We start from the raw sequence: 72089 nt of genomic DNA on the forward strand, positions 1-72089 counted from the left end.
CTCCTGCTAGAGAATGTCCTCCAGTATCAAGTGGTCCAGCTGCCCACTCATGCTCCTGTGCTGGGTGGAATCAGCTGCGTGGAGTTCCATGTGCCTGGGCAGGGCCTGTGTCCACAGTGCTTCTCTCTGGTTAATCAGATGAGGACATGCATGGACCCAGAGGGTTTTGACTTGGGTAGCTCCAGATCCCCACTAAAGTATCCTGCAGTCTCCTGCCTGGCAGGAATGAGCCTGGCTGCCAGGGTCTTGGAAACTGAGCAGGGAAAGGAAGAGGTGGGGCTCAGTGGACAAGCTTCATTAAGGCTCCTGTTTTCAGCAGGGTAGCTCATCCCCCTAACTCACCTATACCCTCTGCACAGTTTTTATGATACAACCATTTTATTGTGTTTATAAATAGTGTCTCATTTTAACCTGAGTGTTCCAATTTAATCCATTAAATGATTATATGTTCACCCATTCTCCTACTTATGACTGTTTAAGTTTTCTCCATGTTTTTGTTAATAAAAATGAAGCTCTTATAAATATTGGTTACACATCTTTTCGTGGACATACTTTTTCCCTTTGGTAAATAAATAGGAGCATAAGTCGTATGGTTAAGTTTTTTTTTTTTAATTGAAGTTGCATGGTTAAATTGCGGAATTTTTCCCAAAGTGTTTGTAGCATCATAACCTCATATCAATCAATGTATAAGAGTTCTAATTGATCCCTATCATTGCCAACACTTGGTTGTCTTTTTTTTTTTTTTTTTTTTTTTTTTTTTTTTAGCCATTTTCATGGATCTTATTGTTATTCAGTATAAAACTCTGGCAATGATAGGATTTCAATAAATATTTCTCAATTTTGTGTGGGTTTCATGAGTGTGTGAATAAGGTGATTTAGATTGATGATACTCTCCTACATTTATCCCAATGGTTCTTAAATATTTGTGAATTAAATCTCTTTAAGGATCACAGATATTATGGATCCTTTCTCTAGTTATGCACATATTACATGATAACAAGAGGCATCTTCAAAAAGTTCATGGAAGTTTCATATTATCTTTTAATTCCATTTTACCATGAACTTTTCAGGCCTCCATGTTCTAATCAATGCTCTGGACAATAAGGACTAAGAATGGAACTGATGATGAGCCAGCATTCACCATGCAGCTCTGTCCTCTCCCCAGCCACTCTCCCTCATCAGGTTTATCTTACAAGGTGGACATTCTTCCAGACAGCTCCGTTTTTCTCCCAGTTCCTTCCTATTTGAGATATTTCATTAGAGCCAAAAGTGGAAATTGAAGCAAAGAGCTATAAAATGTGACTCCAAGAGAAAAGTCTTTGTGCTTTCACACACACCCTTGCTTTCCTAAGGTGCCTGAAAATGGGACCTTCCCCATATCTGCAGTGTTTTTCTATGTCCTCTCTTTCTGTCATCTCTCTGTTCTTGGGAACAAAAAAAAAAGAAATTCTCTTGGCAAAAAAAAAAAAAATCTAATGTAGAGAATGGCACATTGAGAGTCTTAGTATTCTTTGAAATTTTACTGCCTAGCCACAATCCACCAGGATTGACACCCTTGTTTCTTTTAAGATTAGATTAAATTTTGTTTTTCTTTTAAATTTCAATAGCAATATTAAGTGACATTTCCAAATGAGAATTTACTCACATGTTAAGTGTTTATTTACCAAAGTTTTCTCTCATCCTTTTCATGTACATAGTATTTTAATGGTTAAATGGTAAAGTCATTATTTTTTGTCCCACGATTTTCAGTTTTATTCAATGCTGTTTTCTCTTTCACCCAGCAGTAACCCTGTCCACACTGAGTTCAGCTTGTACAGGTTGGAACCCAACCCCTCATTGGACAAATGGGAAACTGGGGCCAGGAGACAGTTAGGGACTGGCCCAAAACACTCAGGTTGGCAGAGTCCAAAGGAGGAGAGAGGGTTCCCGTCTCCTGAGCCAGGGGTCAACCCTCCGATAGGATGTGGTTTGGGAATGAGAGCCCCTGAGGTCCTGAGGGACTCCTGCCCACTCCCTCTCATGAGGGGACATTTCTTTGGTCATTGTCACTAGTGCACGCACACACACACACACACACACAGACACACTGAATTCATAAACAGGGAGGTCAGAGGAGAAGCAGAAACTGGGGAGATGACAAGGAAAAAAGAAGAAATAGGTTGGAGGCAGCTCTTCCATGGGGCAGAAGCAGCCAGTCTCCCAGCAGCACACACAAGGCCCATAGTATGCAGAGGGGGGAATGTGCCAGGCTAATGGTTGGAGGCGTTCCCCAAGATTCTTAGGAGTCTCCCTGGGCTGGAAACATACCCCAGAATGCCTCAAAAGGAAGGGCCTGTGGGCCTGTGTTAATCCCTCTGGGCACCTGGAACTAGGATGGGGTCCTCCCACTCCACTTTCTCCCAGGGGAGAAAGCCTCAGATTCTTCCTCTATAATTTGGGGTGCTTGGGCTGAGATACTGTACAGTCACACAGGCTCAGGGAAGTGTCTATTGCTCTTGGTTCTCCATCAATGACCCAATGTTCTCCCTGGCCCTTGGAAAATGCTTTCTACTCCCTGGGCATCCTTTAGAGCAAAGAGCAGCCTAGGGGATTGAGGGATTGAGGGTCTGTAGTAGGGCTGAATGTGGCAGGGTATGGACCAAAAGTCCAAAATCCAGGGACAAGACCATCTTTGTTGGAGCCTCGGGTCCTCCTTTGAAAGTGGAGTCTGAGTCATCACACTGGCTATGGTGAAAAGACAAGAGTGAACTGGACACTGTAAGACATTGGAGTCAAACAGGAAGAGAAGGAAGGCTTTCGAGGTCCCCCACATCATCCTTAAGCCTGCAGGTCTCACTCCTTTGTCCCCTGACTCATGAGAGGCACCACCTTGAGGACACCAAAATGAAGGTGCATGTTTTTGTTCTGATTTTCCTGCTTGGGGCTGCAGTGACAAACCAGGAGACAGACTGTGCCCACTGTGCTCTGCTGAAGGAACTGGAGCCAGGGAAGAGCCACCCAGAAGTCATTCTGGCTGCTCCCTTGCCTCTGACCCAACCTGCACCTCCTATTGCTGTCATCCATCTCCATGTACGTGCTGCTCAAGAGAGTTTGTTTCCTTGGAGCAAGAAATGAGAGAAAGACAGAGAGAGGTATATGTTGTGGGGCTTGGGGGGGAGGTGTGATAAAGAACATAAAAGAGAGGATGCTAGACAGAAGTCAGAGACTTTTAATAACTCAATCTTTGAAGTGACATCACACCACTTTTGCCAGATGCCATTGATTAGAAGCCAGTCACTGAGTCCAATCCACACTTGGAGGGTATTACACCAGGACTTGTGTACCAGTAAGCAAGGATCACTGGGAGCCATTGTGGGCTGTCCACCATATAAGTCAAGATGAGGTACCTGGGTGTTATTCTAAATAAAATGGGAAGCCACTGGAAGGTTCTGTGCCAGAGGATGATGATATCTTAATTTCATTGCATTTAAACATTTTGATTGTGCAGACTAGGAAATGAGGCCAAGAGTTAAAGTGACTTTGTCTAGAACGTGAACTAGAACCCAGGCCTCTTTTAAGTTGCATTTCATGCTATGTCCCACTCTTTTTTGTAATTCCTCTATTTCTAACTTTGAGCATTAGCTACATGTGATACCAGCCAATGAGGTATTTATAGATATGTACACCTGATGACATTCTCAGGGAGTGGATGCTAGAATGATCCCATTGAGCAGACGGGGATTCTGGGCAGGCCCTGAGAGGCACGATTACTTGTCTAGGGTCACAGAACTGGTAAGAAGGAAGAGCCAGGTCTGAACTCAGTGCTGTCTTTCCTAGTCTGGGCCCTGGCAGCATCCAGCCCTTCCCTGGGGACTTATAGGGTGGGCTTTGTGGTGTAACTGCATATAGTTATGGACATGGCATGGAAGTGGAGGGTGAGAAGTCTGTAGCCCAGAGGGACCTTTAAAAAAGGTCTTGTCTGAGAAGAAAGCCCAGGAAAGCGCATCCCAGGAACTCACTTCCTTGACCATAAACTCCAACAGAACGTGGAACCCTGGTAGCCAGGCACCCACATTCTACAGACAGCCCCCTACCCAACTCACTTGGCCAGTGACACTCGAGGGAACCAGATGTTCTCCTTCTGTACCCTGATGTCCTGTGGCTCTGGCCTCAGGAAAACCTGGAATGAGAACCTTTTCCAGTACTATAGACACTGGGTCAGCCCTCACCCTAACAATTCTGGCCATTTGCCTGGAGGGACCCAAAGGTAACAAGGCAGTTTAGAGCAGGCAAGTCCAGGCCAGGCCACCACTCTGATCCCATCTGGGTAGCCCCACATCCCTTCCCTATGTGAGTGTGTGAGGGGGGCAGGGAGGGAGCACCTCTGAGTAGAAGCTCCACACCACTCACAAGGGCCAGCGCTGGCTTGGAGTGAGTGTGGGAGCACAGGGGTCTCCACATCCAAGGCCCAAAGATGGACAGGAAAGGCCTCCTTCCCAGATGCTGCCCAGGTAACTCCTAGAGCTCTATCGCAGAGTTTTCCCTCTTATGTGACTCACAGTTCAAATTTCTTTAAGAAATTTCTATTCAGGTCTTTTGCCTATTTTTAAATTAGATTATTTTTCTTGCTGTTGAGGGGTTTGAGTTCCTCATGTATTCTTGATATTGGTCCCTTGTCAGATGCATAGTTTGCAAATACTTGTGTACCCATTCTGTAGGTTGTCTCTTCACTTTGTTGATCATTTTCTTTGCTTTACAGAAGCTTTTTAGTTTCATGTAATCCATTTTGTCTATGTTTGCTTTTGTTTCCTGTTCCTCTGAATCTTGTTCAAGAAAGCCTTGCTCAGCCCAATTTAATGAAGTGTTCTCCCTATATTTTCTTCTAGTAGTTTCATACTTTGGGATCTTAAATTTAAGTCTTTAATCCATTTTGAGTTGATTTCTGTGTATGGTGAGAGATAGGGTCTAGTTTCAATCTTCTGTATGTGGATATCCAATTTTCCTAGTAGCATTTATTGAAGACGATGTTCTTTCCTCAATGTATATTCCTGGTGCCATTATCAAAAATCAGTTGGCTGTAAATGCAAAAATTTATTACTGAGCTCTCTGTTCTGTTCTATTGTTCTATATGTCTGTTTTAATGCCAGTATCATTCTGCTGTGGTTATTATAGGTTTCTAGAATATGCTTAAGTCAGGAAGTGTGATGCCTTCAGCTTTGTTCTTTTTGTTCAAGATTACTTTGTCTATTCGGGTTCTTTTGTGGTTCCATACAAATTTTAAGATTTTTTAAAAATTTCTGTGAAGAATGTTATTTGTATTTTGATTGGGATTACATTGAATCTGTTTGTTGCTTTGGGTAGTACAAACATTTTGATGATATTAATTCTTCCAACCCATTAACACAAAATATCTTCCCATTTATTTGCATCTTCTTCTTTTTTTTTATCCATGTTTTATAGTTTTCATGGTAGATATCTTTTACCTCCTTGGCTAATTTTATTTATTCATTTATTTAGTTAGTTAGTTGGTTGCTGGCTGGTATGGGGATCCAAAACCTTGACCTTGGTGTTATAACATTGCAGGGTAACCAACTGAGCTAACCAGCCAACCCTCCTTGGCTAAATATACTCCTAGGTATTTTTTTGGGGGGTAGCTTTTATAAATGAGATTACTTTTTTGATTACTTTCTTTAGTTTATTATTGGCACACAGAAGTGCTATTGAATTTTGTATGTTGATTTTGTGTCCTGTGACTTTACTAAACTTAAGTTCTAGCAGTTTTTTGTAGTCTTTATGTTTTCTATTTATACAATCATGTCATCTGCAAAAAAAAAAAAAAAAAGTTGACTTTCCCCTTTCCAGTTTGCACGTCCTTTACTTCTTTCTCATTCTTTGTTGCTCATGTACTCAGAAGAATGGCAGGTTTATAAAATGTCTGACAGAGAATTCAGAATAATCCTCTTGAAGAAGTTCAGGAAGTTACAAGAAAACATAGACAGAAAATTAAATAATATTTGGGGAACTACCCAGGAATAGAATGAGAAACTAGACAATGAAATAGAACTAATTATTTAAAAAAGCAAGTAGAAATTCTACAAATAAAAAACATGTTATCTGAATTGAAAAACTTGATAGAAAGCTTCAGCACCAAACTTGACCAGAGAAAAGAATCAGTAAGCTTGAAGGCAAAGCATACAAAATTACTGAATCAAAGTGGTGAAAGAAGAAAAAATAAGAAAAATGAAGTAGGCCTGCAGGAATTATGGGACACCATCAAGCAAAATAACCTGTGTGTAATAGTAGAGTCCCAAAGGAGAAAAGGAAAAAAAGGGGCCTAGAAAACACGTTTTTAAAAATAATGGATGAAAATTTTCCGAAATCTGGTGAAAGACTACAGCATCCGTGTACATGGATGTCACCAATCAAATTCAATTTGAAGAGGGCTAGCCAGTTAGCTCAGTTGGTTAGAGCTAGGTGCTGACAATACCAAGGTCCTGGGTTCAATCCTGTACTGGTTAGCTACAAAAAACATTGAGTTCCAATTCAGCTTTCAGCAGATTTCTTAGCAGAAACTGAAAAGGCCAGGAGAGAGTGAGATAATATCTTCAAACTGCTGAAGAAAAAAAGGCTGTCAACTAGCAATACTGTATCTAGCAAAACTAACTTTCATGTTTCAAGATGGCGGTGGCTGCGGTGGTTGGCGCGGAGTAGCTGAGGTGGAAAAGGCAGTTACTGGGCCTTAGGCAGCCAGGAAACTTGTGGACCTTCCTCCTGCCATGTCTTAATGGAGGACCGCTGCGGGTGGCTGGTCGTGGGGGCTGACCGCCACTTTGCCCTCGGCAGGAGAGGCTGCCTCATTTACAGGCAACAGCTTTGAAGTATGGAGCAGGAAAAGAACTGTTTCTTAGCTGCAAAAGCGAGTCTCTAAATAGGGAACACGGCGCCAGGGCTGCTGTGGATGCAGACAGGATCCCAGAGGCCGGGACCGCGCTGAAGGCGGCCAGCTGCCCTATTCATGATTTGAGGTTTCAGGCCGGCATAAAAGAAGATTCCTGGGAGGGCCAGAGCCGTGCCGCGGGACCGAGCGAGCAGCCCGAGGCGGCGGGAACCAAGAACGGGGAAGGCGACAAACCAGAGGCAGAGAGTGAGCACCCGACGTGGCACAGCCCTGTGAGTGACCCCCAACCCGGCCCTGCTCGGGGGGCTGACGCCAACCTGGCTTCCACCTGCATGACCAGGCCACTCACCACCCTGGGGCTGCCTCCATTTTCTCAGGTGGAGGCAGCTCCGGCCTGGCTCAGCCAAGCCTGTCCTCCTCGCCCGGATCGGCTCCTCACTGAGTCTTCCCACTTGCTTGACCTGGCGCGGGGCTTCCCAGGGCATGCGGGTTGGCCTCCCCTCCCACTCCCTCCACGGTTCTCTGGTGGGGCTGGTGGTGTGGGGCATCCCCGGCCAGCATCAGGAGGGCAAGGAAGTATGGGCGGGGCTGACTGTCACTCCACCACACCCTGGACTCCAGCCCCCGGTAAACTTCCTGTTACTGGGAGGCAGATACCATCTCTGCGGCCACCAGTTCGGAAAAACGCCTAACCAATTTCTGGTTAGGAATAGTGTGGTAGGAGAGTTCCCAAGTCCGCTTGAACCTGCCGGAGAGCTGACTGCAGGTGGGCATCGGACTCGGTCCGTGCCGGGGGGATACAAAGGTGAACCGTGTGCTGCAGGCTCCTCCCCCGAGGAGCTCATGCTCAGGTGTGGGAGATAAGACAAGTACACAAATAACCGCGATACCAGGAGGAAGGTGATAAGTCCCGAGAAAGATCTACACAATGCTATAAAGGCACCCAGAGCAACCGGTCGTCTGTGCCTAGCAGATACCTGGTAGACTTCCTGGGCGAGGCGGTGCCGAGCAGGGTCTTGAAGGCCCAGCTGATAGACGAGGGTACCAGAAGACATGTCCCAGCCCAGCCCAGTGCGCACAGAGTGGGGAGACGTCCGGCCAGGGAGGCAGAGACTCAACAGAAACCACACACACTGTGGGGTTGCCACTGCACGATCCAACAGCCCAGGCCAGAGCACACGGAACAGGGAGAAGTCTTGCATGGGAAGTGAAAGCTCAGCAGAGATCACACACCCTGTGGTACATGATCCAGCAGCCCAGCAGAGTCCAAGCTGACCAGAGAGGTGGCTCGCCGGAGAGGCCCAAGACCTGAGGCAACCATACACACAAGGCACTAGAGGCCAACTGAGCAGTCACGGAGGTAGCCATACCAAATTGGCAACCACAGCAACATCTTAGTTAGTCAATAGTCTCAAACCAGTGGACTGTGAAACCCCTGCCACAATGAATAAACTTCAAAAAAAAGATACCAGAAATACAAAAAATCAAGAAAGTACACCACCAAATGTTAATAAATCTCAAACTCTAGATCCTATAGAACAAGAAGCCCTTGAAATAACTGACAAGGAATTTCGAGTGATAATTCTAAGGAAACTGAATGAGATACAAGAAAACTCAGACATCATGATGAAATGAGGAAAAGTATACAGGACCTGAAAGAGGAAATGTACAAGGAAATCAATGTCCTGAAAAAAAATGTAGCAGAACTTGCTGAACTGAAGAAGTTATTCAGTGAAATAAAAAACACAACGGAGAGTTTAAACAGCAGGCTTGTCGAAGTTGAAGAGAGAACCTCTGAACTTGAAGATGAGCTGTTTGAAATAACACAAGCAGACAAAAAGAAAGAAAAAAGAATCAAAGACATTGAAGAAAATCTGAGAGAGATATCAGACAACCTTAAGCGCTCAAATATCCGAGTCATGGGTATTCCAGAAGGGGAGGAAAACGGAGATTGCATTGAAAACATATTCAACAAAATAGTGACAGAAAACTTCCCAGGTATAGGAAAAATCACAGATCTTCAGATCCAGGAAGCTCAATGATCTCCAAATGTATTCAACCCAAAAAGGCCTTCTCCAAGACATGTTATAGTCAAATTGGCAAAACTCAAAGACAAAGAGAGACTCTTAAAAGCTGCAAGAGAGAAGCGTCAAATCACCTATAAGGGAGCCCCAATCAGGCTAACATCAGACTTTTCATCACAAACCCTAAAAGCTAGAAAGGAATGGGATGATATATTCAAAATTCTAAAAGACAAAGATTGCCAGCCAAGAATACTCTACCCTGCAAGGCTATCCTTCCGAAATGAAGGGCAAATAGTATATTTCTCAGACAAACAAAAACTGCGGGAGTTCACTACCACACGACCACCCTTACAAGAAATCCTCAAGGGAGTACTGGGTTTGGTTCCTGAAAAATAACTACCACTGCCATAAAAACCCAAGAAAAATCAAAAGCCACTAGAATAATAAAAATGGCATTCATGAAGAGAAAACAAACAAACAAAAACACTATCTACAACCTAAGGAACCAACAAACACAGAAACCAAACAGTAAGTCACAAAGCAAGGAACAAAAGACACCTAAGACAACCAAACAATCAATAAAATGCTAGGAATAAATCAACACCTTTCAATAACAACTCTTAATGTAAAAGGCTTAAATTCCCCAATCAAAAGACACAGACTGGCTGACTGGATCAAAAAGCAGGACCCAACTATATGCTGCCTACAAGAGACCCACCTCACCCATAAAGATTCACACAGACTAAGAGTGAAAGGATGGAAAAAGATTTACCATGCAAACAGAAAAGAAAAACGAGCTGGAGTAGCTGTTCTTATATCTGACAAAATAGACCTTAAACTAAAAACCATAAAAAGAGACAATGAGGGACACTACTTAATGATAAAAGGACTGATCCATCAAGAAGACATAACAATCATAAATATGTACGCACCCAATGTCAGAGCAGCCAGATTTATAAAACAAACTCTATTAGACCTAAAGAAGGAAATAGACACTAATACCATAATAGCAGGGGACCTGAACACCCCACTGTCAATATTAGACAGATCATCTAGGCAAAGAATCAGTAGAGAAACACAAGATCTAAACAATACTCTAGACCAATTGGAATTGGAGATATCTACAGAACATTCCATCCAACAACCTCAGAATATTCATTCTTCTCATCAGCACATGGATCATTCTCCAGAAGAGATCACATATTAGGTCACAAATCAAGTCTCAATAAATTCAAAAAAATTGGAATTATCCCATGTATTTTCTCAGACCACAATGGATTAAAACGAGAAATTAATAAAAAACGAAACTCTGGAAACTATACAAACGCATGGAAATTAAACAGCATTCTACTTGATGACATATGGGTCCAAGAAGAAATCAAGCAGGAAATCAAAAAATTTATTGAGACTAATGAAAATAATGATACATCATACCAAATTGTGGGATTCTGCAAAAGCAGTATTAAGGGGGAAATTTATTGCATTAAATGCTCACCTCAGAAGAATTGAAAGATGGCAAGTGAACAAACTAACACTTCACCTTAAAGAACTAGAAAAACAAGAACAATCCAAACCTAAAGTTAGCAGATGGAAAGAAATCATTAAGATCAGAGCAGAACTGAATGAAATTGAAACCCAAAAAACAATACAAAAGATCAATGAATCAAAAAGTTGGTTTTTTGAAAAGATAAATAAAATTGACAAACCATTAGCATGGCTAACAAAAAAAAGAAGAGAGAGGACTCAAATAACAAAAATTAGAAATGAAAAAGGCGATATTACAACTGATTCATCTGAAAAACAAGGAATCATTCGAGACTACTATAAACAACTATACGCCAACAAATTTGAAAATCTGGAGGAAATGGATAAATTTCTGGACACACACAAGCTCCCAAAACTGAACCATGAAGACGTAGAAAATTTGAACAGACCAATAACAATAAAGGAGATTGAAGATGTTATCAGAAGGCTCCCAACAAAGAAAAGCCCAGGACCAGATGGATTCACAGCAGAATTTTACCAAACATTCAAAGAGGAATTGACACCGATTCTTTACAAACTATTCCAAAAGATTGAAACGGACGCAAATCTCCCAAACTCATTCTATGAAGCAAACATCATCCTGATACCAAAACCAGGTAAAGATATAACCAAAAAAGAAAACTACAGGCCGATATCCTTGATGAATATAGATGCAAAAATCCTCACTAAAATACTAGCAAACAGAATACAGCAACACATATGTAAAATTATTCATCACGATCAAGTGGGATTCATCCCAGGGATGCAAGGTTGGTTCAACATACGCAAATCAATAAATGTGATACACCATATTAATAAAGTCAAACACAAGGACCATATGATCATCTCTATAGATGCTGAAAAAGCATTTGATAAAGTTCAGCACTCATTCATGACAAAGACCCTCTATAAGTTAGGTATAGAGGGAAAGTTCTCAACATAATTAAAGCCATGTATGACAAACCCACTGCCAATATCATCCTGAATGGGGAAAAGCTGAAAGCTTTTCCTTTAAGAACAGGAACTAGACAAGGATGCCCACTCTCACCACTCCTATTCAACATAGTGTTGCAAGTACTAGCCAGAGCAATCAGAGGAGAGAAGGAAATAAAGGGCATCCAGATTGGAAAAGATGAAGTCAAACTATCCCTGTTTGCAGATGACATGATCCTATATATCGAACAGCCTAAAACCTCTACAAAAAAACTGTTGGAATTGATAAATGATTTCAGCACAGTAGCAGGATACAAAATCAACACACAAAAATCAGTAGCATTTCTTTTCTCCAATAGTGAACATGCAGAACGAGAAATCAAGAAAGCCTGCCCATTTACAATAGCCACCAAAAAAATAAAATACTTAGGAATTGAGTTAACCAAGGAGGTGAAAAATCTCTATAATGAGAACTACAAACCACTGCTGAGAGAAATTAGAGAGGATACAAGAAGATGGAAAGATATCCCATGCTCTTGGATTGGAAGAATCAACATAGTGAAAATGTCCATACTACCCAAAGTGATATACAAATTCAATGCAATCCCCATCAAAATTCCAAAGACATTTTTCTCAGAAATGGAAAAAACTCTCCAGTCATTTATATGGAACAATAAAAGACCACGCACAGCCAAAGCAATGCTGAGCAAAAAAAATAAAGCTGGAGGCATAACACTACCTGACTTTAAGCTATACTACAAAGCTATAATAACCAAAACAGTATGGTACTGGCATAAAAACAGACACACTGACCAATGGAATAGAATAGAGAATCCAGAAATCAACCCACACACTCACTGCCATCTGATCTTTGACAAAGGCACCAAGCCTATTCACTGGGGAAGGGACTGCCTCTTCAGCAAATGGTGCTGGGATAACTGAATATCCATATGCAGGAGAATGAAACTAGATCCATACCTCTCGCCGTATACTAAAATCAACTCAAAATGGATTAAGGATTTAAATATACACCCTGAAACAATAAAACTTCTTAAAGAAAACATAGGAGAAACACTTCAGGAAATAGGACTGGGCACAGACTTCATGAATATGACCCCAAAAGCACGGGCAACCAAAGGAAAAATAAACAAATGGGATTATATCAAACTAAAAAGCTTCTGCACAGCAAAAGAAACAATTAAAAGAGTTAAAAGACAACCAATAGAGTGGGAGAAAATATTTGCAAAATATATATCTGACAAAGGATTAATATCCAGAATATATAAGGAACACAAACAACTTTACAAGAAGAAAACAAGCAACCCAATTAAAAATGGGCAAAACAGCTAAGTAGGCATTTCTCTAAGGAAGATATCCAAATGGCCAACAGACATATGAAAACATGCTCAACATCACTCAGCATCCGGGAAATGCAAATCAAAACCACATTGAGATACCATCTAACCCCAGTTAGGATGGCTAAAATCCAAAAGACTATGAACGATAAATGCTGGCGAGGCTGCGGAGAAAAAGGAACTCTCATACATTGTTGGTGGGACTGCAAATTGGTGCTGCCTCTATGGAAAAGATAAATAAAATTGACAAACCATTAGCATGGCTAACAAAAAAAAGAAGAGAGAGGACTCAAATAACAAAAATTAGAAATGAAAAAGGCGATATTACAACTGATTCATCTGAAAAACAAGGAATCATTCGAGACTACTATAAACAACTATATGCCAACAAATTTGAAAATCTGGAGGAAATGGATAAATTTCTGGACACACACAAGCTCCCAAAACTGAACCATGAAGACGTAGAAAATTTGAACAGACCAATAACAATAAAGGAGATTGAAGATGTTATCAGAAGGCTCCCAACAAAGAAAAGCCCAGGACCAGATGGATTCACAGCAGAATTTTACCAAACATTCAAAGAGGAATTGACACCGATTCTTTACAAACTATTCCAAAAGATTGAAACGGACGCAAATCTCCCAAACTCATTCTATGAAGCAAACATCATCCTGATACCAAAACCAGGTAAAGATATAACCAAAAAAGAAAACTACAGGCCGATATCCTTGATGAATATAGATGCAAAAATCCTCACTAAAATAATAGCAAACAGAATACAGCAACACATACGTAAAATTATTCATCACGATCAAGTGGGATTCATCCCAGGGATGCAAGGTTGGTTCAACATATGCAAATCAATAAATGTGATACACCATATCAATAAACTCAAACACAAGGACCATATGATCATATCTATAGATGCTGAAAAAGCATTTGATAAAGTTCAGCACTCATTCATGACAAAGACCCTCTATAAGTTAGGTATAGAGGGAAAGTTCTCAACATAATTAAAGCCATGTATGACAAACCCACTGCCAATATCATCCTGAATGGGGAAAAGCTGAAAGCTTTTCCTTTAAGAACAGGAACTAGACAAGGATGCCCACTCTCACCACTCCTATTCAACATAGTGTTGCAAGTACTAGCCAGAGCAATCAGAGGAGAGAAGGAAATAAAGGGCATCCAGATTGGAAAAGACGAAGTCAAACTGTCCCTGTTTGCAGATGACATGATCCTATATATCGAACAGCCTAAAACCTCTACAAAAAAACTGTTGGAACTGATAAATGATTTCAGCACAGTAGCAGGATACAAAATCAACACACAAAAATCAGTAGCATTTCTTTTCTCCAATAGTGAACATGCAGAACGAGAAATCAAGAAAGCCTGCCCATTTACAATAGCCACCAAAAAAATAAAATACTTAGGAATTGAGTTAACCAAGGAGGTGAAAAATCTCTATAATGAGAACTACAAACCACTGCTGAGAGAAATTAGAGAGGATACAAGAAGATGGAAAGATATCCCATGCTCTTGGATTGGAAGAATCAACATAGTGAAAATGTCCATACTACCCAAAGTGATATACAAATTCAATGCAATCCCCATCAAAATTCCAAAGACATTTTACTCAGAAATGGAAAGAACTATCCAGACATTTATATGGAATAATAAAAGACCACGCATAGCCAAAGCAATGCTGAGCAAAAAAAAATAAAGCTGGAGGCATAACACTACCTGACTTTAAGCTATATTACATAGCTATAATAACCAAAACAGTATGGTACTGGCATAAAAACAGACACACTGATCAATGGAATAGAATAGAGAATCCAGAAATCAACCCACACACTCACTGCCATCTGATCTTTGACAAAGGCACCAAGCCTATTCACTGGGGAAGGGACTGCCTCTTCAGCAAATGGTGCTGGGATAACTGGATATCCATATGCAGGAGAATGAAACTAGATCCATACCTCTCACCGTATACTAAAATCAACTCAAAATGGATTAAGGATTTAAATATACACCCTGAAACAATAAAACTTCTTAAGGAAAACATAGGAGAAACACTTCAGGAAATAGGACTGGACACAGACTTCATGAATACAACCCCAAAGGCACGGGCAACCAAAGGAAAAATAAACAAATGGGATTATATCAAACTAAAAAGCTTCTGCACAGCAAAAGAAACAATTAACAGAGTTAAAAGACAACCAACAGAGTGGGAGAAAATATTTGCAAAATAGACATCTGACAAAGGATTAATATCCAGAATATATAAGGAATTCAAACAACTTTACAAGAAAAAAACAAGCAACCCAATTAAAAAATGGGCAAAAGAGCTAAGTAGGCATTTCACTAAGGAAGATATACAAATGGCCAACAGACATATGAAAAAATGCTCAACATCACTCTACATCAGGGAAATGCAAATCAAAACCACACTGAGATACCATCTAACCCCAGTTAGGATGGCTAAAATCCAAAAGACCCTGAACGATAAATGCTGGCGAGGTTGTGGAGGAAAAGGAACTCTCATACATTGTTGGTGGGACTGCAAAATGGTGCAGCCTCTATGGAAAATGGTATGGAGGTTCCTCAAACAATTGCAGATAGATCTACCATACGACCCAGCTATCCCACTGGTGGGAATATACCCAGAGGAATGGAAATCATCAAGTCAAAGGTATACCTGTTCCCCAATGTTCACTGCAGCACTCTTTACAATAGCCAAGAGTTGGAACCAGCCCAAATGTCCATCATCGGATGAGTGGATACGGAAAATGTGGTACATCTACACAATGGGACACTACTCAGCTATAAAAACGAATGAAATACTGCCATTTGCAACAACATGGATGGACCTTGAGAGAATTATATTAAGTGAAACGAGTCAGGCACAGAAAGAGAAATACCACATGTTCTCACTTATTGGTGGGAGCTAAAAATTAATATATAAATTCACACACACACACACACACACACACACACAAAAAAAAAACCTGGGGGGGGAGAAGATATAACAACCACAATTACTTGAAGTTGATACGACAAGCAAACAGAAAGGACATTGTTGGGGGGGAGGGGGGAGGGAGGGAGGTTTTGGTGATGGGCAACAATAATCAACCACATTGTATATCGACAAAATAAAATTTAAAATAATTAATTAATTTTTTTTTTTTTTTTTTTAAAGCTAACTTTCAAATGAAGAGGAAAAAGACTTTTCTAGACAAATCAAACCTGAGGGAATTCATCAACACTAGACCTGTCTTACAAAAAATTCTAAAGGGAGTTCTTCAGTCTGAAAGAAGATGATAAAATGCAATAAGAAAACATGTGAAGACATAAAACTCACAAGAGAAGTGAGCACACAGACAAATTCAAAATACTCTAATGCTGTAAGTGTGGTGAGTAAACCACTTTTATCTTTAGTATGAAGACTAAAAGACAAACCTATTAAAATAACAAATGCAACAACAGTATATGAGGTAGGCAATATAAAAAGTTATAACCTGAAACAAGAAATAGTCCAAAGGTGAGGGGAAGTGACATTAAAGCATAGAGTCTGCTTTGGTGTCTTCTCTTTTTTTAGCAATTAAACTTAAATTGTTGTTAGTTTAAAATAATCTGTTATAACTATAACATGTTTTTGTAAGTCTCATGGTAACCATAAAGCACAAATCTGTAACAGAGATACTAAAAATAAATAGTGTGAAATCAAAGTATACTACTCGAGAAAATCACTTAATCAGAAAGACAGTAAGAGAGGAAAAACAGAAAAAAAGAATCTACAAAACCACCAAAAGACCCATCACATTTATTGTTGCAGCTTTGATAGCTCCTCTGAGCCCCAAACCCTTACTTAATCTTCCTGAGCATTTGGTATTTCTACTATGATGTCTAAGGGCCCCTGAAACCTAAGTTCTCCATAAAAACTCATTACAATTTCTCATCTAAATGCACTCCTCTGTCATCCCTCCCTGTTTCAATGAAAAATGCCCACCCTGCCCCGACAACAGACTCACACAGGACTGCTTGTCTTCATCCTGACTCCCCTCTTCTCTCACACTCACAGGTGTCAGGGGGTCTCACAGCCTCTGCCTGCAGAGCAGGTCCTGAACCCAACCCCATCTCTCCATCTCCACCTCCACTGCTACCCCCGGTTCTGCCATCACTACCCTCAGCCTCAAATAACTGTCATTCTCCTACCTATCTTCCTGCTTTGCCCAGTTCTCTACATGGCAACTTCTGACCTTCAAAATTGAAATTAAACTCTTTATCATGGTGACAGCTTTCTTCATCTCATCTGACCCCTGGTTGCCCATATTCCACTCTCTCTGTCCTTCCTCGACTGAGTTCCAGCCACACTGGCCTTTGGCTGGTCTTCACAGCCACCATGCTTATACCCACTGGAGGGATATCATCAGCTCTGTCCCCTCATCCTGCAAAGATTTTTCCCAGGTATTCTTACTGTTCAGGTGTCCCCTCCTCAGAGAGCCCTTCCTTGACTACTACTATCAAGATTGCCCCTCATTTCCCATGAATCACACCCCACACTTTTCTGTTTATAATTCGCCATAAAACCTTTCACCTCCTGATGTGCTATGTCTTTTATTTTATTTTGTTTAGTATCTGCTTTTCCTTACTAAGATGTCAGCAAGATGAGAACAGGGACTTTCTTTCTGCCTTTTTTGCTCTGTCTCTAACTCAAGCACATTTTGTTATTTATCACTTTAGAGGAGAATCTATTTACCTTCTCATGATGCTTTCTCTCTCATTGATATCATGTGGCCACCCCAGTAACTCAAAGTGTGACTTTCTGGGTTTTTTCAACTATCGTAACAAAAAGTTGGTGCACATTGCCTAATGAAAGGAAATTATTTGTGACTGAAGATACTGATCGTGGAGACCCCAGCTTAATTACGTGAGAGGAAAACTCCTTGAGACTTTTCTCAGCTTCTCACTGAGAAGTGTCATTATTTTGGTAATGTTGGTAGTAATGCCCCCATTTTATTTGTGGTTATAATTTTTGTGGTTTTTTTCTTTTTTTTTTCCTTTTAGTAAATCTAGCTAGGTCTTTGTCAAATTTGTTGATCTGTTATTTTTTCTATTTTATGTTTTTTGCTTCTGTTCAATTTTTTTTTCTTTTATACACTTGCTTTAAGTGAGCAAAGATCTTTGTCATTGGACAAATAATCCATTACTTCATTAGAATAGCTCTACAAACTCACATTTGCAACAAAACAAACCATTATTCATCAGGACACCAGAAAAAAGAATGCAGAGACTTAAGAATACTTGCTTATTTTTAGCTCTAGTAGCAGAAGCAGGACTGTTCTTGTAATGCTCCTAACAATAATCATGCTGTTTTAAGCAATAGGATGCTGAGGAGTGTGGGAATCTGATGCACGGGACTTCAAAAACTCAAGTCGTTTCATCTTCTCAGCTTGGGCACGATGTTCTCCGTGCCATGATGCCAGGCTCAGGAGCATGCTATTCACCTGATTCTGTACCCTGGGCTGGCCGAAGACGGTGACTTCCACGAGGTTCCTGGAGCTCGTTATGTCCACCGTCAGCAGGGCCTGGCTCATCCATTCCATTTCTGGAATTAGGGCTCGGTCTGGGCAAAGATCGCATCTGCCAGCCACGCCTCCAGGTAGAACACCAAAGGGTCGCTCAGCTCCTGCACCACGGCCGGATGCGAATCCGAGGTGGCGGGAGCGGTCACCTAAGCAGCCTCTCCAGCGAGTGGACCTGTGTTTCTTTGTCCTGCTCGGCCTCAGCAGCACCAGAGTCGTCAACCATTCTGGGACCTGCACGCCAAAGAGGAAGAAAGCACTCTCAGCTGGGAAGTTCAAGAGCATGGTGCTAGCATCTGGTGAACGCCTTCATGTTGTTTCATAACATGGTAGAGGGCATCACATGGTGAGGCGTCAAGAGAATGCCAGCTCAGGTCTCTCTTCTCTCTTCCACTTACATCATGGGAGCCCCACCTTGATGACCTAATCTAATGCTAATTACCTCCTAAAGGTCCCACCTTTAAATACCATCAGTGTATAAATTCAGGGATTTAAGTTTCCAACACATAAATTTGGGGGGACACATTCAGACCATAGCAAGTAGCATTTCTATACACTAATAACCAACTATCAAAAAAATTAATCAAGAAAACAATTTCATTTGCAATAGCTTCAAAAAGATTAAAATACTTAAAACTAAATTTAACTAAGGAAGTAAAAAATGTGTACACTGGAAACTATAAAACATTGATGAAACAAACTGATAAAGACACAAATAAATGGAAAAATATAAAATGCTCATGGATTGGAGAAATTAATATTGTAAACGTTTCCATATTTCCCAAGGCATTTCAATGCAATTCCTATAGAAGTTTCAATTATATTTTTCTCAAAATTAAAACAGGAATCCTAAAATTTGCATGAAACCATGAAAGACCCCAGATAGCCAAAGCAATCTTGAACAAAAAAACAAAGCTGGAGGCATTATACTACCTGGTTTCAAAATATATTACAAAACTACAATAATCAAACAGCATGGCACTAGATAAAAGATAGAAATATAGCAATGGAACTGAATAGAGAGTCCAGAAATAAATCCATTTATCTTATTTTGGTGAGCAAAAGGCAAAATTTTTACCAGTAGGATCTAACTTTTATTATTTTATCAATACATTTTTATCTAAAGATAATTTTTAATCTAACTGAAGGCCATATGAGGGCAGGTTAGATGACTGTGACTATGGAATTTCTGTGGATTTATAGTTCATGAGTAAGAACCAATGGGAAACACCATATATTTCTGCAATTGACTGCTCTGCAATTAGTCTAGTAGGAGACACAGGCGATAGAAAACAAACAAAAAAATGTATAGTGAAAAGTTAAATCAGTGGCCTGAAGAAGTAAAGTTCTATTCAAAACAACAAGGAGGAGAGGGAATGATTAGTTACATAGAAGTTTAAAGAAGGAATCTCTGAACTGACAATTTAAACCAAAACAGAAGCATAATGAGTATGGGGTGAAAATATATGTTTGGATATGGGTGGACATAAAGAGTAACAACAGTGTTCAGTGCTTGATTAACAGCAGTGCTTGATTTTGTTTATGTAGTTCTGAGAGTCTATGTTAAGGATTAATCCCTGGATATTTAGTGGAGCCATTACATAAGATTGGAGACTAGGAATATTTATTGGGTAAGCGGAAGTTACTAAATTCACTTTGAGATAATTTTATTTTAGGTGCCTACAACACATGCAGGCAGGACGTTGGGAAGAACACTAGGAAGAGTGAACAGATAGTTTAAAAGCAGTCAGGAGCCTGAGATGCCAAAAAAGCTTAGGAAAAGTAATAATCCCAAAAGGAGGTCATAGTCCAATTCTGCTTTTATTCCATGTGAGATAAAAATACAGAAACACTCATTAGATTTAATTATGGGGAGATACTGTGATCTACTCAAGTTTTATTAATATGAAGACCATTGGTATTAATGGTAAGTCTTAGGTGTGGAGGATGTGAGGAGATTTTAATTAAATGTGTGCTAATGTTTTCAGGTTCATTGTGGGGAGGGAGGAAAGACTTGTGGCAGGAACTACAGGTAATTGGTTAAGGGGAGGTTTTTGTTTCAATAATGAGGAGATTTAATGAGTTAAAGTGGTTCAGTGGGGGAAGGATGAGGTGGTTGCCTTTAAGGGGGATTAAATTTATAATTAATAATAGCATACTCTCTAGAGAGCAGGAAGGAAATGACATAATTAGACTGAACCAAAGAAACCAAATAACTTTTCAATTTAAATAGGAGGTGAGTCACTAATGGTTAAGAATGCAGGGATGTTGTAGCCTTAGTGGCAATGAGCCAAAATATTTCTTCTGGTTACCTAAAGCAACAGTGTATTAGGAGTAGATCAAATTTGTGGAAAGTGAGTAAGAATGTGAGAATTTATAAGATTCAAAAGGGGGAAGGCCTGAAATATGAAGTGTGAAAGAATGAATGAATGATTAAGGCATAGGAAGATACCACATAATTTTGGAAGTCATTGGGAGACTTCTGATACTGCAGTTAGAAGTGGTCAGTATCCCAATCACATGCCATGACAGATGCACAGTAGGAAGGGTAATATGTGAGAGTCATCTGAAATTGGGCTCTTGATCATCAGATGTGGTGAAAGGTTGGAGGAACACGATAATTTTGTTCCTGCTCTGTGTACATTTGAGTGAAACATCTGTAAAGTTGAGGAGAGATAGGGGCTAGTGTTTGAGAGATGAAGATTCTCCTGAGTAGGAGAACATGGGCATAAGGAGTGATTGGCCACACAACAATAATTTTCTTAGCTTTTTCTCTACTATTTACTGTTAAAGCTTCCTAAGCCTACAGATTTTTTCCCAGGGAGTTCCAGAAGAAAATGAGTTTGATATCAGAAGACTAAGGAGTGGCTGGAAAAGGCTAACATGTAGGTCCACATGCAGATTTGGAGCAAGTCACAGAGTTATTGCAGTGGAAGTGTAATACACTTGTCCTCATGTAATTTAGTCATTCTTTCAAGAAACATTCTTTGTGTGACTACTAGGTAACAGGTATTGGAGATACAGCAGGGACACAATAGAAAAGAATATCTGCCCTAATACAGTTTACAATCCAGTGAGAAAAGAGAGGCAATACACAAACAATGGGTCTTTGCATGTCAAATGCTAATGAAGCTGTAAAGAGAAATAAGGCAAGAAGGTGGTTGGGGGTGGTGATGTGTGGAGGGGTCATCCCTGTTCTTAATGGGGTCATCCCTGTTCTACAAGGGATCTGGGAATACCTCTTTGACGAGGTGACATTTGAACAGAGGCCTGAAAGGAGGACAGAGTCCACCATGTGGTTGTCAGGGGCAGGCATTCAAGGCAGAAGAAACAGCAAATGTAAAGCCCTGAGGCAGGAGCACCTCCATACATAAGAGGAGCAGCTAGGAGGCCTATAGGGCTGGAGTGGAGTGAGCAAGTGCCCAGCAGCTGGTTAAATCAGAGGTCACAAGGGGTTATGTCATGAAGGACCTCATGGGGGATGTGCACATTGTGGCTTGGACTCTGAGTGCAAAGCTGTCGTGGTTTGAGCGAAGGAGTGACCTCACTGGTCACTCTGGTGCTGGATGGAGAACAGACTGCAGGGGTGAGGGCAGGAGAAGGTGATTGTTAGGAGGTACTACAGTCATCCTGCGAAGAGGTGATGATGGCTCTCACCAGGTAGAAAAGGTGGAGACAAGAAGTGGTCAGTTGTGGGCATATTCTGAAGCTAGGGATGGGGGCTTTGCTGAGGGGATGGAGATGTAGAGAGAAGAGGGGAAGTCAAGAAATACTACAAAGCTGTGGCATCTACACCTGTCAGGATGGAGTTGTTATTACAGAAAAAGGGGAGACCAAGAGCAGGTTTGGGGAGAAGGTTTGGGGGAGAAGTCTAGAGTTTGGTTTTGGCACGAGACACCCACGTGGAGATTGCATGGGCGCAGCTGTGGTGGGAGTGAATCTGAATTATAAAGTTTGATGTGGATAAATAAAGGTAAACATCATGACAGTGTCAGTGGTATTTAAAGCCAAGATACTGGACAAGGTCAGCAAGGGGGTGAGTTGCTAAAGAAAAACAGTGGTTCAAGAACAAAGTCCTGGAGAAAAACGCAGACCAGCCTCAGAGATAGAAAGGCTAATGAGGTCAGAGGTAAAAAAAGAAAGAAAAGAAAAGAAAATACAGAAGAATGTGGCAAACTGGAAGCTAAATGATAGAAGTATTTCACGAAGGAGAGGAACAGACTATGTCAAATTCAGCTAGTAAAGTTAGGTCTTTTGGGGGGAATGAGAATGTACTAAAATTGGGTAGTGGTGGTAGTGGCAAAATGCTGTACATTTCCAAAACAATCAAAGAACTGTCTATTTAAATGGACATGTATTTTAGGACATGTAAATTATACCTCAATAAAGCTGTTTTTAAAAAAATCAGTATATAATTACCTGGCATTGCTAGTCTCAGATACTCAAGAAAAATAAAAATACATGTTTATAAAAAGGATATGTGCATGAATGTTCATAGTCTCTTCATCCCTAAATGCCCACACTTAAAACAACCTAAATATCCATTAATAAGAAAACTAATATTTTGTGACTGTATTCATACAAATTAGCCATAAAAAGAGTAAACTGCTTAGCCACACACACAAAAAATGGACAGATAAATAAAATATTATTTTGAGCAAAAAGGCAGTCATCAAAGTATACATCATGATTGATTTTATTTTCATGTATTTGAAAAACTGGCCAAACTGATGTATGTTAATTCAAATGAAAGGTAGGGTGTATATGGTGGTGTGGGTGGGCACTGATTGAAAAGTTACAAGGGGGGGTACTTCCTGTATTAATGGACATAATTCATAATGACAAGCCTATTGGATGCTGCAGGGGATATAAAATTCTAAAAATGTGTTAAGCCATAAACTTAAGATTGACACATTTTACTATCTTTTAATTTTGTATTTATATAAGAACGATAAGAGGTAAAGAACTAGACAGTAATGGAGACAAGCATATTTTTATTTACAAATATCCTGCCACCACAAACCCCATAACTGACCAATCCAGGATGCCAGATGCTGGTTGGGTTCCAGGTAGAATGTTGGCATGTTGTCTGGGGTTTGTTGTGGCTACTGGATCCAGGGTTACTGAACAGAGCCCTATGGTGGCTGCAGTGTCATAAAGAAGCTGCCATCCTCTGTGGAGCCTGGCTTTAGGCTTATCGTTGGGAAGGTGAGTGAGGTGGTGGTGGAGCTGCTGCCCAGTGACCTGAGTCCACAACTACAATTCCACAGCCTCTGAAGGAAAACTGGTGCTTCCACCTGTCTTCAGCTCATTGGTAGGTCTCTTATTTTTGTTAAGTTGTTCAGTCTGTTAGAAGTCGACTTTATGTAAGATTTAAAAAGCTCTCAGAAACTCTGACTGCACAGATTGAGGAGAATTGCCAATGTATTAAAAAGCTTAGCGCTGCTAAAGTGGAGTGTGCAGAGACTGAGTAATCTTTAGAGGATCCCAGGCAAGAGTCTTTAAATATACCCATCCTTACAGATGCTAACAGAAAGGTAAAGAGCACCCACTCAATACTGATGAATTAATTAACTTCCCGGGTTCAAGAACTAAAGCAAGAGAGATCTCAAGTCTTTAAACAAGAAAGGGTAATGGCAGAGATGCTAAAAATGCTGGAGTCTCTAGAAGAGGTTATGAGAATCGCCACATCACAAGGAGCTTTTCCAGACCTGCCAGAAGGCCAAGAGCCAAGCCCTGATGGTCCTTCCCCAGGAGTGGGCCTGGGTCCGAAGACAGAGTTGTTCCCTCCCCTCCACTCAGGCTTCCTGATCTGCCAGGCTGTGTTTACCTGTCTCAAGTACATCTGAAGGTCACTGAGGGCAGTGGATCCAGGGGAGCCCCTCTCTGGGCTGGACACCACAGCAGTCAGTTCCTTTATGGTCGATTCCTCTCAATCTAAAGAATATTGGACTTCTGGAACACACCAAGAAATCCAGGACTTTTTTTCTCCTCACAAAAAGTTAGAATTCTCTCTCATTAGTAGTAAAAGAAATGCTTGTCTTAAGAGACTTTTATTCAAATTTAATCTTTATTAAATTATACTTCCGAAGACAATGTCTTATAAATATAATTTATGTATTTTATGTTAACTATATTTTATATAAACATTGTATTATAATTTGAAAAAATGAAAAATTTAATAGCCAATAGCAATTTTTGTCTATTATATTTTCAACAGTCATAAGTTATAAGTCATAGCAACTTTTTTCTTTAGAATGTATTCATTGAAAAATAAGAAGATAATGTATTTTTTTGGGATGGACTTTAACAAAGAAAGTAGTATTGGTTTGGTTAAGTCACCTGAAATGGAGCTGAGAGGCTATCTCAGCTTGAACTTCATGTATGTCTTAACTGAGAACACCCTGAAACAAGCTGGGCTTAAAGCTGCCTCCATACATTTTAACTTTGGCCTATAGGTTTCTCTGTATATAATGAAATGTAATCCAACTTGATATGTAAACAGATCGTAACCTAACATGGAAGTACAATCTTATAACAAGTGGAAGAGTCTCAGCCAATCACAGGCTGAAAACTGCCAAAACATGACCACTTAAGACAAATTCCAACTGCAACCAATCAGATTGTTTCTGTATGTGACTTTTCTCTGGCTATAAATATGATCTGCACGTGTGGTGGGGTGGAGCACAAGTTAAATAGCATGGTTAGAGAGATAATTATATTATTTAATATTTACATTCTATTATATTAACAGCTAAATATTTTTTAAAAACAAAATTAATTGCCTAGAAATTGGGTTTCTTTACTGCAAGAAGGGTGCGGTGAGTTTTCTGACCAGGAAGAAATCCCCAAGGGACAATTTGGAGAACCTCCGCATCGCTGCCCCTCATCCCCTCTCACTCACCAGCTAACACTCCTCACTGGGAAGCTTCAAGGAGTTTCTTATGCAGGGGTCAAATCCCAAGTGCACAGCCCTTAGGAAAAATGTCTTTCAAGATACATAATTCCCTTTGCTTCATAAATTACAGTACTTTCAAATAAGAAAAACTGTATATATTTTTTAAATTCATGACTTCCTCCACAGCAGCCAGAAGAAAGGCAGTTTCTGAATATGGCTAAGGCATAGCAACATAAACAGTAAGAAATGTTATCTTTAAAGGCAGAGTTTCAGACCTGGGCCCAAATCCCACTCTAACACTCATACATGTGGGATACATACAAATATTACTTTATCTGAACTTCAGTTCCCTTGTGCAATGGAGGTAATGATATCACCTATTTCATGTAATTGTTGTGAGGATTAAATTGAAAATATATGTGGTGTTTAGTGTCTAGAAATGTGCTAATACAGTAGCCACTAGTTATATGTGGCTATTTGAATCAAATTTAAATTAAAATTAATAAAATTTTAAATTCGCTTCAGTCATACTGGCCATATTCCAGCTATTCAGTAATCGCATGTGGCTGCAGTTACTGAATTAGACAGCACAGATACAGGATATTTTTATCATCACAGAAATTTTTGGACAGCACTTGAGAATGAGGTAAGTGCTCAATAAATGTTAATTTGGTGTGTCTGGCAGTTTTTCTTCCTCCTCACCAATTCCTCTAAGTTCTCAGGCTGCCCAAGATATCTCCTTGTCAGGAGGGAAAAAAGTATTATAAAGAATATCTGTGCTTATCATTTTTTTTCACTCAAGAATATTAGAGTTCTAAAAGAACATTATATGGAGAAAGCAATGCTTCCACAAAAGCTGTGATGGTGGGGATTTCAGCCACTGTAGTCAGACACTGAACTTAATTATACCAATAACGTTGACTCTAACACATTAACACCTACTGAGATAATGAAAAAGAAAAAGGCCTTTTCCTCTGTAGAATTCTTTTCACACCAAATTTTTCCTGGTTGACATATCTAAAAATAAGTATAGATCATCAACAGTTTTTCCAGGCATACTTTAACCAAGTTAGTCTTGGCCACTTGAATAAAATTCTTTGCATTTGGTTTTTTGTTTCTTTGGTTTCATTTCCATTCTTTTTCCAAATGCCACAACTGGAGCTGGGAAACTACCAGAGTGAAAATACTGCTAGGCGTCTAGAAAGTTGCAGGAGTTTTGAATTATAAAAAGCTGAAAATAAGATCCCTAAGAAGAATTCCAATTTCAGATGATACTTGGGGGTATCTGGTGAAATTATCCTATAGGCACTTGTAGATCTGGGTTTAGATGTTTTGGGTAGATTTCTCTGTAACAGGACATTTGCGGTACTAAATTCCAAAGGATGCATGTCTTTGCTTCCAAAACTAAAGTAAAAGAGGCTGGCCGTGTGCGTTAGTATAGATGAGAAGAAAGATCTAGTAATTTTTTTTAAAAAGTTCTGTTTATAGGTGGTATCCATCTAGGTAGTAAGCTTCGCATACATAAAATGAAAATGTGTGAACATAACTCTAGGCTGTGCTTTTCAAAGTCAAACTGCAAACAGAACAACTCTGTTCCCATAGCCTTGGTAATATTTGAGTATACATGATAATAAATTTGATATGTTTCTCATGAGTTAAGTTAATTCCTTGCTGGTGATATTTCAGGTTAAATAAATACATAATTCTCTTTGATTTGATTGCATAACATTATGAGATATTATTTTATAAACATCAGTCCTGGATTACTTCACAGCTAAAGTACTAATAATATTCTGGTTGTGATTTTATCTTTGTTTTCTGTTGTCATATTAACAAGAGAAATTATGGATTTCATCAAACCATAATGCAATGAGAAAAACACAGGACAAAATGCAAGTTTTTTATTCTGCTGATACCGTATTTACTAGCAGTCTAAACACAAAAACTACTGTCTTTTGGAAAGCATAAATAACACAGGGTCATAATTTTGAAAGACAATTCTCAAATTATTTTAGTCACTTTGCCATATTTTTTCTTACTGCAAAATGATCCATATTCCATACACTTTGACATAAAATTTCTACTAAAAAGAAATTTTTCAATTTACTTTACACTTCTGCTATTTTTTTAACAATACTGAGCACAAATTATGAGCTACAGAGTATTAGCTATTACTGTATTATCCCTTCCACTACATAGAAATTTCATATATTTTACATATTTTTGATGTAAATTTCCATTCATATTATTTGGGGGATGTGTTCTTTAGTGAAGACACATCAGAAAGGCAGAGTGGTAAAACATAGCTTACCAATTTTTAAAATGAACAAAAATTCATAGAAATCATCTAACTTCTGTACAGAAAATAGCAGCCAATTATCCAGCCCACACTTTCTAATAATGATAATAATGTCACCATAAATGTGCACAGTACCTTAACTGGTACTGGTCAAAATTGTAAAAGTGATAGAAACCACACTCACTTAACCTAAACCCAAAGGAAGAATTTGTTATAAGCATACAGGTATGTCATATGAATCTGGACTGGAACCAGAAATAGACAGCTGTCAGGAACTAAGAAATTATCTCTCCTTGTCACTCATCTGTTTTATTTTTCTCTTGGAAGACTGACTTTCCTCTTCTTCTCCATCCATATACTGAATAAAGCTACCTCTAAGCTCCAAAATTATAAATACAGTTTTAGCTGTCATTTGGTCTCAATTCTTCATCAAGAGAATCCAATTGGCCTAGCTTGAATCAGGTGTGTACCTAGAGGCCAAAAGCTTGGGCCAGGGCTTAGGGGTTAACCATTACACAACATAAACATGACTGCCAGTGAGCCCACTCCCATGAAATGGGTTGGACGGGCGTTGGCATACTCTCACAAGGGAAATAGGCACTGACTTGGACAGAAACCCCCAAAAGGATCAACTGCTATGCTTTGTTCTCTTCAAAATGATTTCATTTACACATTCTTATTTGATGAGAGGATCCAGTGCCTATACTATACCTATTTAAGACGTAGTAGTGATAGTTCTATTGTAAGGCTAAGATGTTCCACACTATTCATGATGTCATCATTGCTAACAAATATATATCTTCTGCTAATTTTAGTCTTTTTATCACTGGTGATAAATTCCGTCCCAGAAGTTTAAGTTCTGATAATGCTAGTGAGACTTTGATGAAAGAATGGCTTCTGAATACAAAGCTATACAGGACTTCATAAAAACCCTGGCTAAAAAAGAATAAGCAAAACACCCTAATTAAAGCCTATTTTTGTTTAAAAAAAAAAAAAAGGAAAGGTCAGATATTCATACCTCATAATTTAGCCAAAGATAACTGAACCTATAGAATGTTAGAGTTTTACTGTTTTACATGATTTTCTTTAATTTTTTCTTTATTACTGATCAGATTAGTTTCTTGTGCCACTGAAAAAGCTAAAAAGAAATTTGAATAATCAGTGTAATATTCATGTCCAAGGCATATTTATAGCGGTCTATTTGGGCAACTCATTAATATACAGGGATACGTTTTTTTCACCATCTAGCTATAATGGGTTTCAGAACAAATTCTGAAGATCAAGTCTCCTGGTCAGTGAAGATTAGGTGTGTGTCTAGAGAAAATAAGATTGATTTTTAGACCTGGAAAAGATGAAAGTCTGACAGCTTGGCATTCTGAAGATTGTTTACATCAGCCCGCAAACATCCTCTCATTATTTTAATCTCACACTCTATAAAATACTTTTGGATCCTTTGCCAGCAAACCTAAAAACAAATTAAAGGGCTGACATAAACTAAATATTCTGAAAGCCCCATCACTGACAGGTTCAGAAAAAAAAAACAGATTCTTCGACACATTTTTCCAAAGGGCAGACAGTACTACCAAGAAAGAGTAAAAAAACAAAAATAGCATAATAGTCTATGAATGTAAGAGTGTGGTTCTTCTCATAGCTCGCACACTTCTTCATAACATTCTTATAGTTATTTTCTGTATGTGCATATTTATTAGATTGTACCATGTCTTCTTCATGAGTACACTCCCCAAATTATTAAACACAGCATGTAATCAGTGTTCCAAAACTTTCTTAAAAGAACAGCATGTTCTCTGAATATCTGCAAAATTCCCTTATTTTTCATAATTCCTGAAAAATGAAAGGAACCTTATCTACAGTCGGCCTGAAGTTACTCTTTCCTATACACACCTTTCTCTTTATTCCTTTACTCCTGCTGCTCCTTCTGCCTAGAATGCCCTTTCCTAATCTTCCTAAATCTTATCCACCCTTCAGGCCTGTGGCAAATCACCTCTTCTCCATGAAGCTTTCCCTAATCTCCCCAGCTAGGAGTATTCTTTCTCACTTTTGAAGTTCCATAGCTCTTTACCTAAACCTTCTCATGTCTCTATGTCTATGTCTCTAGCAAACTGTATTACATAAGTGACCATCTCCCCTTCTAAGGAAGAGCATGTACACAACTATATCTGATAAAATATTTACTAGTGGACTACCTTAAAGTCTATGGCTCCTCATTTTCTTCTGCTGGTAGCACTACCCTGATTTGCCTTTGAGAAACCATCCCTCCCCACTGCTGGGCCATGTGGTTTGGGTGTGATAGTCTAAATGACAGCTCCAGAGGTGGGCACATGGCCCAGGACTATTCAATCAGTATAATCCATTGCACCAGTCTCAGGAATTGGTGCAAGGATAAACATGTGACCAGATACAGTCCAGTGAAATTCATCCTGGGCCCTTTATGGAACTACTGAGAGAGAGAGAAGCCACTGTTTCATTGGGGTTGCTGAAAAAAGAGGATGTAAGCTCAGTGCTGATGGTTATCTTTCTGCCTGTAGAAGGAGCCTATGTGAATGAAGCCAACACAAAGAAATGTAGAAACCACAAATGGAGAGAGAAAGAGTCATCATGACAGTGTCTAAGATCCTGCCAGGCCTAAAGACAGCCCTAATTTAAAATGAAATTAATTAATTACTTAATTTTTCTGTTTTGCCAAAAAAAAAAAAAACCCTAATAACTAAAGTCTATGGCTGCTATAGGATAAAACTTCTAATTCAGAATGATCCCAACCCTATTAATGAGGATCTCCTGGTTAGTGAGCACAAAATTACAACTAGATAGGAAAAATAAGTTTTGCTGGTGCACAGTAGTGCTAGGCATCTATAATCAACAATAATTTATTCTATGTTCTCAAATGGGTAGAAGAGAGATCAAATGTTCTCATCACAAAGAAATGACAAAATTTTGTGATAATGAATATACTAATTACCCTGATTTGATTATCACACAGTGTATACATGTATTGAAATATAACTCTGTACTCCATAAATATGTGCAGTCAGTGAGTTTCAAATAAAAAATAAGTTCCTCTAAAAAAACAATGAGGATGTCTCCCCTTGCATTTGAGCCACCCTTTGGGAGAACAAAGAAGAAAACTCCCAGGCAGACCTGCTGTGTGAACTCCAAGAACTATTCCCACACAAGAGGAACATCTGAAGCTTCTCTGTTGGAAAGCTGTGCTCCTGTCCTATAACCTTCTGAGTGAATCTAATGCCAAGTGCGGCCAATGACAATACTGTGAGTCAGAACATTTAGTTGAAACTAAAACATGGATGGAATACTCTGGTTTCTCTTCAGAGTATATAAATCTTTTGCCTTTTACTAAAACGTAGGTGGGTTTTCAAGTACCCTTTTATGGAAATTAAATGAATTAGTATATGTAAAGTGCTTAAACAGTGTCTGGCACATACTAACTCAATAAATGATAGCTACCGTTGCCCACAGTCAGAAACTGGCAAAGTAGGAATATGAATTTAGGCATGTCTGATTCCAGATCCTGTGCCCCTAACCATTTCATTTTGGTTCTTTTCTATATTGGGTCAACTCCCTATCTTCCCCTCTAAACTTTCTCTCAAAAAACAGTTTTTATATCAGATGTGTACTTCAGTGCAAAATTAAGTGACTTCATTATCTGCTCAGAGATGCCCACATTTATAAGCCTGATCTTAGTGTCTGTTCCTAAATCTATTAATTCCAGGTATAACTGTTGTTATAACTATGTGAGGATATGATGATGAACTATGAGTGCAAAGAGTTTCTCTGCTCTAGGAAAACAAAGAACATTCCGAAAAGAAAAAAAAGTCATAAAAAATGTTTTGCCATCGAAGTGGGTATAGGTGAGGAAAGCATAAAAGACTGGGGGGAAAAACAGATTATCTCAGATTGCTTCACTGTCTTCTAGTTTCTGTCTCATTCTAAAGACACCAAAACTAGAACTCAGAATAAGCTTGACATGGAACTCTACTCAACACACACACACACACACACACACACACACACACACACACACACACACACACACACACACACCCCAACTCTTGGCCCTATATGAAAAGACTAGCAAATAAATATGCCATAATCATTTAAAACAAAATGTTTCTCTCTCTCTCTCCCTCTTCCTGCCCACCCTCCCCCCAATACATATATATATAATTTTTATGAGTTCAATAAGAGGGTTTTGCCTGTGCATATATTAAAGAGTTGCAGAGACTATGAGAAATGGCTTCTAAAGTGAGAGAACCAATGTAGAGATGCAAATGTAAAAATGCAAAGTAACCAATGCTATAGGAAACAAGGTCAGCAAAGATCAGAGAAGAGGACATATGAGCTGAGTAGAAAAACAGTATGTAGTAATGGCAATGGAGATATAATAATGTGAGGCCCAAGAGGCCCAGAGACCCAAGTAGCATGGCTTGTTGAAGAAACGTCAATAGAACAAGAAGTTTAAAACAGAGGAGCAGCAACAGAGACCAAAGAAATATTAGGTAGGGTCTGGATCGTCAAGGGCCTTATAAGTCAGAATAGAGAAGGCAGACATTTAACTGACAGAAAATGGAGCAAACAGTTTTAAGCAGCAGAATGTACTGAACACAAGTCTTCAAATGATCATTTCAGCAGCAGCAGGAAGGGTGATTCTGGGTATGAAGAATGATACACTTTAAGAAAATGACTTCAGTAGTCCAAGTAAGATAAGAACCTGAGACTAAGTAAGAAGGAACGAAAACGAAAATGTCATGAATGTAGAATCCATAAGAGTTGGCCATGAAGTACTCAGCTATGGGAGTCTAAAGAGAAGTAATATAGGGAAACCCTTTTGTTTGTTGCTTTGGTGGCACTGTGTATCACCAACGTTCTTCCAGTTTATTTTAAAGATTTGTGAATTCAGGTCTTGAGAGACCTACAGGGAAGAGAAAGTAGAAACACCCAATAATTAGCTGGATACACATAATTGGAATCATGGAGAAACGTCCGGCTTGGAGACGGGCGACCTAATCCCTTACGGTTGAAGCCACGTGAGTGGGTGTTATTACCAAGGAAGCCCAGGGAAGGTGAGAAAAGAAAAGGGCCAAGAGCAGAACGCTGAGTGACACCCACATTTCAGAGAGTCAGGCAGAACAACAAAAGGATACCAGGAAGGAAAGATCCGCAAGACAGAACAGCATTCAGGACAGTGGGGCCACAGAAGCTGCATGGGGAGAGAGTTTCCAAAACAAGCAGCAGTACAATCAACCAGAGAGCTTCGGAGAGGTTGAAATATTCCACTGGATTCAGGCTGGGAGAATCTTCTGCCAGGGCGGGTTGTTTTGTTTTGGGGGGGCGGGGGGGTTAAGGAGATGGAGGGGAGGGAAAGCCGATAGGGACCAACCATCTCCATCGGGTAGTGGGATTGCCACCACAAATTCTTTGCCGTGCCCCAGAAACCCTACCACATGTCATCCAACTGCCACGCAAGTTCCAGATCTTTACAAACCGTGGTGTGCATCTCCCCCCGCAGCCCAGAAAGCGCCCCTCCTTCCACTCCAGCAAACGTCTACTAAGCCCTCTAAAGCCCCCTCCCTGATGCTACCACGACAAGTTAAACATTTCATTTCATGTTCCCAAAGTTTTGTCCGTACCTTACATGGTTTTGTAAGTATCCGTTGTGCATCTGGCTCCAATCAAATTAAAGAGGGAGCCAGACCAAAAAAAGTCAAGGAAAGCTGAGGGACCAGACGTCCCCACAGGCTACTTGTGAGGAGGCGAGAGGGGAAAAAAAAACAAAACTACAATTCCCATGAGGCGCTGCGGCCGCGGGACGCACACTCCCAGCACCCTCTGCGAGGCTAGAGACCTTCAGGCCCGCAGGCGCGGCGCGAGGCACGTAGAGGTTCGCGGAAGCGCTGGAGAAGGGGTGGCCTTTCGTAATGGCAGCGTCTGAGGAGGAGCCTGAGGCCCCGACCGAGCAGCTCGACGTCGCGCGCGGCCTGGAGAACTTGCCTGTGAGCGCGTGGCCCCCGGGGGCGAGGCCGGCGCCCTTCCAGGTAGGGGGCGGGGCGGGGCGCCGCTAGAGGTGGGCGCGGCCCCCACGTGGCGGTTCTTCTCCAGGCGACTCTCCGGTGGCAGGCGGTCTCCCAGCCAGCCTCTCGCCCTTTTTTCTTACCCTGTCGCACAGCTGTTGGCACGCGGGAATAGCTCCGAGATGCACAGGCTTCGGTCTTTTTCTGTTAACCCGCCATGATGACCTGAGCAAGGGTCTTACCCTCTTCTAGACTGGCATTCTCTGAAGTACAGAACTGGAGGCTTCGTGAGGTCCCTTGGAAAGACTCCTGACAAGCTAGCTTTTTGTCCAAATTCTGTCCTCAAAACTGAATGAGGGATGGGACACGTCACTTACCTCTGGTCTCAGATGTCTGATATGTAAGATAAGGCGTTGGGCATATTAATGGATCTCAATGTAGTGTCATGGTTAAAAACAGCCCCTAGAGTCAGACTTGGCTGAGGTCTCCCTCATGCTGTGAGCTCTTAGGCAAATATAAATTAGCTTCGATTAAGAGTCCTCCAGTGTACAGTTTAAATAATAGTACCTCTCTTTCAGTTTGCCTTGAGAATTACAAGTAAAATACAATTCCTGGTTCGCTATAAGAACTATATAAATGTTCACTTGCTGTTATTATCTCAAAGCCCTTTCTGCTGTAACTTTCTCTCGCCCCTGACCTGGGCCTGAAAGTTGCCCAAGGAAGAAGGAATGACAGTAGAACAAACCAAAAGCAAGGACATTAAAGTGGAAAAAGCACTGGACTTTGAGGTTGGAGAGCTAGGTTCAGGGATTAGCCATTTTATCCACTTCTCAGAGCCTGAGTTTCTTCTTCTGCAAAATGAAAATAATGATTTAAACATTTATAGCCCTTTTTACTTTATCAATATTGAACCCTGTTTGCCCTTTTTCCTTCCTAGGGTCGTTGTGAGTCTTAAATAAGATAGATTCAATGGCCATTTTCAAAGAGTAGAGCACGATATTGATGTTAGAAATGGTTATTATTCCCTCAAACTACCTTTGGCAGTCTATGATTAATAATACACTTGGCTGGCACCATATGAAACACCGGTCCCTCTTATTCAAGACCTGAATGCCTGATCTGGGGCCGGCCCCGTGGCTCACTCGGGAGAGTGCAGCGCTGGTAGCACCGAGGCCGCGGGTTCAGATCCTATATGGGGATGGCCAGTGCGCTCACTGGCTGAGCGTGGTGCAGACAACACCGTGCCAAGGGTTGTGATCCCCTTACCGGTCAAAAGAAGAAAAAAAAACAAAAACACTGGTATGTAGTTTGTCAATTCAACAAATAATAATGTGCCAAGCAACGTGTTAGGCTAGCCTTAGAAGATAAAATGGTAAAGTATATGATTCTTGCCCTTGAGCTTACAAGAGAATATAGAAAGCACTTGGTTGTCATCTTTTTTTTCTGACCTAGAGGTATCTAACATGAACAAAAAATACCGCTGTTATAGTCCATTCTTTAATTAAAGTATTTATTGAAAACTAAATGTATGCAAGGTGGTGGGTTGGGCTGCAGAGAATACAAGGGACAGAAAAACATACTCCCTGCCCTCAAAGCGTTTTCAACTGAGTCATCTTATGAGTGGTTTTAGCAAAGTATTTGTGGTGTTAGACAAAACAATTTTTTTGTGTGTGTGGATTCTGTAAATCTATTTCCAATCTTGAGTCATATTTTTCTTTGCCATATTCAGGAACAATCTGTAAAACTATTTTCGTAATATATTTATTTAAATGGATTCAATTTAAGTATTAACCTTTTTAAAGAACAAACTAAGTTGTATAAGTATCTCCTCTAGAACCATCTTAATCATTAATACTCATAAAATCATAGGGCTCGATGTACTGGTTATATTTTTCAAAGTGCACATTAAAATAAGTACCCATCTTAAAGAAAAAGGGGAAGGAAGGAGACAGGAGGAAGCCTTGTGATCGATCCTTAGACCTAGTGATGATGTGCCTAAATTAAAATCAGGAGACTAAAACTCGATCCCTAGCTACTTGTGTATAGGCACAACTCTGAATAGAGTTAGAGTTACAAAAAGATGACAAGATCCCTTCCTCAAAGAGCTCATAGTCTTACCAAGAAGATAAGACATGCTTGAAACATTTAAATGACAAGCCTAAAAGGGCCTTCAAATAATATTCTTCTGTATATTCATAGAGCACAAAACCACTCTTACAAAAAGTCAAAATATCCTGCTTGCTCCAAACCCTACCTTCACAGGCATATGCACAAATAAGAATTAAGGCATGGCAAACTCAAGGTAAAAATAACTTTGTGTCTGGTTTGGGGGTACTGCGTGAAAAGGCAAAAAGAACATTGGTTCAGGTTGGAAACAAGCACATCAAAATGTCACCAGTGTTGAAAGCCAAGTAAGAAATAAACCAGCTGATTTTCTTGAGCTCAGAGTAGGATCTAACCATTTTTTAGGTTTCTGAAACCTGCTTCAAACATTTTTAAGATCTCAACTGGACCTGGCTGAGAATTATCTAGCTTAGTCTCCTAATAGCTGCTTGGAGCAAAAACAGACTTATGAGGCTCGAGGTCAAGTACAAAGAGCCTTTAGCTGAGGTTTCAACACAACCAAAAAAGGAATGAAGATCTTCACAACACTTCTTTAAAATTCAGAATTGAGGCCCAGGCTTTAAGCCCAGAATATTATATGGTGTCATACTTAAGTTTCTGGGGCTTCAATAGAGAATGTAACTCAGAGAAGGCAAACTTCTAGTTAAAGATTATCAGAAGCTGCAATCAAGCAATCAAAAAATACTTCTTGATATCTGCACCCAGCCTGGCAATGACAGAGCCACTGCTGGAAGCCCCCTGGCCTCCCCTGTGGGAATGAGGGGGGTGCCACAGGCCTCAATCCTACCCCTCCTCCTCCTTCTTCCATCCCATTTCCTTCCCCTTTCCTCTCTCCTCCCTCCCAACTGCTCTGCAACAACATCCTAGAATGTAAAAAATAATATTAATAAAATTACATTAAAATAAATAAATAAGATACTTCTTGAGCACCTGCTCTGTGCCTAGTACTATGGAGAGGAACCCCACCTCCATCACCTCACCCCAAACCTCATGACCATGCCTTTCCTTGAGACATATTTGTTAGAAAGACAGGACCTACACATTTCACACAGTTAGAGAGCCCTACAATCTATGCCATTTAGATCCCAAAGTTCATGCTGTTAACGGTAAATGCAGGTCTAGTTCAGAGAAGGGAGAGATTATTGTGGACAAGAATAGCCGAGGAAGTATATTTGCTCTTCAGCATGCTGTCTCCTGTTTCCTTTTTGGCTTCTTGGGTAATCATGGTTTACAAAAAAAATTTCTCTTACGTTTTCTGTTAAAAAACTTGAAATATCCACCCAGTGTTTAAAGGATCTAGTGTCTAGTGCATCATTTTGCACTGATAGTTTTATATTTATTCCCAGCTCTTGCTTAAGCAATTCTGTGCTTTGAAACTTCAAGAAAAAGTAAAGCTTATGTTGCAACAATGCAAGAAATGATAAAAATTCCATTCTCCATGTCCTCCTTTATATTTTTCTGGTCGATTGTTCCTAATCCCAGCACAAGCATGTAACAGGCAATAAGGCAATATTTGTTGATGAATGAATAAAATCTGGGCTGGGTCACCTTTTGGCTTTTCCCCACTAAAGATAAGTAAGTAGTGGAGGATAGGAAAATAATTATGTGGTTTGGTTTGAATACGTTTGAACCTAGGAAGTTTAACTTCACAACCTGTTTTCTTCATCACCCTACTGTGCTGCCTGCTGTGTTTGTACTTTAGCTGCTGGCACTGAAGTGTTCAGTATTCTTATTCTTATTGAACACTTATGTGCCCAGCCACTAAAGTAAGATAAGATTTTTATTTGGATTCTTTCATTTTTTCCTTCACAGTAACCTACGAGATAAGGAAATGTTTACAGAGACTAAATGAAATGGCACTGTATTCAGTGCCAGGTACTTAATACTTTTAAAATACTAGCTTCCCTTGCTTCTTCTAGATATTATTTTTAGACATTGTAGGTAAAACTTCATATATTTCTGGCAAATTACTTAAAGTTCATGATAACCACCGCCAAGTGTTGGTATTATCTCTCTTATAGTTGCTGACCAAAAGCTTAGCAAGTCACTTGCCCAAAGTGACATTGCTAATAAGAGCCTGACTGTGTATGTGTCTTCTTTAGAGATGTTCTGCACTAAGAAGCACTAAGAAGGTCTCCCCTGCTTGGCCAGTGTCCCAGGCCACAGTCACAGAGTTTTTCTGTCTAGCCTCCTGCACACTTTGCTCCAGTCTCACCTCCCAATTGGAAACCTCATTGCTTACTGGCCATTTACATCTTTGACTAAATTTTCCAGTCAGTTTTTGGAACGATTCTCAGCTTTCACCCTGGATGTATCAGTCAGAACTCATTTGTTTGTAAGAACCATAAGCATAACACAAACTGGCTCCAGCAAAAAGGGAGGGAATTGCCTCATGTAACAGAAAAGTTCAAAAGTGGTTACGATAGGCAAGTCTGGATCCAAGAACTAACAATGTCATTAGATATTTCTTTCTACCACTTTCCCCTTCGCATCCCTGACTCCCCTTCTGTGGCTGGCTGCACACTCGGTAAGTCTTACCTATGTGATAGAAGTGGGGAATGCCAAGCAAACTCTATACTTTAGCAACTCTAGCAGAGAGAAAATGCCTCTTCTCATTGTTTCAGCAGAAGTCCCAGAATTATATTTCATTGGTCTGACTTAGGTCATAAGCCCATCCGTGAACCAAACCCTGTTGAAAATAGCAAGTGATGTTCTGTTTAGCCAGGTGTAGGTCTGTGCCCAACTGAGACCCCAATCCAAATCACTGAGACAAGAGAGAGGAGGGTTCCCCTGGGAAAAGTTGGGGTGCTGTTATCAGAAGAACAGGAGTGGATGCTGGGAAGGTAAAAACATATGTCCACTATGGCTGCATCCTCAAGCTTTGATCTCTCCTTAGCTTAGAGTAGGCAAAAACAACCCTCAGGGTAAAAACTTTTTGTATCAGCTTGGCCCAGGGCTCTGTACCAGGAAGTAGGGTACAGACTATGGAAAGAGTGATACAAATTGGAAGCACTGAAATTTAAACTCAGGTCAGTTTACTCCCAATTTGTAATACACTTTCCATAGTTTTCAAGTACGCAAAGTTCAACAGTTTGCCTGGCATATGAATATTTGAACAGAATGAACTCAGATTATTTCTGAAAATAATAAATAACTTTTCAATGTGTAGTTTAATATCTGAAAAGATAGAAAGTTATATAATCATATGTTAAATTAGACTAAGGTTTTCAAAGGATTATTCTTGAGTATAGTCATTTCTCTAAATCAGGTAAAATATCTTTCTGGAATGGTATTTTACTGAACTTTTATGGAGGAGGAAATGGAGACACATGAAAATAAAATGATTTGCAATGATTTTTGTTAACAGAGTCAATAATTACATCCATCAAGGAAAAACAATTCTCTTTAAACAGGAAATTTACCCAGAAGCCTCTATTATCCTTTCGAAGTTATCCTCAGCTCATTTGGAATTAGCTATGATTTGTAATCTAATTCCCTAAAGGATCTTAGATTGAGCATCAGGTTTAATTTCAGAATTAAAAATATGTATATCACTAGATTCTCCAAAATCTTTTTTTTTTTTTTTTTTTTTAATTTGTGAGTAAAACTAAGTAAAGCTGTTTTTCAATGAGACATAAAATGCTCTCCTGGCTAGAAAACTGCAGTAAGCCAGACTAGATCTTAAAAGGAGTTATCTGTATAGAAAAAAATCACCTAAGAATTTCGTGATTTATGTAGTACATTAAAAATATATGTACCTGTAAGAACAAATCAATTTAAAAGAATTATTTATGAAAAGTTTAACAAAGAGATAGTAAAATCTTCATTTTACAAGTACTTCTTAAAATATATCAATAACTACATTCAATGCTGAATCTTTAAAAAGCTGGAAGTAGACTCTATATAAGACAGCACTCATTGAATTTGACTGATGGGGCAGCTTTTTCTAAGCAATCCTTTATCCTTTTAGGACATCCCTGCTAAGCTAAACAAAACAACACAAACAGAAGCTATTTCCATTCCCCACCCCCAATCACTTTTTAAACAGAAGGTTGGTCTTCCCTCACAGATACTCCCACTCATCCTCCTTATCTTTCACAAGAGGATTTCAATCCTTCCCCCCAGTTGAGCATTTTTTAAAGTATAGGATTTTGCAGTTAACTGCATAGCTCCATGGAGGCCCCCACAGGGAGTATAACTACATGCTATTCAATTCCTTTCTAAAACTTGGCCGGGAGACATAATATTAATGGAGGATTGACTGAAAGATATGCTGTATGAACAAGGAGTCAGGGATGCTCTAGGTACTCTAAAATCCCCAAACGAAAGGCCCTGCAACTGGTGCCTTGCAGAGCTGCTTTTACCCACCTGTGCTCTGGTGACATGCCAGCAGCCTTTACTGAGGGTCAGAATAAAAAACAGCCCATGAAACTGCTTCCTGTAAAAAAAATTGTTTAGAAGCACACATTGGTAAAATTTCTATCTAGTTTTAATACTGGAAAAAGTCAATGCTTCTTCTGAACAGTGAGATTGTTCCTTACAGACAGTGCAGGTCATGCATGTAATCATATATCTTTGAAGTGGCTGCTCTCACGCAGAGCCAGATGTCCAGTCTACTAATTAATGCATCTGAATTCACTGAACTGGCTTGCTCTTATTTCCTCCTTCACCTTCCTCTTCTTACCTACTGTTTGCTAATCTTACCTATTTGTAAGTCTCTTTAAGTCCTTTTTGGAACAAGGCAGGTATGAGTAAAAGGATTAGATATCATATGAGCAAGAATTATTCTATACATATAGAAATATGCTGGGCTCACAAGAGAAACTTTTACCTTCAGGGTTTGAAAAATATGTTTCATGATGCCAGTGAGGGTATAACCAGAGATCAGGTTTCAGGTAGATTAACCACATAGAGATTTTCTTTTTCTTTTTTTTCAGTGGCTGACTGGTATGGGGATCCAAACCCTTCACCTTGGTGGTAAGCACCATGCTCTCCCAAGTGAGCCACCAGCCAGCCCCACACAGAGATTTTCGTTTTAGGACTGGCTTCTTCTTCCATAACATTTGATAAATGTGATGTTTTGAAAATACAGGCACATTTAAAAGACTGAAAAAGTTTTTATAGTATTCCTTCTCATTTAATAAGAACAGCATTTCTTTACATGTATACAATGCATCTATGATGAATTTAATTATCTATTAATATCTAACAAATACCATTTTTGGAATTCTGTCTGCAGTGATTTATTTATCATTTTTTACTTTTTCATTCCTAAAAATTATCTGAAGTAACTCACAATAAAAATACACATGTGCATGTGTATTATCAGACAAAGGTAAAGGAGATCAAAATCTAAGGATAAAACACTTAACTGCATTCAGCCACTAAATTCAACACTGATTTTTCTGTCATCCAAATCTAAGAGGGAAACAAGTTACAAATCTTTTAATTTCTGATATAAGAGGAAAACATCTATTTCTTATTGTTATCCTTATACCTACAATAAAACCATAAAATTTTAAATCTAAATATTGATTTTTTAAATTGGAGAGATATTTTATTTAAAAAAAATTTTATCATAACATAATTGATTGTACATATCTGTGAGGTACAGTGTTGACTGTCAATACCTGTATGCAATATGTGATGCTCAAATCAGGATAATTACTATATTTATCATTAACAGTGTAATCATTTTTTGTGGCCCTTTATCAATTTCTCACTTATCCCCCCTCCCCTTTCCCTTCGTCTTTCCATCCTCTGTGGCCTCTGTTCCATTCTCTCCTTTTGAAATTTCAACGAATTATTGATTATTGTATCTTTCTTTCTTTTCTTTCTTTATTTCATTCAGTATTTCTCTTTCTGTGCCTGGCTTTTCATTCTTTTTTATGTCAGTAATATTCCATTGTGTATATATATCATATTTTCCTTATCTAGTTGTCCAATGATGAACAATTAGGTTGGTTCTAACTCTTGGCTATTGTAAATAGAGCTGTGATAAACATGGGAATGCATGTATCCCTTCGACATGATGATTTACATTCCTTTGGGTATATACCCAGTAGTGGGATTGCTGGATCGTGTGGTAGTTCTATCTGTGGTTGTTTGAGAAACCTCCATACAGTTTTCCATAATGTCTACACTAATTTACAGTCCCACCAACAGTGTAGGAAGGCTCCATCTTCTCAGCATCCTCGCCAGCGTTTGTTAATTTCTGTCTTTTGATAATGGCCAGTCTAACTGGCATGAGATGATATCTCAATGTGGTTTTGATTTGCATTTCCCTGATGCTTAGTGATGTTGAGCATTTTTTTCATGTGAATGTTGGCCATTTGTATATCTTCCTTTGAGAAATTCCCTTTTAGCTCCTTTGCCCATTTTTTAATCAAGTTACTTGTTTTTTTACTGTTGTTTGAGTTCTTTGTATATTCTGGATATTAATCCCTTGTTGGGTGCATGGTTTGCACATATTTTCTCCCATTCTGTAGGTTGTCTTTTCACTCTGTTAATTGTTTCTTTTGCTGTGCAGAAGCTTTTTAGTTTGATATAATCCCATTTGTTTATTTTTTCTTTTGTTGCCTATGCTTTTGGGGTCTTATTCATAAACTCTTCACTCAGGCCTACTTCCTGAAGTGTTTCCTCTGTGTTTTCTTTCAGTAGTTTTATACTTCAATCCATTTTGAGTTGATTTTGGTATGTAACGAGAGGTACAGGTCTAGTTTCATTTTTCTACATGTGGAAGTCCAGTTTTCCCAGCACCATTTATTGAAAAGGCAGTCTTTCCCCCAACGTGTGTTCATGTTGCCTTTGTCAAAGATCAATTGGCTATAAGTTTGTGGGTTGATTTCTGAGTTCTGTGTTCTGTTCCATTGGTCCAAGTGTCTGTTTTTATGCCAGTACCATGCTGTTTTGGTTACTATAGCTTTGTAGTATAATTTGAAGCCAGGTAGTGTTATGCCTCTGGCTTTTTTGTTGTTGTTGTTCAGGATTGCTTTCCCTATTTAGGTCTTTTGTTGTTCCATATGAATGTTAGGATTGTTTTTTCTGTTTCTGTGAAGAATGTCATTGGTATTTTGATGGGGATTGCATTGAATCTGTAGATTGCTTTAGGTAGTGTAGACATTTTCACAATGTTAATTCTTCTAATCAAGAGGATAGAATGTCTTTTTTGTGTCCTCTTTAATTTCTTTCAGCAGTGATTTATAGTTCTTATTGTAGAGATCTTTTACCTCCTTGATTAAATTGATTCTTAGGTATTTAATTTTTTGGTGACTATTGTAAATGGGCTTACTTTCTTGATTTCTTTTTCTGCTAGCTCATTATTGGAGTAAACAAACACTACTGATTTTTGCCTGTTGGTTTTGTTGATCCACAAAAGAATTTCAGGAAAATTGATACTTCAACTTTCCTGAAATTTTTACCAGCTCTGAGTTTTTTGGTAGAGTTTTTAGGTTTTTCTATATATAGGATCATGTCATCTGCAAACTAGAGAGATCTTTTCAAACAATATTTTAGTATATTGTGTTTTGTCAGTTCTATTTTGTCCTGTTTTTATGTATGTAGGAATTAGGAAGTGTCTCAGCCAAACGCTGCTTGAAATATATGTGAAATATATGACATGGCATGCTAACAGTATTTATATTTTTTGCAGTATACTCCTGATCATGTAGTTGGACCCGGAGCAGGCATTGATCCCAGTCAGATATCCTTTCCTGGATGCATTTGTGTCAAAACTCCCTGCCTTCCTGACACTTGCTCCTGTCTCCGCCATGAAGAGAACTATGATGACAATTCATGCCTTAGAGATATAGGAGCAGAAGCAAAGTATGCTGAGCCTGTTTTTGAATGTAATGTGCTGTGCCAGTGCAGTGACCACTGCAGAAACAGAGTGGTTCAGAGGGGTCTGCAGTTCAACCTCCAGGTGTTCAAGACGGATAAAAAAGGCTGGGGACTTCGTACCCTGGAATTTATACCAAAAGGAAGGTTTGTCTGTGAATATGCTGGTGAAGTTTTAGGATTCTCTGAAGTACAAAGAAGAATTCACTTACAAACAATTTATGACTCGAATTACATTATAGCCATCAGAGAACATATTTATAATGGGCAAGTAATGGAAACATTTGTTGACCCTACCTATATAGGAAATATTGGAAGATTTCTTAATCATTCTTGTGAGCCAAACCTGTTGATGATTCCTGTCCGTATTGACTCAATGGTACCTAAGTTGGCACTCTTTGCAGCCAAAGACATTTTGCCAGAAGAAGAACTCTCATATGATTATTCAGGAAGATTTCTTAATCTAATGGATGATGAAAACAAAGAAAGGTTAGATAATGGGAAACTAAGAAAACCTTGTTACTGTGGTGCCAAATTGTGTACTACTTTCCTGCCTTATGACAGTTCACTGTACTGCCCCTTAGAAAGGCCAGATATCAATTAGGAAGGAAATTCCCACCCACTGGCTTCTCTCAGTGAGTGGGAATGAGAGGAAACCAAGCATGTGTGGCTCCCTTCCTACAAGCCACTTACCCTCAAGGTAAGTCTGCCCTGTAGTAAGCAGCTTGACCCTCCCTACAGGGAAGGCCAGTGGTTGTCTAGCTTTGCCCTTGCCTAGTTGCATAAGTTTAACTCAGGAATGTGGCAGAGACTGCGAGCTGTCCATCAATATCCTTTCTCCCCTTCTGTAATAGAATTCTCAATTTTACCTGGGTATATGACTATCCCGAATACTCACTTTCCTAGTTAGATGTGGCTAAGTGACTATGGTCTAGCTAATGGGATATAAGCAAAAATGGCCTGTCCTTAAATAGAGATATCCTGCCCTTCTCCTCATCTTTCTTCCTATTGGCTGGAATGTATACATGATGATGGGAGCTGGAGCAGCCATCTCAGATCCCAAGATGGCCTGGAAAAAGGAAGCCATGCCTAGCAAATCAACAAAATAGAAAGGAGTCTGAGTGTTTGATACTGTAGAACATTCAACCAGTCCTAATCTAACACCTCTTGACTTTCAAGTGAAAAAAATAGTCTCTCCTTGGTTTAAGCCACTGTTACTGTGAGTTTTCTAGCACTCACACCAAACCTCATCATGATGATCCAAGAAAACTCTTGTGTCTGCATATCTAAGCCCTGCTTTCCAGCCAATTTTATCAGTAATAAAGCTGATATTTTGATTTCTGTCAGTCTGACTCCTGCATCTTATTTTTCAAATAAGATCTTGCTTGTTTTAAAGTATGGATCAAGGAAAAAGCAAGATAATTATCACCTGCTAAAACACTAATAATAACAATGGTGAAAAATGTAACCATGAGAATGACTTCCATGTCATAACCAAAAGTCATCAAAGGAAACACATTGTAAAATTTTCACTATTTATTTGGCTGTACTTTAAAGCTTGTGAAGTTATGCTTCAAAACTTCAAACAGCCTCATTTCTTCATGTATTAACAACACAAAAATAACCTTGTCAACACCACAGAAGGAGAAGTGAATTCTGTAATCCCATTTAAACTTATAGAGTGGCAAATATCTCTACCTTAAAGCAAGGATTTTGCAAAAAATATAGTTATTATGAAGGTTTACTATACATTTTGAAAGCTAAAATAATTATTTGGGCATCCGTAGTATTATTTAATAAATTTAATTTCTTCTCTGGTACATTTAAACCCTACCACTAGGAGGCCCTGCACTTTAGAAGTTATATCATAGAGATCCATATTATATATAATATTCTATTCCTATATGATATTATAAATGTGTTAGTGGTACACTTTAAATGAGTGAAATGGGTGGTATGTGAATCATATCTCAATAAAGCTGTTTTTTTTTTTTAAGTATGTTAGGGTTTACATACTCATGTAATATTATCAGGATCGGTTCCTTATAAGTGAAAGATACTAGAGTGCACATAAAATGCCCGAAACTACAAATGTGTGATGTCAAAATTTTCCTCCAAACTAATCATTTCTCCTTCCCAACTTTCCTCTGTTACTTTGATTTCTCTGAAGCAGCACTGCTTTTTGTGCAACAGCTTGTATCCCTCACTCCAAAATGGCCTTTCTCCTCCTCACAAGCTCTTCTAATAACTGACCCACTTCAGAAGCAATAAGGAAGTGGTCAGAAGGAAAATGATTAGCTCACTGTTTAATTCTGCAGATACTCCTTCCTACTTCTTTTCGCCCTTTGTCTATTGAATATCAGATATACTCACAGAGGACAATCTTCCATTCAAAGACATGACACCACCAGCACTCTCCATCTTGGTGCCTCTGCCAGAGACAGAACTGACTAAATACAGATCCTTGGAATTTTTTGTCCTCATGCACTAGTTTATTCTTAAGTAGCACATACTCCTGAAAATCAGATTCCTAAGATAAGTCAAAGAATCTTTATTCCAAGTCTTTTCTGAGCACTGAGTTAACTGCATTTGCTTTTTTGCTGTATGCTTAAGAATGTTGACACTTCTACTTTTGAGATACTTTTGAGTGAAAACATTAAAAAATATATTTGTGCTTGACTGTCATATAGGTGGAAAGGGTGTGATACCTTTCCTCACCCCTCACAAGGGTCATTGCCGATGCTCCTGTAATGAAAGACAGGTTAACAAAAGAAAAGCATAGCAAATGTTTTTTTTTTTTTTTTTTTTTGTCGTTTTTTCGTGACCGGCACTCAGCCAGTGAGTGCACCGGTCAGTCCTATATAGGATCCGAACCCGCGGCGGGAGCGTCGCCACGCTGCCAGCGCAGCACTCTACCAACTGCGCCACGGGCTCGGCCCATAGCAAATGTATTTAATTGAAGTTTTAGGTGACATGGGAGCCTTCAGAATGAAGACCCAAAGATACAGGGGAAACTACCCATTTTTATGCCTAGGTTTGATGAAGTGTGGACATCCATGTAGAAATATGATTGGACAGAAAGGGTATGATCTAATGCTAATAGACTGCGTGGAGACACCCAGCAGGCCTGTCTATTCAGATTCTTCTTGGGCTCTCTGTTGTAGCACTTTTTCTTCCCGGGTTTGGTCAAGACCTTCTGGAATGAGGGTCTTATGACCTACTGTCAGACAAGAGTAGGTCAGAGAATTTCTTTATGGCCAGCTCCTACACAGAAAAAGGGATGGGGTTAGAGTAATAATTATAGTTTTTATGGCTTGCTTTGGGGAAAAGGGATTCTAGTTTCTATGATCCATCTTGGGGAAGAGGAATGCTGATTTCTATGACTCTCTTCAAGGGAGAATGAGGGGTTAGAAATTTTGCTTGAGGCCTTCCAGTATCCTTTCATTCAAAATACTCAGCATGCCAAAGTGCCATACTTTGGAGTATCATTTTCTGAGCCTCAACTCTACTATCCTATGACAAAATAATATAAGAAAACTTTATAATTATCAATTATAAGATTAGAATTTTAAAAGATGGCATGTATCTTCATGGAATTGAAACATACATAAAATTGACTTTGAAGTAAATTCTACAGACTTTATTAAGAATGTGGAAATATGTACCTTGGAAAACATTTTGGCCCAAGAATAATAAAGATAACGCTTGGAGAACAAAGCTTTTTGTTGCTTTGCGTTGCTTTGCCCCCCATGGATTTGTCACCCCACTTCCCCTGGGTGACAGAGATGCAAAGGATTACTCAAAGCCCATCTCTACTGAGCAGTGAGAGGCCCCAAAGTGGTTAATCTGCCGTAACCCTCAAGCAAGAGGCATCCCTTCCTTGGGAAATTAATGCCAAATTGGGGTTCTCTTCCTGCATTTATTTTCCAGACCAGGAAGTTACAGGAAGAGACATAGATGGGGTTATAGTTTAACAGTATAGGCTGGCAACTCAGTGAAACAAGCCAGATGACATTCCAGTAGAAAATTAAGTGATCTTATCAACACAAGCTTGATCTTAGCAAACATTCCTTCTTAACAGCAATTTCTCAGTATCTTTACATAACAATCAGTAACTAGTCTGTCTTTGAGCCAGCAACCTGCTGTGCCACAATTCTTATCTTGCAACAGAGACTTACAGCCTGAGGAAAATTTCCTGTCCTTGCTAGGTCAATATTTGAAACTGCAAGGCTTTGGAAAAGCAGGCCTTGTGAAGTACATATGCTTTATAGCATATTCCACAGCTTTTCTTAAAAAATCTTTTGAATTTTTTCAAATTACCAATCACAAAATATCAGTGGCTGGTAGATTTTTTTCTCAGCTGAATGGAAATTCTGTCTTAATTTAAATGAATATTCAATGATTATTTCTCTCTCCCTCTTATCCTCAATATTATGGCCAAATACTGGTTTGCTCTGAAGCACAGGGCAGGAATGGGTTCAGGAAATGCAAAGGAGACCAACCTGCATAGAGCAGGATTTTATCTTAAACTCAGGAAGGTCTCATTAAAAAAAAAAAAAAATCTCCAAAAGTGTTTAATTCCCTTGAGTGTTCAAATAGTGAGTTTTCTTTGTGTAGCCTATTCCTAATTACAGCTCAGCCAACTGTCCAGTGTGTTACCACTGAGCAAGTCACTAAAGCTGAGTCTCAGTTTTCTTTGTTGAGAGGATCAAATGAGTAAACACACGTAAAGGGTTTAGAACGATGTCTGAGTGTGCAGTAAGTACTCAATGAATATTAATTGTTATTAGTCTCCAGAACTATCTCTAGGATGTGGCTTAAATTCTCTTCTCATTTCTATCAGGTGTAATTAGGACATAATATCTTTCACTGGCAGATTTAAAAGGGGAAAAATAGAGTCACAAAGAGGCAACCTGATGGATTAGAGCTGAGCAAGAGAGGTTCCTGCCCTGAGTCCCGCATTTTAGAGTGCTGAGGGTTACACACACACACACACACACACACACACACACACACACACACACACACACACACACACACACACACACACACACACACACACACACACACACACACACACGCACACAGAGAGAAGATGTGGATACCAAAACCAGGCAAAGACATTACAAGAAAAGAAAATGAATTCCAATATCCCTTTTGAATATAGATGAAAAAAATCTTCACAAAATGCTAGCAAATCAAATCCAGCAACGTATAGAAAGGGTTATGGACTATGATCAAGTGGGATTTATCCCAGGAAAGCAAGGTTGGTTTAACATACAAAACTCAATAAGTGCAATATATCATGTCAATAGAAGAAAGCACAAAAATGACACAATCATCTCAATAGACACAGAAAAAGCATTTGACAAAATCCATTACTCTTTCATGATTAAAACACTGAACGAACTAGAATTAGGTGAGAACAGGTTGAAGACAACCTGAGAAAGGATATCTATGAAAACTCACAGCTAACATAATTAATGGTGACAGACTGAAAGCTCATTTCCGAAGATCTGGAATAAGACAAGGATGTCTATGTTCACCTCTCCTATTCAACATTGTAGTATGGATTCTAGCCAGGACAATTAGCCAGTTAAGAATTTTAAACTCAAAAATAAGAAAAACAACTCAATTACGATCTGACCGGGCACCTCACCAAGTATACACAGATGGGAAATAAACATGAAAAGGTGCTCAACATCATTTTTCTTTAGGGAATTGCAACTTAAAACAAGTTACCACTTTGCACCCACTAAGATGGTGAAAATCCAAAACACTGCAAATACCAAAAGCTGACAAGGATGTGGAGGAAAAGGGACTCCTCTTCATTGTTCACAGGAGTGCAAAATGGTACAGCCTTTTTTAAAAAGATTGGCACTTTCTTAAAAGGCTAAACATAGTCTTACCATTGATTTAGCAATCATGCTCCTAGGTATTTATCTAACTGATTTGAAAAATTATGTTTTCAAAACCAGAAACAAATGTTTATAGCAGCTTTATTCATAATTGTCTTTTTAAAAACCTTGAAGCAACCAGCATTTCTTCAATAAGTGAGTGGGTACACAAACTGGTACATTCATATGATGGAATATTATTCACTGATATAATGAAATGAGCTGTCCAGCCATAAAAAGAGATGGATGACTCTTAAATGCATACCGCTAAGTGAAAGAAGCAAGTCTGAAAAAGCTACATACTGTGTGATTTCAACTACATAACACTGGAAAAGGCAAAACTATAGACAGTAAAAAGATCAGTGGTGGTTGCCAGGGCTTTGGCGGAGGTAGGGATGAGTAGGTGAAGCTCAGGAGATTTTTAGGTCACTGAAACAATTCTGTATGATATTGCAATGGTGGATACATGACATTATACATTTGCCAAAATCCATAGAACTTTACTGCACAAAGGTTCAAAATTTATGTAGGTAAATTTTTTTAAAAAATTGTTTAGGAGGTCGGGATCACAGAAAGGAATGCAGACAGTGAAAAAATAACTATACTGCAAATGTGTGAAACAAACTCTCTGAAGGGAGTTGGGGGGAAAGGTGCTGACCTAAGTAACTTTGGAAATGAGTGAAGTCAGTGAGATAAAGGCAAAATGAACTGCACATAAGCAATGTACTTTGGTTGATACAAGTTGTTTCCTATGGAGATACAAGTTAATTCTGATATTGTTATACATGTATTCTGGAATTAAATACATAAATAGATGGTAAATGGTGGGTTTCTTACTGTTGGATTGGGAATTTACTGATAAGTAAGGGAAGGTGGCTAGGATAATCCATGTGGTAATGGAAAGTTCAGTATGAAGTCAGGTTTACTTTAATATAGATACAAAAGTTTACATGTAAAGATATTTATAGGTTTGTGTATATATACCAGTTAGTATGCAAACATTATATTTCCTTCTTATCAGCTCAGAGGGCCTGGAAGCAAAGACACACGTAGCAATGAGCATACTTAGCACCCAGATCTTGGTTTTTTAATACCATTCTCCGATAAAGAAACCAAGGCTCCTTGGAGAGATGAGTAACTCTGGAACTGGGGCAGGAAATTAACAGAGACTGGAGTATCTTGCAGTGCCAGGAGGTAAGGAAAGGCTAAAAACAACCACCATCATCACACCACCTACATTGATGGGGGTTTGCCAGAGGTATATAAGAACCAACTGAAGGAGCTTCCCAATGGCCAAATCTGGAATAATTTGAGCAACAAAATAAAGTAGTATTGAATTATAATCCAAAGTATAAAATAAATGTTATGAGTCCATACAAATATAAATAAATGATTGATACATAAATAAATAGGGGAGAAGAGGCAAATCTGCCTTGCAGATGAATTCCAAATGACTTATGTAGATATTTCTGCCTCAAGGAGAGGGCACATAAGTCCCCATTTCTTAAATATGGGCTGTATATAATGACTTATTTCCAAAGAGTACAGTATAGAATGGTTGGGGTAAGAAGAGGTGAAAGTGCAGTGGAGTAGAGTAACTCTACAGTGGGGAAACCTGACAAATTACCTCAGCCAGGTGATCAAGGTCCACATGAACAGTGATAAATCATATTGGTAGTATATATCCTTGATATGATGTGATAAAAATGGCACTGTACCTCTGTGGTCTTCCTCCCCAAAATCTATAACCCCAGTCTAATCATGAGGGGAAAAAAATCAGATAAATTCAAATAGAGGGGCATCCTACAAAATACTTGACCATTAAAATACTTGATCCTCAAAACTGTCATCAAAAACAAGAAAAGTCTGAGAAACTGCCACAGCCAAGAGGAGCCAATGGGGAGATGACAACTAAATGTAATGTGGTGTCCTGGACAGGATTCTAGAACAGAAAATGGTAAAGCTAAGAAAATCTGAATCAACTATGGGCTTTAATTAATAGTGATGTATCAATATTGGTTCACTAGTTATAACAAACATACCATACTAAGTTGAAATGTAATGCAAATGTACCATAACTAATGTTAATAATAGGAAAGTGGGGGGCACACAGGTATATGGGAACTCTGTATTCTCAGTTGTTCTGTAACTCTAAAACTGTTCCATAGAAGTCTTATAAAAGAAAATGCAAAATCTTAAATAATCATTTCTCCAAAGAAGATATACGAATGACCAAAAAACACATGGATAGTGCTTAACATCATGGATAGTTATTCGGAAAATACAAATCAAAACTACAATCAGATACCACTTCACACCCACTAGGATAGTGCTATGATTTGAATGTGTCTCTCAAAGTTCATGTATTGGAAACTTGATCCCCAGTGCAGTGGTGTTAGGAGGTGGGGGTCCAACAAGAGGTGGATTAATGCCATTATCATGGGAGTGGGTTCATTAGAAAAGGGTAAGTTTGCCCCCCTTCCTCTCCCCCTCCCTCTCCCTCTCTGTCCTACCATGTCATGATGGAGCAGGAAGGCCCTTGCCAGATGCAAGAACCTTAATTTTGGACTTCACAACCTCTAGAATCATAAGAAATAAGTTTCTGTAGTTTATAAATTACCCAGACTGTGTGGTATTCTGTTATAACAGCACAAAATGGACTAAGACAAATAGCTATAATCAAAATGACAATTACAAATGTGGAGAAATTGGAAATCTCATATTGCTGATGAGGTTGCAAAATTGTGTAAATACTTTGTAAAGTGGTTTGGCAGTTTCTCAAAACATACATAGAGTAAGCACATGTCCCAGTAACTCCCCTAGGTGTGTACCCAAGATAATTGAAAACATACCTTCAAAAAACTTGTGCGTGAATGTTCCTAATAGTAAAAAAGTGGACACAACCCAAATGTCCAATAACTGATGAGTGAGGAAACAAAATGTGGTATCCAGACAGTGGAATATTATGTGGCCATAAAAAGGAATGAAATACTGAAACATAATAATAACATGGATGAACCTTGAAAACATGATGCTAAGTGAAAGAAGCCAGACACAAATGGTCACATGTTCTGTGATTCAGTTTATATGAAATATCCAGAATAGGCAATCCCATAGAGATATAAAGTAGATTAGCGGTTGCCAGGGGCTGGGGACGTAAGGGAGTATAGAAGGTGACTTTTAATTGCTAATCAGTGCATGGTTTCTTTTGGGGTTGTTGAAATAGTCTAGAATTAGTGGTGATGGTTACACAATTTGTGGCTATACTAAAACGCACTTTAATGGAGTGAATTTTATGTTTCATGAATTATATCTCCATAAACCTGTTACAAGAAAAGGAGGAGGAAGAAGAGGAGGAAAGGAAAGAGGAGGATGAGCACTACCACGTGGGTGCCTCTTCCTTGGAAACTGGTAACCTGTAACTCTGAACATTCATTTCAGGAATAACATTCTTCAAGCCTCAGGAAAGGTTTCTCCACTTGCTTTGTGTCTTCAAAATAAAACATGTTTCTTCCTAAATGCTGTGATCATTCTTGGGTTGGGCCATTACCACCATCAGAGATAGAAACTGCTTTGGAGTGCAAGGAGTGTTTGGACAGCAGAAGTGCTTAGATAAGAAACAAGACAAAGTAATTGTCAGATCCTTCCTCATGAATGCTATAAATTCTTGAATAACAATGTGTAATTTCCTTGTAGCTCAGGGTGCCAATTTTCTTTCTTCTCTTCCTAAGATGAAATGGTTCAGTTTGTGGTTCCAGAGGTACTGATGAACTAGCAAAATATTCATTACAATTGCACATAGAGACTGAGAATTATTTTGCAATATTAAACAATTCATATTACTTTTAAATTTGTGTGTTGAGTTTGGATGGGTTGTGCCCCAAAAACTCATATGGAAATCTGATCCCCAACTGGCAATGTTGGGAGTGGTTTGGGTTATGGAGGTAGATCCCTCACGATCTAACACTGTGTGTGTGTGGTGGGGGGTCATGAGTAAGTTCTCACTCTATTAGTTCCTGCGAGAACTGATTGTTTACAGGATGCTGGCACCTCCTCTTCCTCTCTCTCTTGCTTTCTCTTGCCATGTGATCTGCTTGTACCCACCGGCTGCCTGCCGGTGTAGTAGAAGCAGCCTGAGGCCCGTGCCAGATGCAGCTGTCCCAGAATCGTAAGCCAAATAAACCTCTGTTCTTTATATATTACCCAGTCTTAGGTAATTCTGTTATAGCAACACAAAATGGACTAATACATGTGTATATGAAGAGTGCAGTGTTATAACACCAAGTGCAAGGGTTTGGATCAAAAAAAAATAAAAATTAAAAAGTTTGTCCATATGTGAGTCTAGAAGTTTGATACTGGTTCTTCACTGGATTTAAGAGGTAATGAAAATGACAATATAAGTAATAGTTTCTGTGATGAAATTAAAATATTTTTGTTTTCCGCAATAATAACAATTTATCAAATGTGACCCCCTTACAGTGTTTGAGCATGATATGTAAATTTTTGTTCATCTGTTTTCAACTCTGTCTCAGCAGAGGGAAGCTTTCGCAAGTTGATAATAAAAAACAAAGAACTACGCTGACTCAAGAAAGATGGTCTCATTTAGTATCATTGTAAGCAGGACACCAACTATGTGAAAATCTTGTTTATAACAACACAGTTTATTATTTTACTGAAAGGAAGACAAGAAAAACAAATTTTATGGAAAAAAAATGTATAATTTATGAATCAGACAGTTCATTATTTTATTACTCATCCAAACATCACCAGCTCAGTTGGATGCCCGGGCATGAACAAAGATAATTAAATTTAGTCATATTTGATATTTTGCCAACTTTCAGTCACATAAAAACCATAGCTTTATATGTTTTTCATTATTACAGTTATGAAGATACTCTCATCAAAGTAGGAAGATAACTTGATTTATAACTTTTAAATATTTCTGCATATCGCCCATGGTTCACCCACACACTGCATTCCTTGATCTTCAACAGATAGATACCAGATTTCCACACTATCCTAACTTGCTTTGCAGAAATTCTTCCCAAACTTTTGACTAGTTCAAAATGAATTAATTTTAGTGACTAACTTGTTGACTTTTTTGCCTAATGTTTACTATCACCATCTTTTCAAAAAGAAGCGGTATCTTGACACATAATCTCTTGAAATCTCTCAGCAATTCATGAAATGAAGTCAAGGGAGTTTTATGAACAACATAACACTTACTTGGGAGGTAGTTCTGGTTGAACTGCCTTCTCACCTAAACAATTTATTCATTCATCCAATTCATTCATTCACAAATGTTTGTCAAGTCGTGTGAAGTTGGGTCTCTGAGCTCATAGTTCATTCAGCAAATGTTCCTGAACACATACTATGCTACATTCTGGAGAAATCAAGACCAAAGCAATCTTCATTCTCGAAGTATCCAAAAGGGAAGAACTACAAAAAATTTGAGTGCGAGGGTCTTAATTTAAGATCTGTGCACTATGTGTGTATGTCATCAGGTCTTTGAACCTCTATAATTTAGTGTGTGTGCAAATGTTGGCATTAGTGAGATTGATTGATCTAGTTCCCCTGTTAGACTGTAAGCTTTTGAGGAGTGGGATCAGGTCTTTATTTTGCTCACCAGTGTCTCTCCAGTGCTTAATGGGTATTGTTGAGTAAACAAACTAGTAAATATTAGTGTTGTGGGCCTGACATTATCCTTAGGATCAAGTCGAAATTCTATACTAGGGCATCTTAATGTCTTCCACTGTCCATCTACTTATTCAGCAAAATCCCCCTACTCCCTTCTCATTCTATGATCTAGCCCATCTGGGTAGCTCTCCTGTTCATAACCAGGCCTTAGGATAAGTTTTGCTCATGTTGCTTTCCTCTCTTGGGACACCTCCCATCTCCAATCCTTCACTGCTTGTTAACTTCTTTCCTATCCCTCTTGAAAGCATTAACTTGAAAGAAAGTGAGCCGAGATGACAGGTACCATTCAAGCTTTATTAAAGAAAGAAATCTGCCGGGCTGTACTCAAAATGAAGGACAGCCCAGGGCTGCCCTGAAAATGGTGGACAGCCCCAACAATGGGCTTGCAAGAGTTTATGTTAGCCTTTGGATGCGAAATGTACAGGGGGATGGACCATTAGGTTGATGTAACTGGGTGGAGAACTGCGCCGATGCAGAAGCCGGAAAGCTGTTTCTAACTCAGGAGACTTCTCCTAAAGGGAAGAGGGGAGGGGCTTGGTGCTGGAGTGGAAGAGGAGGCCTGTGGCTATTTTATGCTGGTGCTTATTTGTGCATGATGGCACTGGCCACATCCAAAATCCAACATTCCTGCCTTTTAAGTATAAGAAGAAGAGAAAAGGGGTGAAAGTCTCATTCTTCTGAAGCTACTTCCTGTTGGAGATGGGAGAAGATATGAAAAAAATAAAAGATTTATGTTGGTGGGCAAAACAATTAGGTGGCAGGGTACTGGTTTCATGTGGGGAGGCTGTATTCCTCCAGGGAAGGGTAGCTGATTCTGAGGGGCTGATATCCTCCTCGCAGGAACAATTTGGCGACCTTTTGGTTGCTGAAAGCCTGTATATGTTCCTGCAAGAAGTTAGAGAAACACCAAAAAGAGACAGGGACCAAAAAGTAGGATGAGTCCCAGCACAGTTAGGGGTCCTAGTAGGGGCATAAGCCAGGGTATCCAAGGGTTTAGTGAAATGGTTTAAGTTGTTTTGGATCACCCCGGACTCATTTACATAATAACAGCATCCCTCCCCCAAGAAAAGGCAGGTGCCTCCCTTCTTGACTGTAAGGAAGTAAAGGGCCCGACAGTTCTGTAAAGGGACTGTTGACTGTTGTGAGTGAGGTGACCCGTCACTGGAGAGAGGAGATGCTGTCTATGCTTAGTTCTTCTGAAAGTTTTTGATAGAATTGAGAGGCAGTAGCAAGGCCCACTATGCCAGTTCCAGTTGCAGGAAGGATCCCTGCCCCAGTTAAAAAGTACAATTAGTGCTCTATGGGAGCAGAGGCACTTCCTGAGAGGGGGCGCTGAAGTTAGTCCCAGTCCCATCTCCTTCCCTCCATCTGTCTGGAGGGTGGTGTCAGGCATGTGTTAAAAGAATATGTAGTGTTACGGGGGCAGGCAACAGGAAAATGTAGTTTTACAAAGGAAATATTTTCCAGTTTTAGGGCATGCATGAGGAGTGGGTGAGTGAGTGGTAGCATTTGGTGTTAGGCAGAGTGTGGGCAGGCCCCGCACAATGCTGACAGTCCCCACGGAGGTGAGATTAGAGGAAAGTGAAGAGACGTTTGTGGAAACATTGTGGGCTGCATTGACAGGGAGGGCGGTGACCACAAAAAGTTTCTCACAAAGTGGGAGACAGATGAGTCACTCGGGGACCAGTCTGATTCAATGAGGACTGCATCATCCCTGTGGACCTGGAACCTCCATGTTCTAGGTAAGGGGGAGCATTGAGATAGGAGGAAAAACATGGGAAGGGTGCGAAGGGTTAGGGAGCCAAAAGAATTTAAAGGGCACATTGTCACACTGAAATTGCTATGAAGCAGCCTACCAATAGGAGGTAAAGGAGGGCCAGGAGAAATCTTCCCATAATGTTATAGTGCTCTGGGGCAGCTGCTGCCAACCCTGTAGCAAGTGCTAGAACAGATAGTATAATAGTAGCTCTTGTGTGAGGGACATGAAGCAGGCTGCAAGAGTGAGAGTATAATCGCCGGCAGAAAGATCATCCTTCTTCTGGGATTGGGGGAAGAGCGGAGGTCCTGGAGGTTTTCGGTTTTGTGGGTCCTAAAATGGACGAAGTGTGAGGAGATGTTGGGTTGGGGGTTGAGCAGAGGGACCCTCTGGCTCGGTGTTAACAGATTCTTTGGGTAAAGTCTCAGGTGCTAGTTTTACGAAGGATAAGTGATACCAAGGGGCCTTTCCTAGTACTTTTACTGCCATGGGGGTGGTGAGAAGTACTGTATAAGGCCCTTCCCAACATGGTGAGAGGGGCTTTGGGATTCAGGTTTTAATATACACTTGCTGTCCTGGGCTCAGTTTGAAGTCCAAGAGAGTGTTGGGGAAAGGATGAGGTAATAGAAGGTTGGCCTGTTCCCTAAGATCCCTAATGAGTGAAAGAGTAGGGAGATACTGGCCTAAAGGTGATGAGCTGGAAGGGAGAGGTGTGAGAGTGAAGGGCCTACCTTACATAAGTTCGAGGGGGCTGAGGCCTGTGTGCTTGCAGGGGGCAGCCCATAGGCGAGTGACTGACTGGTGGGTAGGCCAAAACTAGGGATGATTTCTGAGGTGAGAGCATGCGTTACTGCTGTAGCATACTCTGAAGTGCAGGAAAAAGCCTCAAACCAACCTGAAAAGGTATCTACTAAGGTTAGAAGATAGTGTGTCCTTTTGTGGGGAGAGTAATATAAGGGCTGAAGAAGGCGTAGTAGGAGTTCATAGCCTATATGAACTGAATTATGGAAATCTAAAAGGATTTGCTCAGCTTGTGTGGTAGGGAGGACATAGCAACCGGAGAGAGTATACCAGCTGTCCTTTCTATGTGCCCCCAACTATTGGAGGTGTTGTATTTCTTGGAGTGTGTATTGGGATAAGGGTGTAGGGGCCATGAGAAGGACCTGAGCAGGAGAGGAAGAGTGGGGGCCTTGCGATTGAGCAGCCTGTTTTATGGTTAGATCCACCTGGTCTATGGGGTCGCTGGAGGTTTGGTGTCCTCTGCAGTGTGTAACCCCAACATCCTTTGGGAGTTGTGCAGCCTCAATAGCTTGCGTTAGATTTATTGTGGCATAACCTGCCCGGGGGGTGGGTGTGGAGGTGGCGCTCCCATCTATGAACCGTGTAATGGGATATGGGGAGATGTGTGGAAAGGGATTGAGAAAGAGGTCTAAAGCCTCCATGCAATTATGTTTTAAGGGTCATGAGTGTTTTGGGATGAGAGCGGCTGGATATAAGGGAGGGCAAGTTTTAAAGGAGAACTGGGAGTTTTCAATGAAAGTAAGGTGAATAAGTTGTTGGCAGGAAGGGGAGAGAATTACTTGGCCTTATGGCCAAGAATGTCTTGACTGTTTGTTGTTTAAAAGTTAGTTTAGAACTTTCTTATGCTAAAAAGGTGGCTGCCACCAAGGCCCATAAACAGGGGCCCATTCTCGAGATGTGGTTTCTAGTTGTTTAGATAGGTTTCTAACCAGGGAGAAAATATCTCCTGCCTTTTGTCCCCAAACCCCGACTGCCAATCTTTGGGTTTTGGTGACGTATAGGATAAAAGAATGAGATAGGTTGGAGAGAGATACAGCTGGGGATGCGAGGAGAGCGGCTTTTAATTGCTGGAAGGGAGAATGAATGAGCTTTGTGGGATCTAAGGGAATGGCAGGATCCCCTTTGGCTGCCTCATAAAGTGGCTTTGCTAGCAGCCAAAGTTAGGAATCCATAGGCAAAGATACCCTGCAAGCCCCAAGAAAGAAAGGATTTCACCCTTTGTGGTAGGAGTAGGGAGTTCAGAAATTAGACTCTTGAACTGAAGGAGAAGAAATTTGGGCCTTGTTGGGGACACTGGCTATCCCCTGGAGGCCAGGAAATTGAGGAGAGCAACAGTGTGGGCCTGTGAATCCTCACAGGAGGAGCTACAAAGGAGGAGGTCATCCACATATTGTATTAAAGTGCTGGAGGTTAGGGGAAGTTCAGATAAGTCTTGAGCTAAGGCCTGGCCAAAAAGTGGGGGCTATCCTAAAACCCCTGAGGCAAAACTATCCCAGTAAGTTGTTGGAACAGCACGTGTCAGGATCAGTCATGTACTAAATGGTATGAGCTGTTAGGCTTTATAACTGGAAGGATGGGTGTATTAAAAGGCAACTGGGTAGGCCATATAAGAAGAAAGGAGTTTGTGTATGACAGGTTTTAAGCCTATTAGGTGTTTGTTAGTGATGGGGTACTGTGGGACATTAGGGAACAAAGAGGGGTTCAGCAATTTAACAAGGTTAGGGGAATGGTGAGTAGCAATGGAGGGAGAAGAAGTGTCCCATACTAGGGATTAACCTTGTCTGAGGGGGAGGGGAAGGTGGAAGCCTCAGGGGACAGGTCTGGGGCAGCCTGTGACAGGAGTATTGTTGCTGGAGTTAAAGTGTTTAGAGTAAGAGTAGCTTTGAATTTGAAAAGAATGTCCTGTCCCAGTAAGGGGGCTGGGCGTTGAGGCATTATTAAGAATTTGTGTGTGAATTGGGTGTGATGTAGGGAGCAGGAAAGGGTTTGAGTGATCCGTGGGCAGTACTCTGATCCCGTGACCCCTACTGTGTGATACAGTATGGGGTTGTTGGTCCTGCTATTCAGGTAGGATAGAATAAATGGCACCTATCTTGATGACAAAGGAGATCGGCTTACCTGCTATGAGGTGTTACCCTGGGCTCATGCATGGTGATCTCCATGGGGGCCTCAGGCCCTGGGCATCATCAGTCTTCCTCCTGGGCAAAGCCGAGAAGCTCCGATAAGGATGGCCGTGAAGCCAAAGATTATAGGTTGGGGACTGGGCCACTCCCTCTCTGGCGAGTAGCACAGTCAATCCCCCAGTGACCTGACCATTTGCAGTGAGGACAGGGCCCCAGATGGGGCTGTGGATTGAGACATGCTTGTGCCCACTGGCCCAGCTGACTGCATTTGAAGCAGTTCTCTGGTGGCTTGCCTCTTAAGGCAGCCAGCTTTGGAGTATGTGAGCATTGGATGGCCTTAGCCAGGAGCTGGTATTTGGCCTGATCTCTTTTATAGTTTTTTTCAAATATCAGGGGCTGATTGGGTAATGAAATGAGAGTATAAGAGGGCCATGCCTGCAGGGGAGTTCGGGTCTATATGTGTGTATTCATGTAAAGCCTCAGAGAGGCGGGTTAGGGACTCATTGGGATTTTCAGTGGATCTCTGTGTGATTTCTCTTAATTGATTGACTTGGACTCAGACAATTCCTTCCATCCCAGCCACTTCACGGAAGGGTTATAAAAAGCCAGAGCTGAGGTGGGGTTGTTTCCTGAGAAGGGGGAGAAGGGGAGGAGTTGTGCTGAGGACGAGCATCTGGAGGCCAGGTGTGGGGAAGAGAGAGAAATGTGGAGGGCTGATGGATCAGGAGATTGATCCAAGTCTGGAAGGAGAGGTTGAGCATGAGCTAGGAGAATTTGAGACATAGGACAGTTTTGACAGAGAGAAGAATGCTTTCAGAGATAGGAGAAGGCCTGAACAAGGAATCTCTACAGCTTTTGCCATTTTGGTGAGTGTCTAAATCGAGTGCCATCTTGTGGCCACTGGGATCCATTATAATGAGGCGTTTGAGTTTTAATGTCTCCCTGGAGGCCGAGAAATTGGCCAGGACACAGCCCAGAGACATAGAGCATGGAGTATAGTCAAACATGAGACGTTTAGGTTTAATGTCTCCCTGGAGGCCAAGAAATTGGCCAGGAGAAGCCCAAGGGCATAGACCATAGAGGTTTGGATTGCGGGGATCCTGTGTACAGGGTGAGAAAGGGCAGTCAGTCCTGGTAGAAGAAGTATGCCAACAAATAGCGTCCTCTCTGCTGTCCACCTTCTTTTTGAGAGAAAAGCCATGACCCGCTAATGAAGCGTCCTTCAATAGCTGGGGGGCATAAGAAGAGTTCCCTCGGCCAGGCACTTGGGCTTCGTAGAGACGAAAGTAGTCGGTGGAACCCATAGAAGTAGGCAGGACAGACCCATTGACTCACCCTGAATTGAGGCCGGTATTGGATGCGTTGGTCTGAAACCGCAAAGGAGAGAGTTCCAGAGGCATCCGGTTTTGGCAGGTCCGGGAAGGGCAGCTGAGGGCCAATCACCTCAAGAGAGAGGGGATCGTCCACAACACTCGCCAAAACCCTTCCCAGGTTTCGGCACCATAGTGAAAGAATGTGAGCCGAGATGCCAGGTACTGTTCAAGCTTTATTAAAGAAAGAAATCTGCCAGGTTGTGCTCAAAATGAAGGAAAGCACGAGGCTGCCCTGAAAATGGTGGACAGCCCCAAAAATGGGTTTGTGAGAGTTTATATTAGCCTTTGGGCATGAAATGTACGGGGGGGGAATGGACCATTGGGTTGATGTAACTGGGTGGAGAACTGCGCTGATGCGGAAGATGGAAAGCTGTTTCTAAGTCAGGAAGCTTCTCCTAAGGGGAAGCGGGAAGGGGCTTGGTGCTGGAGTGGAAGACGAGGCCTGTGGCTATTTCGTGCTGGTGCTTATTGTGTGCACAATGGTGCCAGCCACGTCCAAAATCCATCACAACTCAAATCCCATTTCCTCTGTGAAGTACTGTGATTGGGATCCCTAGACTCTGAGAGGAAGATTGGAGCACAGGAAGATTATTGGGGGGTGCTGCTAGGATGAACACCTGTGGAATGGAAGGAAAGGAAGCAAACTGGGCAAAGGAGAAAATGGGCTGTGATGAAATCTCAACAAATACCCCAGTCAACCCACAAGGAGCCCTGAAGCTGAGGTGGCCCTTCAGGGTTGCTCCACGTTGTAGCCAGAGATGGGGCCTTTAAACTCCTGCATCAACCAGTCATTGGATGTAGACTGCCCCTGCAAAGAGGGCACAGTCTTGGGTTGGAGGGCTGATCGCACTCTACACAATTAGAGGGATAAATCTTCCAGTCCTTCAGGGGGATCTGGGCAGGGCACACCACATCCACACCACCAATGTTATCAAATTTTAGCACCCAGTCAAATCACCCAAAAAGCTTGTTAAAACACAGATTGCTTGACCCCAACTCCAGAGTTTCTGATTTAGTAGATCTGGGGTGGGGCCTGAGAATGTGCATTTCTAACAAGTTTCCAGGTGACACAGCTACTGCTGAGCCAGGGACCACTTGGAGAATCACTACACTACACATTATAACCACATAAAACCTCAACCCACTTAATTTCTGACCATTCACATTGCGCTTACCACTTGCTGTCTTGAGCTGTGTTATTTGAAGTTATCGTCTTTTTCTGAGTCACATCCTTTTGAGAATGCAGATCTCCACAACCATGTTGTGGTTAATGTGCTTCATGAAAGTAAATGGAAAGCCAGTGATGGAATCTGAGCAGAGTGCGGGACATGGTCATATTTATAAATTTCAAAAAGATTACTCTGGCAGTAGTAAGGAAAACTGACTTGTGTTGGGGAGCAGAGGGCAGTTGCCAGATAGGATTCAGGTGGATCAGTTAAGAGATTGTTTATAGTAGTCCAGGGGAGAGTTAATAAACAGCAGCCTTGACTAGTGAAGATGGAGAAAAACAGAGATTCAAGGGGTACTTAGGAAGTTGTAATGACAGGACCCGGAAATGGACTAGATGTGGGAGATGAGAGATGATGTGAGGTCAAGAACAATGCTGCACTTTCTGTGTATGCAAATGGATGTATTGAGGAGATGCCATTTCCTGAACACTGAAAGAGAAACAGCTTATAGGACATGAGGCTCTTAGATACAGAGCTTTTACAGCTGTTCGCGTTTTTTATTTCCCAAAATATCAAGTTGCAAATGCCTTTAACAAAATAACTTAATTGCTTCCATTTTCTTCCTTTTTTCTTCTTCCCCTCAAACACTGATTTTTTTTTTTTTTTCCAAAATATTCCTAATGTAAGGAGATGTATGTGCTGTAGCTTTTGCCTTCAGGGAATGCTTCTTTAAATATTTGACCATCAAAACCTAATTTAAAGTCTCATAAGAGAACATCTTATTCTAAACTGGCTGTACCCCCCAACCCCCAAAATGACAACATCATGCAGGCTTGCATTATTGCCAGAAAGTACACCGGCATCTTGCCAAATTTGTTCTCCTCAGACATGAGCTCTGGCCATTAAGATGATAACATTAAAAAGGATAAAAATAGGAGAGATGACAAAGGAGAATATGATCAAATGGTGTAGACATTGCGATTCAATTCAAGCATGCCTCCTACTGTGAAGCAGTGGTACCTAGAATAATGATGCCCCCGGAATATTTAGGGCATTTTTGTTTCTTAAAAGAAATTTAGAATGCTAGGCTTCACCTTGTAAGATTTGGGATTCTTTCTCTAGTTCTCCTGTGAGTAAATATTACAGCTTTTCTTTATTTTTTAATCTGCCAAATGGACATAGAGTGTTTTGTTTTCAGAATACAATATGAGATAACAATAGGTTTTTTTAAATTTCAGAATCTTAGGAGACTTATAAGGCTACAAGCAAAGGAGACTTTTTGGCACCTGTCATTTGGTTTAATGTATGACAGGCATTAATTAGTCATTTGCTAATGGACAAAGATCAAATGGATTCATTCACCATTCTAAAAAATTTTAGTTTTTTTCTATTTAAAGAACTGTTTCTTTACCAGTACACCTATACTTTTGTGGTTGGTTATATTCCTTGCATCCCTCCCCTGGACACTGTCACAAAACATCGGTTGATAACAAATGCCATTTGTACTAAAAAGAAATTCATTCGGAATACTCCAATTCCAATTTCAGTTTATTTATTAATAGTGCCACTCTAAGGACATACACGGCAATAAGTAATAATGTATTACTCATCACAAAGCCAGTTTGATTATAAGAGTCTTACAGAGATTATGGGACATAAAAGTTCCAAAGCTCCAAGTTCATATTGCAAAATCCGCAGGTTCTAACAAAGAAAGCACATGCCAAGCGTAAACTAAAGGCCACACAGCAGGCTGACTTTAGGTCCTCAGTTCCAACAAATGTCAAAAGCTCAGATCATTTAGCCATCATTTATTAAGTACTCACTACATACCAGCAATTGTTGAGGTGTTTCAAAGCTATGATAAAGCTTTTATTACTGACAGGTCAGGCTTGGCTTGCCCTCTTGCCTTAAACAAATGACCTGAAAGTCCAAAAGTTGATGCAAGGATTGGAAGGTTTATTCAGATTACTGGTACTCAACTAAACGTCAACCAAGCCAACAAACAAAGAGAAAAGAGGAGCAGTGGGGTCCAGTTTAGCCTAGTCCTAATTGGCGGGGCCAACCTATTCCATTAACAGTAATTGATAAAAGCGGTTCTCCCCACTGTTTTCAGCATAAAGAAGAAAAGTATCAACCAGATTTAAATCAGAAAAACAAAGCATAGCTAGGATCCCTGCAGGGTGCACCTATACAGACGTGGATACACTCCAACCAAACAGAAGAGGGCTCAGAAAATCAGAGAAAGGTAAAGAGAATAAAGCGTTGCCTTGTCAGAAGTTAGGCCAGGGACTCCAGGAGAGATCTACCAGCAGCAGAGATATGGGAGCAAAATAGTCCCAGGGGCCACTTGCCTCTTGCAGCTAGAATCCTTTTTGGTTCCCAAAGCTTTCCAATTTTTTTGCCAATGATTAAATTAGGCTCTCAGATTCCAAAGTTATAGAAATAAACAATGTACCCAAATACTAAAGCAAGCAACACTTTATTAAAAGAGGAGATAGACTTATGCATAAGGGGGATAGCGACAGTAAAGCTAGGCCCCTGAGGGGAGCTGTTCAGGGTCTTTTATAGGGAAAGGAGTTAAGGGGTACAGGCCAGCATCACTGGAGGTGGTCTGTTCTGTTCTTCTTGGTTGTGTCATGAGCATATGCTCAGTAGGCAGTGGTGTTCATCATTGTCACCCCAGGAGGGTCATTGTAGCAGTCACCTTGATGCTTTGTGCACAGATGGGAATTCCTAAAGGGGTCTTAAGGTTAATCTGTAATTTTTACAATTATAGTAAACAAGCCTTGGGGAGGGGTTTTGTAACCTAGTAAATATCTGTTTCCTCTCTTATCTCAGTCTATTTTGTCAGGGCAGCCCATGGGGTAATTATTTGCCCTAAGGGGTCTCATAACTGAGGAGTGGAAAAGTAACAAAGTGTCCTCTGCAGGGAAAATGGAGTCAGTTTGGTTCACAGGCCTAGCCTTACTCTGTTTCACTTTCAGTTGTTGTTGCTTTGCCCCCCACGGATTTGTCACCCCACTTCCCCTGGGTGATGGAGATGCAAAGGATTACTCACAGCCCATCTCTTCTGAGCAGTGAGAGACCCCAAAGTGGTTTATCTCCCACTGGAACCCTCAAGCAAGAGACATCCCTTCCTTGGGAAATTAACCCTGAATTGGGGTTCTATTCCTGCATTTATTTTCCAGACCAGGAAGTTACAGGAAGAGAACATAGGTGGGGTTATAGTTTAATAATATAGGCTGGTAAGTTTCAGTGAAACAAGTCAGATGACATTCCATTAGACAATTAAGTGATCTTACAACAATTTCTCAGTATCTTTACATAACAATCAGTAACTAGTCTGTCTCTGAGCCAGCAACCTTGCTGTGTTAGAATTCTTTATCTTACACCAGAGACTTATAGCCTGAGTAAAATTTCCTGTCCTCCGCAAGGTCAATATTTGAAACTGCAAGGCTTTGGAAAAGCAGGCCCTGTGAAGTACATTTGCTTTAAGAATCCTCTACATCTCCCCCCATTCTATTTATTTAAAAGAAAAAGCAAAGGCTATAGATCAGGTTGGCAAAGTTAAGACAAAAAGCATTTTGTTAAAGCGAAGTTAGTATCATTTAGCAAGGCAAGTCCTTTTAATTTACTTCAGGTGAGGACTGATGATGTCATTTTCTCAGGGAGGCTGCAGCAGCATCATTCCAACTGCTGTGAATTGGGTGTAATTACCAATTGTTGAAACTCTGGAAAGGGATTCTGCTCCACATAATAGTTAATTCTGAGTCCAGAGAGTTTGTTATTATTAGTTCACCTGTCCAGGACATTACTGTAATCCTTTGCATCTCCGTCACCCAGGGGGAAGTGGGGTGACAAATCCGTGGGGGCAAAGCAACAAGTTGTTGCTGTTGTTAAAGTTTCCATAAAGTAAAAGCCACTGCTTAGTTTTATGAGGCTGTTTCACCATTGGGCTTACTTCATACCCGGACCCCAGTTACAGACTTCCAGAGTGGAAGAATCCTTAAAGAATGTGAAGAGGGGGCTACAACAGGTCTATGCCAAGGGAGGTGCCCACCTTTTTTTATGCTTGCCTTCCTCCCAACTGGTTTTCTGGTATTCCAGAAGCGAATCAAGAAACAGAGCCTAACACAGAAGCAGCACCCCACCCATGTTCCTAGTAGCAGGGCCCCCCTGTGGACACACTAGTGACTCCCAGGAGCAAATCTCCTAAAGTCTTCAGGCAGAATTTTCCTGACACCCCTCCTCTGCTTCTGTCCCCTCCAGGAGAGCTCAATATAACTGAAGCCCTCATTTTACAGATAATGCAACTAAAGCTCCCAAGGGATAAGAGAGTTCCCACAACTCAAGGGTATGAATGTGAACTTAAAAGATATATAATCCCGGGCCTCATTTTAGTCCTATTAATTCAGTCTTCTGGAGAGAGGGCTCAGGAATGTGCTTCCCCCCTCCCTTTGGTGGCTAGCTGGTACAGAGATTGAACCCCGGGTTTTGGTGTTATCAGCACCATGCTCTAATCAGCTGAGCTAACCAGCCAGCCCAGGAAAGTGCATTTTGAACAATCTCCCCCAGGTACTTCTAACACAACCAGCCACACCTGGTCCAGGAACCAGCTCTGAGGACCACCAGATAGAGTCAGGAGATGGGGCTGATGAGACTAGAAAAAACGTAAGGTCCCTGACCTTCAGACTATGATTTTTTAACTTTCAGAAGTATCCCCAACCAAGCCATATGTAGGAAAGGTCAGAATTATTAACTCAGTGTGGAGCTCCAGATCACCAAACCACAGGGAGAAAAATAACATGGTAATTACAGGCAGTTAAAAGTGTCGCTGTAGATTGTGGGCAGGGAGGGGAGTGGAAACAATTTACACCTAAAGACTGATTTCATTAGCACTGAACCATTGATGCAGACTGGAGTCATAAGCAACCAATTGGACCAATTAGCACACCCCAGGGTTGTATGAGTACTTCAGCCACAGAAAGAAGGGAGTGCTCTAGCGCTAAGGGTAGATGAAGACCTCAGTTTGATTTCATTTGTCTCCCTTGACAACTATACCTGAACCCTACAGAAGAATTTCCCCTATGCTGAGCTACCTTAGCTGTTCTCAGATTCATTTTAGGATAAGGAACCTGTGTGGGAATGTAAATTGGTTTGGTCTTTTCAGAGGGCTGTCAATCTCCATCACAATTTTAAATAATCATATGCTTTGATACAGCAGTTAGACTCCCGGGAATTCATTCTACAGAAATATCTGCACAAATTGGCAAAGATATGAATAGGTACAAATAGGTTTATTGGTGCATTTTTTACAGTGAAAACTGTAAATAACCCAAATAGTCATCAATAGGAAAATGCTTAAATAAATTCAGCTATTTTAAAAAGCTAGAACTAGATAATACTTTCATGAGGGGCACAAAATATATTAAATAAACAGTATGTATAGTATGACTCTATTTTGTTTTATAAAAACCATATATAACAACAATAACAAAAAACCACATATGTTGAATATATATGATTTCTGTGTGTCTACATCGGTATATGTTTTTATATTATCTATATTCAATATATATCAATACACACGTTTTATATATCTTTGTAAAAGCATAGAAAAAGATAGATTAACTACTGATAGTAGTTACTTACTGGCATAGATTTGGGAGATTCACAGAATGAGGGGCTTCTTTGTTTTGAGATTCTAGTTTTACCCTATGTATTTTATTGCTGTGATAACAATAATAAAGATTTTCCTAAACCAGGTGGATAGTTAGAAATAAGATAATTCTTAATAAAGGCAGTAGAAGCTTAGAAAGTAATCAGAGTAAAAGGATGAGAAATCTTCCAGCGCTCTCTTCCTCTCTGCAGTTCACCTTCTGTCTCCTGAAACACTTCAGAACAGTTGTTTTATTTATGGAATACATGTTTGTGCCTCCTCCCTTTTCACCCTCACCTCTAGCCCTCCCAAATCCACAGTACCCCTAAATAAAAGGTTCTCCAACTGTAGAGATCATTTGTACAAAAACAGTTACAAAAAGAAAAACCCAAAAAGCAGTCACCAAAACACAAGCAACCCAATCTGACCACTAGAGGGGGAACATTCCATATAAACTACTTGAGGCTGCCACTTCACAGAAGCACATTCCCACAAGGTTGGCTCCAGAAGAGACTGCTCAAAGCGAAAAGCCCACAAACGATAATTAATGATGCAGTCTTTGGCCTGCCTAACACATCCTGAAGCAGAGCATTGTGAATGTGGTTCCCATATTAGTGAGGTTCCCCCTCACCACCACCAAACTGAATATTTACAAATGTTCTGGAACAGAAGCAAATGTTGAGTTGGAAACTGCTCTGAAACTGAGTCTTAAGAAACAATGCCCAGTTTTGAGCCCAGCAGCAGAATTAGAAGTAGCGAGTGAGAAACTGTAGCCTCATTCCACAAAGTCCGGGGGATTTAATCTTTTTGGGGAAGGCCTCTCATACACTCTCTCAGGCCGCTGTTGAACGAGCACGATGCAGCCCACTTTTCCTTCCACTCTCCACACACTGATCCTCTTCGTCTTTATCAGCTGCATTCTTTTCAAGTGCCTAAGCTTGGTACAAATGGGCTGATAATGAACCTTTTGATCTTCATTATTTCCAGCAGATGATTGTTTCCTATATACCCAGCCTTCTCCCACCCCACCCCTAAAAGCAATCCACTTATTTAGGGTAACAATCCTTTTGGGAAAAGAAGTGGCACATTCTGAGAAACAAAAAAAGATGTGACAAAAACAGACCTTTAGAAAATGTGTAGTCTTAACCTTGGAAATCCATTACCATATTGAGCATAATTACTGCGGTGTGACTAGCATAGACCTTCCAAGTTTGGACTGGACTTAAAGCAGGTCAAAGGTTTGCACACAGATACTCTATACTATTTTAACCTTTCTGCCTTGATTCTACCCTTTTTTTTTTTTTTTTTTAGAGGTACTTCCACTTAATTTGAAGAACAAATAAGGTTAGTAATTTGCCCAAAGTCACAAATCTAGTAAAGTGGTAGCACAAGAATTTAAGCCTAGACAGTCTGGCTCCAGAGCCCATGTTCTTAACCACTAATCCCTTCCACCTTCTCGGTCTTTGCCTTTTTTCTCTTTGAGGCTCTCTCTTGCCCCAGTGACCTCCCCTCTTCAACCCACCCCTCCGTACCCCAAACACAATAAAACTGTGGATTCAATGATACAGTGAGGAAAATAGAAATGGTGTGATTCCTGGTTCTGCCTCGTTCAGCCTTGTCACCTGGGACACCACTGGGGCAAACACTCAGAATCCTAGTTTCCTGACCAAAAATAACCAGTTCTTCCCAAGACTGCTCAGCAGATTAAATTAAAACACATATGTAAAGCATCTAGCACAGTGCCTGGCACCTAAGAGGTACCTAAAATTGTTGACTTGAGGGCAAGCCAGCCAAGAGAAGAGGTATAGCAATCATATGTACAGCACAATGGAGACAGTCCACCAGGAGAACGTGAGCCATTTCAGAAAGTAACACTGACCTTTCTTGCTGGCTTTATAATACAGCCACCATTTGAGGGAAAGAGGGTTGGTGATATTCAGGATTCCACCACAATGTCACTGTGTCATTGTGAGTGGAGGCTGCAATAATTGGGGAATCTTACATGACATGTACCTAATACTTGTAAAGCTCTTTTTGGGAGTCCTTCTATATCAAAGTGATTGTTTAGGGCAATCCATGCACAGGATTATCTCTTAGAAGATTTGGGTCCATTTTCACTGTCTCTGTAAAAAACGTGACAACCTACAGCAAAGGCATCTCTTTGTGCTGCTCTCCAGTTCCTCTTTCTGACCCTTCTGGGGTGACCAGCTTCAACTAAATTTTTGGCAGGTCTTCTTAGGACCAGAGAAAGAAATACACTTCTGCATTTAATAGGTCTCCCAAAATGAGCAGGAAGGAAGTACTTCTTAACAGTGAATTTAACTTGCTCTTATGGTCCTTTAAACCCAATTCTTCTTGACCATCATCAGAAGAGACGGAGAAAGGCTGGTCATTTTCTCCCAAGACAGATCAGTCACTCTGAGACTGTACTTTTCTCCTAGATCAGCAGCTCTCAAAGTTTTTGGTCTCAGGATCCCTTTACACTCCTAGAAATGATTGAGGACCCCCAAAGAGCCTTTGTAATGTTGATTATATCTAGAGACATTTCACATAATAAAAATAAAAACTGGAAATTTTTAAAACATAAAAATATACAGGCTTACAGTCTATGAGCCATCAGACCACATATCATGTGGTCTCTGGAAAATTTCACTGTACACTCAGGAGATAATAAGAATAAAAAAGGCAAGTAGCATTTAAATATTATTATCAAAATAGCGTTGACTCACAGACCCCCTGAAAGGGGGCTGGAGATCCCCTAGGATTTCTAGACCACACTTCAAGAACTGCTGAGCTAGATAAAAACTGCGATGCCAACCCCTATGTGTCCTGACTGCCAAACCCTATTCTCCTCTGGACATCATCTAGATTTTTAAGTCTAGTAATTTATGAAGTTAAAATCTAGATCCTGGACCAATAATCTCAGAGAAAGATTAAATGAGGAGGAAGAATTTAAATAACTAGGCAGAACAACCTAAACAACTATTCTTGGAAAGCGAAATGCAAATTAGCACCGAAAACACTACAGAAAACATTTAACAGGCTGATCAACATTTTATGGGCCAAGAAACTGCCCTCCCTTTTTTTAGCTTTTTTAAATTATTGTTATGCCCACAAATGACCTTTTCATTGGTATTAAACCTTCCAGAGGTTCTCTGTGAGGTGGATTCAAGAGGAAAAGATGCAGAATTACACAATATACATAGCAATAACCAGATCTAATTATCCCTTTAATGAGAACTTTGAGGGACAGATGGACCATGTAGTAAAGGGTATTTCCAAATTCAAAGTACTAACAGAGCTTTGGGGATCAATCATTCTAGTTCTTGTTTGTCTTGTTTGACATGGGTCAAGTCTATACTTTTATATGCAGTCTCTCTTCTTTCTTACTCTTAGTCCATTTTGTTCTCTGCCCTCAGCTGTAACTCCATGGCTGTCCAGGACCATCTGGTAGTAGCTTCCTGCTCCTCTGCTTTTAATAATCATCTTCATAGTAGAAACAAGTACCTCATAAGCAATTACCAAGTACTCTGTACTGTACATTTTTTGCATTATCTCCTATCTCCTCACAATCTCAAGAGATATTATTATCAACCCCATTTTCCCTTAGAGGACTTTACCTGCCTCAAAGTGACACAGTGAAGTATGTGGTGGTGCAGGGATATGATCCCAAACAATCTCCTTCCAAGCTCTCTTCACATAATGCTAAACTGCTTTTTAAAGACAACTGAAAAGATTAAAGGGGCATCCTTCCTATGTCATTTAAAGGAAAATAAATAAATCTTTGTCAAGTGTGTCTGGAGCAGAGAAAAATTGTGGACTTTGATAAAGCAACCAACAAAGGCCCTTTCCCACAGACACCAGAATAAATGTAGGTGAACCTTTCATCCAGCCACCTGACAAGGAAAATCTTATCTCTCTTCCCCCTATAGTCTGTTCGCTGGTTTCACTTTTCCCCTAAGGGTTGATTCAGAGCTTCTAAGTTACCCCCGTCGAAGTGCCAAACTGACATATTGGGAAAGAGTTGCTCTGATCAGTCTTCCATTTCCTTCAGCAAAGAAAACAAGTTTGTCAAACATGGCCCAGACCCAGGGGCAGGAGAGCAATCCTAT

At 40.2% G+C, this 72089-nt stretch overlaps 1 protein-coding gene and 1 pseudogene across 1 annotated transcript; one reads left to right on the forward strand and one right to left on the reverse strand.

Annotated features, from left to right (window-relative positions):
• Positions 1-18078: 18078 nt before the first annotated feature.
• On the reverse strand, positions 18079-33272 carry LOC134390011 (oocyte-expressed protein homolog; annotated as a pseudogene).
• A 142-nt stretch (positions 33273-33414) lies between these two features.
• Positions 33415-44848, forward strand: LOC134391007 (histone-lysine N-methyltransferase SETMAR). The gene is given in 4 exon segments (XM_063114855.1): positions 33415-33566; positions 43318-44104; positions 44142-44180; positions 44183-44848. Coding segments are annotated over 4 exon segments (1041 nt in total). The 5' UTR covers positions 33415-33449; the 3' UTR covers positions 44281-44848.
• The last annotated feature ends 27241 nt before the right edge of the window (positions 44849-72089 follow it).

Source organism: Cynocephalus volans, chromosome 11 (genome assembly GCF_027409185.1).
Source record: "Cynocephalus volans isolate mCynVol1 chromosome 11, mCynVol1.pri, whole genome shotgun sequence".
Taxonomy (NCBI): Eukaryota; Metazoa; Chordata; class Mammalia; order Dermoptera; family Cynocephalidae; genus Cynocephalus; species Cynocephalus volans.